This window comes from Salmo salar, chromosome 24 (assembly GCF_965601325.2).
Source record: "Salmo salar chromosome 24, fSalSal1, whole genome shotgun sequence".
Taxonomy (NCBI): Eukaryota; Metazoa; Chordata; class Actinopteri; order Salmoniformes; family Salmonidae; genus Salmo; species Salmo salar.
The window spans coordinates 35,373,769-35,435,824 of NC_138314.1; the positions used below are offsets into that span (position 1 = coordinate 35,373,769).

At 40.5% G+C, this 62,056-nt stretch overlaps 3 protein-coding genes across 3 annotated transcripts; all 3 read right to left on the bottom strand.

Moving 5' to 3' along the window:
* Positions 1-21,711: 21,711 nt before the first annotated feature.
* LOC106585759 (arrestin domain-containing protein 3) lies at positions 21,712-33,424 on the bottom strand. The gene is made up of 6 exons (XM_082968684.1): positions 33,141-33,424; positions 27,258-27,318; positions 26,249-26,399; positions 24,507-24,603; positions 24,024-24,280; positions 21,712-23,891 (listed from the first exon to the last, which is right to left on the bottom strand). Exons 1-6 carry the CDS (start codon positions 33,391-33,393, stop codon positions 23,694-23,696), a joined length of 1,017 nt encoding a protein of 338 aa, XP_082824810.1. The 5' UTR covers positions 33,394-33,424; the 3' UTR covers positions 21,712-23,693.
* A 21-nt stretch (positions 33,425-33,445) lies between these two features.
* LOC123730365 (arrestin domain-containing protein 3-like) lies at positions 33,446-40,126 on the bottom strand. Its single transcript, XM_045706635.2, has 3 exons — positions 37,014-40,126; positions 35,205-35,461; positions 33,446-34,527 (listed from the first exon to the last, which is right to left on the bottom strand). Exons 1-3 carry the CDS (start codon positions 37,027-37,029, stop codon positions 34,162-34,164), a joined length of 639 nt encoding a protein of 212 aa, XP_045562591.2. The 5' UTR covers positions 37,030-40,126; the 3' UTR covers positions 33,446-34,161.
* A 284-nt stretch (positions 40,127-40,410) lies between these two features.
* Positions 40,411-57,596, bottom strand: LOC106585757 (arrestin domain-containing protein 3). Its single transcript, XM_014172337.3, has 6 exons — positions 57,574-57,596; positions 50,012-50,072; positions 47,025-47,175; positions 46,753-46,849; positions 44,948-45,204; positions 40,411-44,257 (listed from the first exon to the last, which is right to left on the bottom strand). Exons 1-6 carry the CDS (start codon positions 57,578-57,580, stop codon positions 43,868-43,870), a joined length of 963 nt encoding a protein of 320 aa, XP_014027812.1. The 5' UTR covers positions 57,581-57,596; the 3' UTR covers positions 40,411-43,867.
* Positions 57,597-62,056: the final 4,460 nt, after the last annotated feature.

Consider the following 62,056-nt stretch of genomic DNA (forward strand, 5'->3'; position numbering starts at 1 on the left):
AGCCAGAATAACAACAGTAGCTGTATTTGCATTTGTTTAAGCTGTTTTCTAGTGACATTTATTTGGATACATCCATAACAATGAGCTAACGATGTGCAATTTCACCTGACATAGAATATGTGCTCTCTTGTCAGGATACTGTTGTTCAGAGGAGCCAACAACACAGCTAACACAATCACTTCAAACTGAAGCTGGAGAGACTGCAAACTAGCTGCACATAGTTTCATTTGACCTTTTTTCATATTTACATTTCTTTGTATATATCCATAAAAATGATGCCAGCTGATTCATGATTTTGACTGGCTGAGAAACGCTGCCTGCCTGTCTGTCTCGTCCCTACACGTTCATTACTATGGGACAGCTGGAGATCGAATTTGAATGTCACAGAGACAAACAGCAAGGTTTATACAAATCTCCACTGTTGGAAACTAAATGTTAGTCTAAAAGAAATGTGAGATAATGTCTAGATGCTTTTTATAGTGGAGATTAAGTTTAAAACTTCCCTGCCTGGGCTGATGAGACAATGGATTGCGCAGTTAGATGGAACAGAGCAAATAGGCATGTTAACATCTTAGATTTAGCCAGTGGCAACTTGTGGAATAGACACTGACTGGAATGCAGTTTTAACCAATCAGTGTGTTGCACCCACTACCCTATCTGCATGATGTTCCTCCTCTTTGGAAGTAGTCCATGGAAACCAACTGGTTTCATTATCACGTGCCTGTCTGCCACCTGTTGTGTTATGATCGTTACTGTTAGTTTGTCAACTGGTCTGGTATGTTTTAAGAGAAACATGCAGTGAGTAAAATCACTGTTGTTCATAACCAATGAGACGTTAGTAAAGTAATGTGATGTTTTATTTATTTGAGAGATATACAGTATACGGCACATGCTCTTAGTCAAAGTGAGGTACAGTAGCTTGAATATTTCCTTGTATGTTCCCAGAATCTAAACAACTTTATCACCATTTACAAATGTTTATTGTAATTTGTTCTTCTGTTTCAGCTCTGGTCCTTGGAATCAACAGGGCATGCAGGCTTTTGTTCCTGGCCAGCACTAACACACCTGATTCAATTATGTATCAAGGGTGTGAAGTTATGTTAATGTTTTCTCACACAGTATCTTAAAGAGATTCTCTGGTACTTTTATATACTTTTTAGCCAGTATTTCTGAATGTAGCGCTCACGAGCCAAAAGTGGTACCAGAAAATGGTATACTACGTCTCATATGAGCAGATATGTGCATCACGTCATTGCTCTCTTTCTCTCTCTCTCTCTGCTGTGTGTGCCTCTTGCTAGCTGTCACTAGAATGACAAGCGGCTGAAGCTCATTGGCTAGAACTCGAATTGCTTGGGGCCTGGCCCATGTGGGAAATTGTTTGGGGAAAATGGCTACTTGAGAAAAACAGAACTTCTACAAAAACTAGGGATTTTGTGGCTACTTGAGGTAAGACAATAATTTGGCTCATAGACAGGATTGAGTAGGTTACTTTCTAAATGTAATCTGTTACAGTTACTAGTTACCTGTCCAGAATTGTAATCTGTAATGTAATTTTTGGATTACCGAAATTTACTAACATAATCTGATTACTTTCAGTTACATTTAGATGACTTTCCCCTTAATTGGCATTAGAAAAAGACGGACAGATTTCCAGTCATTCCAATTCATTTAAGAGGCAGGAGGCTAGTAGCCAAAAGGTCGCTAGTTCAAATCCCCGAGCAGACTAGGTGAAAAATCTGTCGATGTGCCCTTGAGCAGGGCACTTAACTCTAGTTGCCCTAGACAACAGCATCTGCAAAAAATGTTTAAAAAAAATAACCCTTGATCTTCAGGAATAGGACTTGGAAATATAGAATAGCCAAATTGTTTTACCTGAGCATAACCCAAAAATGAAGGATTCAGCCTACTCTGTTGTTATGATGTTGTTATCATGGAGGACAGATTGGGCTCGATGAAAAATAAATGCTGTTCTCATGGAATGGCATGCTTTGAGCACTGAAAATTAATGCCATATGCTGCATCTCCTATAGGCCTATTGTTTACGTTTTTGTTGATGACACTTTGATATCTTGATAATTAGCAGCTGTTTAATTTACTGCAGTGGGCTAAATAACGGTCGCACAGAGTGTTTCTTGGTAGTCAAAAAATGTACACCTCACACACATGGTTATGGGCTTAAAAAAAGAAGACACTTGAGCAATAAAAGCCTCACTCGTGGTCTTCTTAAATGAACTTGTTTTTGACTGCACGTGGAGCACAATAGCACGGAGGAGTTTAGAAGGGAGGAACTCCCTCAAACTTTTCTTCCATGGGCTGGGATCCGCACTATGCAGCTCCTGCAAGATAAAATGTTTCATTGTCTGTCCACTGGTCGCTAAAACAATGATTGATAGGCAGCTTAAACTTCTTCAATTAAACCATTATTCGGTTAAATTACACATATATACTGAGTGTACAAAACATTAGGAACTCCTTGCTAATATTGAGCTGCACCCCTTTTACCCTCAGAACAGCCTCATATCGTTGGGGCATGGACTCTATAAGGTGTTGAAAGAGTTCCACAGGGATGCTGGCCCATGTTGACTCCAATGCTTCCCACAGTTGTGTCAAGTTGGCTGGTAGTGGATCTCTACTCTGAATAGCTTGTTCCATATCATCCCACAGATGCTCAACTGGATTGAGATCTGGTGACTGGGCAGTAAGGTGAATTCACTGTCATGTTTGTGTAACCATTCCTGGACAATCCTAGCCTTGTGGCATGGGGCATTATCCTGCTGAAAAATCTATTTGCAGATGGATACACTGCTGCCATGAAGGGATGCACCTGATTGGTAATGATGTTCAGATATCCTGCGGCATTCAAACGCTGCTCCACTTTTATCAAGGGGCCCAATGTGTGCAATGAAAACACAACCCACACCATCACACCACCACCACCAGCCTGTAATGTTGACACGTGACAGGATGGATGCATGTACTCATGTGGATTTCTCCATACCCTAGTCCATCAGCGTGACACAGTAGTAACCGGGTTTCATCAGACCAGGCAATGCTTTTTCAGTTTTCCAGTGTCCAGTGTTTTAGTTTCTTAGCCCACTGCAGCTGCAGTTCCTTGTTTTTTGCTGAAAGAAGTGGAACTCTGTAAGGTCGTCGGCTGCCATACATCTTTGTGTCAAGGTACGACGAGATGTGCATTCTTTTATGTAGCTCGTCTGTTGCTCTGCACAATTTGTGTCATCCTTCTTTGTCCTCTTTCATCAGTGACCTGTTTTCGACCACTGGCTGGATGTCCTTTGGGTGGTGGACCATTCTTCATATACACGGGAAACTGTTGAGTGTGAAAAACACAGCACCGTTTCAGTTCTTGACACACTCAAATCGGTGCGCCTGGCACCTATTACCATACCCCGTTTAAAGGAACTTAAATATTTTTTTCTTGCCCATTCACCCTCTGAATGGCAGACATACACAGTCTCAATTGTCTCAAAGCTTAAAAATCCTTCTTTAACCTGATTCACTCTTTCATCTACACTGATTGAAGTGGATTTAACATCAATAAGGGATCATAGCTTTCACCTGAATTTACATGGTCAGTCTGTGTCACGGAAAGATCAGGTGTTCCTAATGTTTCGTGCACTCAGTGTAGATTTGTAAACAGCCATCCATAACAACCACAATCCATAAGGAGCAAATGACTAAATGAGAGAGCAGAAGTGTGATTCACGTCATTTTAGTATTTTTGTGTTTTATTAGGATCCCAATTAGCTACAGCCAAAGTTGCAGCTGCTGTTCCTGGGTGCCATTGGAAGACATAGCTTGGACTGTAGCCTACAAAAACCTATTCCTGCTCTTTTGTAAGCTTTTCGCAAATATCGTTTCTGAATTTAAAATTCATCCTAGAAGTAATCATCTAGTTTTTTGTTGTTGTTCTGTATTTTTAATCTGATTACAATATTTTAGCTGGTAATGGATTACAGTTATATTTTTCTGTAATCAGTTACATGTAACAGATTACATGTAATCCGTTACTCCCCACCCCTGCTCATAGATTATGCATGTATGAACCACACATTGACACATCCAGCCCAAAATCTGAGGTTTAAAAATGACTTAATAGTCGCCAAAGTTCTAGAGTATGAGAACTCATTTAGACCAGCTGTATTCCTGCTGCCGTTCCTCAGCTGCTATTGATTTATCCAGGAGGATAACCAGGGGAAGTTTAACCTCTGGGTCTTTGGCCATTGGGACGTCAAGAGCAACCTACAAATACAGAAAATATATGAATGTACACTTAGTTGCCCAAATGTTTAATTACAGTATAGTTTTCACATACGAAGTGACTGCATTACACATATTTTATTTGTGTATTTATTTATGAGTTGAAAACTCTCTTTCCTCTCCTACTCTACATCCCTGTATTCATAATTTAGCTGGTCTTGTGCGTTCATTATATGTGTGTACTTCATCATAATATACCTTCAGTCTGTACTCTAACTTCAGTATGGAGCAGTCTAGGAGGGAGACAGGGAGTTGTGGAGGGATAGTCAGCACTTTGGTCACAGTCTGTCTTGTAGAAGCCGTAACAGGATCTCCTCTCTCTTTAATGATGTCATTGGTGTAGATTTTCCTTTTATGCTTGGCGAAGAAGCTCTGCTCTTCATATAGGTAGAAGTTGGGGGTTACTGTGCGTGTAGAGTTGTTGTGTATCTCAACAAGGATTTGTATTGCTTCACCTTACAGTGGATACAAGGAAAGGAACTTGATTCAGTTATTGGGTTTACAGAATATACATTTCGAGACATTATTCTCCTCAGGAGAAGTGTATGAAGGGTATCACATCGTAGTCTAATTCATTAGCAAATGAGATAGTTCACTCTCATACATTTTCCCCCATTAATTTATTGCATTTCATATTTCATGTTAATATGTTGAATTTGTATATTAATTTACTGATCTCTGTTTTATTTAATACAACCCCCTTGTACCTTATTGAATGGATATAGATTTAATATTAAAATGACCATCATCCCTAATCACTGTTAGGCAAGCTGAAGTGGCTTTGGTTGCAGACTGACCTGATAGATACCCCATTGTCTCAATATGAATGTCCAAAGAGATATTTCCAGAGGCAAAGAATAGAATCTTGGAACAATACTGGGGCTCCTACAAAACAAGAGATAAAAAGTAAACTGTTGATATGCATTCTGATGCCATGGTAATTTTGGCTGTAAATAGTAAAAAAGCAGATGTAGTTCAAGAAGCAGGATGGATAATAAGAACACTTTACCCTCAGTCCAGGAATTATCATATTAGTCTTTGACAGATACGTGAACTCTGTCTTGGCTCTGTCTATCAACCAAAGCGTCCTGATCAACTTGGCCTTCAAATAGTAGGTTATTTTGCCCCATTTCCCCATGTAAGATGAAGGCATTTCTCTGAGAGGAAATATGAAAAAAAGAAAACTCATTATCATCTATCTGTGGAAACCACTAGAAGGACTTTTTACATAACAAAATCTGTGATTATTGTTTCCTCCAATGAAAAAAATAAACCCACAAATATGTGATGGATGGAACACTTACTTGGCTGGAATCTGGAAGGTGAAAGGGTACACATGTCTCCCAGGAGAAATGATTTCAGAGCCTGAAAAAGGGGAGGTGAGACCCAACACAAATCATTTTCAAATGGGCAAAGTAAATTCAGATTCTGCTTCATACAAAGTCATATTAGGCATATGCAGTACCAGTCAAAAGTTTGGACACACCTACTCATTCAAGGGTTTTTCTTTTTTTTTTTTTCTTTTTTTACTATTTTCTACTTTGTAGAATAATAGTGAAGACATCAACACTATGAAATAACACATATGGAATCATGTAGTAACCAAAAAAGTGTTAAACAAATCACTCTTTGCCTTGATGACAGCTTTGCACACCCTTGGCATTCTCTCAACCAGCTTCACCTGGAATGCTTTTCCAACAGTCTTGAAGGAGTTCCCACATATGCTGAGCACTTGTTGGCTGCTTTTCCTTCACTCTTCACTCGTCCAAATCATCCCAAACCATCTCAATTGGGTTGAGGTCGGGTGATTGTGAAGGCCAGGTCATCTGATACAGTACTCCATCACTCTGTTTCTTGATCAAATAGCCCTTACACAGCCTGGAGGTGGGTTGGGTCATTGTCCGGTTTTAAAACAAATGACAGTCCCACTCAGCGCAAATCAGATGGGATGGCGTATCGCTGCAGAATGCTGAGGAGCCATGTTGGTTAAGTGTGCCTTGACTTCTAAATCACAGACAGTGTCATCAGCAAAGCACCCCCACACCATCACACCTCCTCCTCCATGTTTCACAGTGGAAACCACACATGCAGAGATCATCCATTCACCTACTCTGCATCTCACAAAGACACGTCGGTTGGAACCAAAAATCTCAAATTTGGACTCATCAGACCTAAGGACAGATTTCCACCGGTCTAATGTCAATTGCTCATGCTTCTTGGCAAGTCTCTTCTTCTTATTGGTGTCCTTTAGTAGTGGTTTCTTTGCAGCAATTCGACCATGAAGGCCTGATTCTCCTCTGAACAGTTGATGTTGAGATGTATCTGTTACTCAAACTCTGTGAAGCATTTATTTGTGCTGCAATTTCTGAGGCTGGTAACTCAAATGAGCGTATCCTCCGCAGCAGAGTGTATCTCTGGGTCTTCCTTTCCTGTGGCGGTCCTGATGAGAGCCAGTTCCATCATTGCGCTTGATGGTTTTTGCGACTGCACTTGAAGAAACTTTAAAAGTTCTTGAAATCTTCCGGATTGACTGACCTTCATGTCTTAAAGTAATGATGGGCTGTTGTTTCTCTTTGCTTATTTGAGCTGTTCTTGCCATAATATGGACTTTGTCTTTTACCAAACAGGGCTATATTCGGTATACCACCCCTACCTATTCACAACACAACTGAGAAGGAAAGAAATTCCACAAATTAACTTTTAACAAGGCGCACCTGTTAATTGAAATGCATTCCAGGTGACTACCTCATGAAGCTGGTTGAGAGAATGCAAAGAGAGTGCAAAGCTGTCATCAAGGCAAAGGGTGGCTACTTTGAAGAATCTCAAATATAAAATATATTTTGATTTGTTTAACACTTTTTTGGTTACTGTATGATTCCATATGTGTTATTTCATAGTTTTGATGTCTTCACTGTTATTCTACAATGTAGAAAATTGTAAAAATAAAGAAAAACCCTTGAATGAAAAGAGGTGTCTAAACTTTTGACTGATACTGTATGTAACCTAACCTTACAGTATTCTCAACAAGGGTTCTGGAATACCATTGCGTCACCAATAATTATTATTGTGAGTTAGGCTATTAAATGTATGAAGCATTAATCCTAACCATTCTTAATTGTTGCAGAACGTAAACACAGAAAGCTGAAGTGTTACATACCATCCCCCTTCCCTTCCTGCAACAATATTTGAAGACTGAAGTATTTCTTCTTGCCACTGTAGACCACAGGGTTTTGACCCTCATTTTCAGTCCATTTCACCTCAGCTTTCCCTTTTGCCTTGATAAAAAGAGACTGGAGAGAGGTCTCCTTGGACGCTTCCAAAGTGACCCGCCCAGTGATAGTATCCCCAGCTGAAAAAGTGCCATGTTCATTAATCGTGTTGTAGTCGACCGAGAAGTGTTTAACTGCCATTGTGACTGAGTTGGTGAACTAAGCAGTCACAAGGGGCATGCACGACTCTAATGTATGATTCATGAAGCTAGACAGTGTCAGTATTCCACACAGTGTAACAGGAGATGTTACCTAGAAGCATGGAGGATGAGGACCAGAGCAGACCCTTTGAGTTCACTGTGTTATTACCCCGGGTTAAAAGTCAAGTGTGCTCTTTACTATGAACAAGGATACCAACCAGTTTGGCACCTCATTATCTAGCGGTATGTCCCTCCATTATGGAAGTAGGCTACTTTATCTGTTTTGTGGGCCACGGCTCTTCAGCCTACAAGTGGCTATGTCACCGTCACATGGGTAACTGCTGTCACCTATGTTACAAATAATACATAATATATCTTGAGCCATATAATATAAATGTGTATAGGCTACATGCTTTTTGTACTCCCTTAATCAGGAGAAACCTTCATTACCATGTAAAACAGTGATGTTATGTATTTGGCTTGGGGTTGTATTTTAATGTTTAGACACTAATAACATAATCACTCAATAAATACTGGACCTAGCTTTTTTAGGGTGCGGGAACGATATGATTTTCTCCTTCACTTAGGTTTTATTGAATATTAGTTCATGGTAAATATTAACTGTGTTTGCCAAATACTTTACATATAGTGATAATAAAGCAAATATAAAGAAATAATGATTTTTATATGAGAAACTGTGAACATTACATGCACACAATAAATAATATACAAAAAAACAACACATTTAGCAATCTCAGATTTCAAAGGACCAAAATTATGGTTAAATCATACACATAAATACACTGTATACAGTACATTGATAGATTAATATGCATCAGAAGAGAGTAGTATTTCATTTGATCCCGCTTGCCTATAGCTGCTTGGAGGCTGACCCATCAATGTTAGGGAATAAGGTGTAAGGTGGGGGTTCCTGCCTAAGACCTTGAGTTGCAGGGAGAACAATGATGGGTAGCTTGATCTCAGGGTTTTTAGTCAGGGCAACATCAAGGGCAACCTGAAAGAACAGAAAAATAATATGTATTAAAAACCATGAAATGGTTGTAGGGCAGGCTACTCTTTATAATCATCTCTGTTTTACCCTTCCAATATTAGGCGTGTTTTCTTGTCCTGTTTTTAAGTATTTTCAAGCAATTTCTACCATTGTCAATTACCTTCAGTCTGTACTCTAGCTTGAGTATTTGGCAGTTGAGGATGGTTGGAGTGAGTTCTGCAGAGATGGTGAAGAGCTTGGTCACAATCTGTCTGGTGGAAGAAGCAATAGACTCGCCTTTTTCTTTCACAAGGTTTTGGGTGTCGACTCTTCTTTCCCCTCGGGCAAAGAAAGTCTTCTTTTCATACAGGTAGAAAATGGGCTTGATTGTGCATGCTGAGCTTTTGGTGATATGTGCTGTGACTTCCAATGTCTCACCTATAAAATATTTACAGATGCAGAAACACAGAAGAAAAATCCATATTATCAATTTGAATAGCCATTGACATCATACATTTCTATGACATAGAACAATGTGATTTTTAGATTATATCCAGCCAAGGATTAAATTACACATTATTCACTCATGGAGGTGGTCTGAAAACAGTGAGCTGGACCTATTTTAACACTTATGTGGCACCAAAACATGAATCCTTGTCCATGTTTTATACAGTATAGGCCTCTAGCCCCAGGGTAGTGGAATTGATCATGTAGTGCTGATGCTACTCATTTCTACTAGTTGGTGCTGAATCATTACCTTGCTGGTATCCCATCCTCTCAGTGTGAATTTTCATAGAGATGTTTCCAGACGCAAAGAACACAATATCCTTATCCTTGGTCCCATGCTGAGGTTCCTGAAAAGGCGCAACAGTGATGCAACCATTTTGACACAACATACCTGTAGAATGTGATAATGATCTCTTGTGCAATGACAGTAGTGCTAGGTGTATCGTAGCCCTTTCATGCAGTCAATGACCAAAAACCCCTCTTTGGCCTCATGGGTGGAATGTTATTAATATTTTTCATAATTTCATCATTAAAAACGTTTTTTTTTTACGACGGAAATCCGGTGTTTCTATGTCCAATAGTTCTGCTATATTTCAGTCTTCTGTGATGTATATAAAGCATAATATAGGAATGTAAACTCAAACTTTAAATTCTATATCTGACATGGTACAGGTGTCTTCTTTTTTTTAAGCCCATAACCATGTGTGGGATGTGTATACTTTCGTTTCAAAGTCGATTTGTTTAAGACAATCAATAATAACTCTGTGTGATTCTGATTTAGCCCAGTGCAGTAAAAGGTTAAAAGCCCAGTGCAGTCAAAAGCATGATCTTATTATGTTTTCTACATAATTCCACACTATGAGGTTGGAATAGTACTGTGGAATTGTGAAAATTATGATAATGCCCTTTTAGTGTAAGAGCTGTTTGAAAAGACCACCTGACATTTCAGCCTGTTTTGGTGGGATGGAGTTTTGGCCTACCTGGTGACATCATCAGGCTGTAAATTAGTTAATAAACTAATAACAAAAATAGCTCCAAACCTCTCTGCCAATAGCAGCTAGTTTTCAGTTTTTCCCTCCCCACTCAGACCACTCTCAGACAGTGTGTGTGTGTGTGTGTGTGTGTGTGTGTGTGTGTGTGTGTGTGTGTGTGTGTGTGTGTGTGTGTGTGTGAAAAACACAAGCCTGTCTGGAATTTGAAATGTGAAAGGGAACACGTGTCTCCCTGGACTGATGATTCACAATCTGAAAAAGATGGTCTGACTCAATCATTTTCTTTTAGCCAATGAAAAAAATTTCATAACAATTCCAGTACTGTATACTGTGGTCAAATTGGGAACACTTGAACCCACAGTCAGAAAACTGTTTCTATGGCGTCATGCAGTCTTTAAGCTGGAAGCAGTCTCTGTGTGAAGTTGATTTGTAATGTCATGGTTCACAAATATTTACACTGAACAAAAATAAACATCCAAAAATGTTGAGTTACAGTTCAAATAAGGAAATCAGTTAATTGAAATAAAATCATTATGGATTGTACTGGACTGGGAATACAGATATGCATCTGCTGGTCACAGATACCTTTAAAAAAGGTGACGTGGATCAGAAAACCAGTCAGTATCTGGTGTGACCACCACTTACCACATGTAGCGCAACACATCTCCTTCACATAGTGTTGATCAGGCAGTTGATTGTGGCCTGCTATTTTATAAACTTTGGGGGGGATCCCCATTAGCCTACGTCAGGTATTCCCAAACTGGGGTACGCACAATGCCGTCGGGGGTACGCTAAATAAAAATGTGATTCACATTTAAATATCTATTTCTTTTATATTTTTTTTATTCACATTTTCAAACAGGGTGAAGTTTTTTTTCTCACCTGAGTAGCCTCGTTTCACCTCCAAAAATACAATTAAACCATCTAGTGTTCAGCGAAATAACAACACAATGTCAATACAGGTAGCCTAGTCAAATTATTAACATCCAATCACATTAACCGTTCCTCTCTCACGGGAATTCCACTAACGGTCCATATGTAGTCAAACGTAGCTGCTGCTCATGTTGGTATCTGTACTGATGGCGCAAAAGCCATGACAGGGAGACATGGTGGAGTGGTAACGCGTGTGCAAGCAGTTGCTCCCAACGCCACTTGGGTACACTGCAGCATCCACAGAGAGGCTCTTGCTGCCAAAGGAATGCCTGGCAGCTTGAAAGACGTTTTGGACACTACAGTGAAAATGGTTAACTTTGTTAAAGCAACTCCCCTGAACTCTCGTGTATTTTCTGCACTATGCAATGATATGGGCAGCGACAATGTAGCGCTTTTACAACATACAGAAGTGCGCTGGTTATCGAGGGGCAAAGTATTGACACGTTTTTAGGAATTGAGACGAGCTTAAAGTTTTCTTTACTGACCATAATTTTAACTTGTCTGACCTAAACTCAGAATTTATATTCGAAAAATTGGATTACCTTTGCTCTTCTTCGTCAGAATGCACTCCCAGGACTTCTACTTCAACAACAAATGCTGTTTTGGTTCCAAATAATCCATAGTTATATTGAAATAGCTCCGTTTTGTTTGTGCGTTCAGGTCACAATCCGAAGAGTGACGCGCGAGCGCATTTCGTGACAAAAAAAATCTAAATATTCCATTACCGTACTTCGAAGCATGTCAAACACTGTTTAAAATCAATTTTTATGCTATTTTTCTCGTAAAATAGCGATAATATTCCAACCGGGCGACGTTGTATTCATTCAAAGGCTGAAAGAAAAAAATGGAGAATTCTCATGAACGCGCATCTCCAGTGTCACTGTCCCCAGCCTGACCACTCACAAAATCTCCTGCTGTTCTTCGCCCAGAGACTGCAGACACCTCATTCCACTTTCTGGCGCCTTCTGAGAGCCAATGGAAGCCTTAGAAAATGTCACGTTACAGCAGAGATGCTGTATTTTCGATAGAGATGCAACAGAAGGACAACAAATTGTCAGGCAGGGCACTTCCTGTATCTCATTGCAACTCCCCTCCAAGTCTCCGACCACTACCTTGTATCCTTTTCCCTCTCGCTCTCCTCCAACACTTCTCACTCTGCCCCTACTCGGATGGTATTGTGCCGTCGCAACCTTCGCTCTCTCTCTCCCGCTACTCTCTCCTCTTCCATCCTATCATCTCTTCCCTCTGCTCAAACCTTCTCCAACCTATCTCCTGATTCTGCCTCCTCAACCCTCCTCTCCTCCCTTTCTGCATCCTTTGACTCTCTATGCCCCCTATCCTCCAGGCCGGCTCGGTCCTCCCCTCCTGCTCCGTGGCTCGACGACTCATTGCGAGCTCACAGGGCAGCCGAGCGGGAATGGAGGAAAACTCGCCTCCCTGCGGACCTGGCATCCTTTCACTCCCTCCTCTCTACATTTTCCTCTTCTGTTTCTGCTGCTAAAGCCACTTTCTACCACTCTAAATTCCAAGCATCTGCCTCTAACCCTAGGAAGCTCTTTGCCACCTTCTCCTCCCTCCTGAATCCTCCTGCCCCTCCCCCCCCTCCTCCCTCTCTGCGGATGACTTCATCAACCATTTTTAAAAGAAGGTCGACGACATCCGATCCTCGTTTGTTAACCTCTTACATCTAGATGTTCCGCTAGCGGAACACCTGCTCCAATATCCAATGATAGGCATGGCGTGAATGACAAATTCCTCAAAAATCCAAAAACGTCCATTTTTCAAACATATGACTATTTTTCACCATTTTAAAGATAAGACTCTCCTTTATCTAACCACACTCTCCGATTTCAAAAAGGCTTTACAGCGAAAGCAAAACATTAGATTATGTCAGCAGAGTACCCAGCCAGAAATAATCAGACACCCATTTTTCAAGCTAGCATATAATGTTACAAAAAACAAAACCACAGCTAAATGCAGCACTAACCTTTGATGATCTTCATCAGATGACACTCCTAGGACATTATGTTATACAATACATGCATGTTTTGGTCAATCAAGTTCATATTTATATCAAAAACCAGCTTTTTACATTAGCATGTGACGTTCAGAACTAGCATTCCCACCGAACACTTTCGGTGAATTTACTAAATTACTCACGATAAACGTTCACAAAAAAACATAACAATTATTTTAAGAATTATAGATACAGAACTCCTTTATGCAATCGCGGTGTCCGATTTTAAAATAGCTTTTCGGTGAAAGCACATTTTGCAATATTCTGAGTAGATAGCCCGGCCATCATGGCTAGCTATTTTGACACCCACCAAGTTTGGTACTAACCAAACTCAGATTTACTATAAGAAAAATTGGATACCTTTGCTTTTCTTCGTCAGAATGCACTCCCAGGACTTCTACTTCAATAACAAATGTTGGTTTGGTTCCAAATAATCCATAGTTATATCCAAATAGCGGCGTTTTGTTCGTGCGTTCAAGACACTATCCGAAGGGTAAAGAAGGGTGTCGCGCCCGGCGCGTTTCGTGACAAAAGATTTCAAAATATTCCATTACCGTACTTCGAAGCATGTCAAACGCTGTTTAAAATCAATTTTTATGCGATTTTTCTCGTAAAAAAGCGATAATATTCCGACCAGGAATTTTCGTTCAAAGACGAAAAAATTAAAACATGGAGTCGTCTCGTGCACGCGCCCCCAGTCTCATTGTTCTCAGATCGACCACTATCCAAATACGCTACTGTTTTTCAGCCATGGCCTGCAAAGTCATCATTCAATGTTCTGGCGCCTTCTGAGAGCCTATGGGAGCGTTAGAAAATGTCACGTTACAGCAGAGATCCCCTGTTTTGGATAGAGATGATCAAGAAGGCCAAGAAATAGTCAGAGAGGGCAGTTCCTGTTTGGAATCTTCTCAGGTTTTGGCCTGCCAAATGAGTTCTGTTATACTCACAGACACCATTCAAACAGTTTTAGAAACTTTGGAGTGTTTTCTATCCAAAGGTAATAATTATATGCATATTCTAGTTTCTGGGCAGGAGTAATAATCAGATTAAATCGGGTAGGTTTTTTATCCGGCCGTGAAAATACTGCCCCCTATCCATAACAAGTTAAGTCAAACGACACCGCTGGTCCTGCTCACACTGCCCTACCCTGTGCTTTTACCTCTTTCTCCCCCCTCTCTCCAGATGAAATCTCGCGTCTTGTGACGGCCGGCTGCCCAACAACCAGCCCGCTTGACCCTATCCCCTCCTCTCTTCTCCAGACCATTTCCGGAGACCTTCTCCCTTACCTCACCTCGCTCATCAACTCATCCTTGACCGCTGGCTACGTCCCTTCCGTCTTCAAGAGAGCGAGAGTTGCACCCGTTCTGAAAAAACCTACACTCGATCCCTCCGATGTCAACAACTACAGACCAGTATCCCTTCTTTCTTTTCTCTCCAAAACTCTTGAACGTGCCGTCCTTGGCCAGCTCTCTTGCTATCTCTCTCAGAATTACCTTCTTGATCCAAATCAGTCAGGTTTCAAGACTGGTCATTCAACTGAGAATGCTCTTCTCTGTGTCACGGAGGCTCTCCGCACTGCTAAAGCTAACTCTCTCTCCTCTGCTCTCATCCTTCTAGATCTATCTGCTGCCTTTGATACTGTGAACCACCAGATCCTCCTCTCCACCCTCTCCGAGTTGGGCATCTCCGGCGCGGCCCACTTTTGGATTGCGTCCTACCTGACAGGTCGCTCCTACCAGGTGGCGTGGCGAGAATCTGTCTCCACACCACGTGCTCTCACCACTGGTGTCCCCCAGGGCTCTGTTCTAGGCCCTCTCCTATTCTCGCTATACACCAAGTCACTTGGCTCTGTCATATCCTCACATGGTCTCTCCTATCATTGCTATGTAGACGACACTCAATTAATCTTCTCCTTTCCCCCTTCTGATAACCAGGTGGCGAATCGCATCTCTGCATGTCTGGCAGACATATCAGTGTGGATGACGGATCACCACCTCAAGCTGAACCTCGGCAAGACGGAGCTGCTTTTCCTCTCGGGGAAGGACTGCCCGTTCCATGATCTCGCCATCACGGTTGACAACTCCATTGTGTCCTCCAGGTTCCCGATCCTGTAGGTTCATGCTCTACAACATTCGCAGAGTACGACCCTGCCTCACACAGGAAGCGGCGCAGGTCCTAATCCAGGCACTTGTCATCTCCCGTCTGGATTACTGCAACTCGCTGTTGGCTGGGCTCCCTGCCTGTGCCATTAAACCCCTACAACTCATCCAGAACGCCGCAGCCCGTCTGGTGTTCAACCTTCCCAAGTTCTCTCACGTCACCCCGCTCCTCCCCTCTCTCCACTGGCTTCCAGTTGAAGCTCGCATCCGCTACAAGACCATGGTGCTTGCCTACGGAGCCGTGAGGGGAACGGCACCTCCGTACCTTCAGGCTCTGATCAGTCCCTACACCCAAACGAGGGCACTGCGCTCATCCACCTCTGGCCTGCTGGCCCCCCTACCTCTGAGGAAGCACAGTTCCCGCTCAGCCCAGTCAAAACTGTTCGCTGCTCTGGCACCCCTATGGTGGAACAAGCTCCCTCACGACGCCAGGACAGCGGAGTCAATCACCACCTTCCGGAGACACCTGAAACCCCACCTCTTTAAGGAATAGGATAAAGTAATCCTTCTAACCCCCCCCCCAAAAAAAAAGATTTAGATGCACTATTGTAAAGTGGTTGTTCCACTGGATATCATAAGGTGAATGCACCAATTTGTAAGTCGCTCTAGATAAGAGCGTCTGCTAAATGACTTAAATGTAAATGTAAATGTAAAAATAAATGAAGTGAACTGTGACCTGTCTCTGACCCTCCTTCCATGTTCTTCTTCTCAAACACAAAGTAAAATAACCTGTGTTGCCTATGGTAGAAGTGTTATGCAGAGCTTCCTATGCTCTTTTTTTAAACCTAGGGCTGTGTAGTCGGAGCTATGGTACTGAATTGGGTTTAGCCACAATCCCTCTCGACCAGGGTGTGACAAACACGCTCTCTTGAATGACCGATTGATAAAGGTAGCCTACTTTTTGTTGTGTAGCGGGAATTATTTAAACCAGCTGGGTCAGAAAAAGAGAGACATGTCTTGCAATATGATTCTGATTTAGGCCTGTATAATAAAAGTTAAAGATGCATTTGAGGCTACATGCTGCTGTGTGATCTCCTTACCAACGGAAAATGCATCTTATAATTAGGCCTAAGTTTCCATGTTTTTATTAGCCTACCATTTATAATTCCAATGCATCAAATGGATAAACGTTTTACCTCTTTCATTTGGAATAAGAAAACTTACGACTACGTTGTGTTCCTTTTTAAGTGTTCTTTCGTGCTAGCTGTTCCCATTTACTTCCAGTCATTGCGCTAATGCTAGTTAGCAATGGCTCACAGAAATACCTTCAACTTCTTTCTGACTGCACGCAGAGTCATACAAATGCTAACCATGAGTTCATCTGACTCTGGGTAAGTAGAAAAGGTGCTTAATTGACAAACTCGCACTATCCCTGTAAACGTTAAACAAGGTCATCAGATTATCAACTCCAATAATACATTCCTGAGTGAGGTGATTCTGGTTGTTGTCAGGGGTTTTTAATAACCACATGACCTGACCAAACTAGTGTCCTGAGCATGCACTCCTAATAATGGTTCTTAAATATTATGGCATCATCTCGGGCCTAACTAGAGTATGCCACATGAATGAATCATTACCTTTCTGGTATCCCATCCTCTCAGTGTGAATGTTCCAGACCCAAATAACTCATCCTTATCCTTGTCTCATGCTGAGGTTGCTGAGGTCACATAGCAGCCCAGGTGAAGTTATTTATTGATCTATGTCAGTTGAGGGTGTAACACAAACATTATTTGCTATGTGACAAGCAGGAATGTGTGATGTGTGGGCCCAAGTGTAACAGTGTAGGTTCCGTCCCTCTCTTCGCCCCAACCCGGGCTCGAACCAGGGACCCTTGCACACATCAACAACTGACACCCCACGAAGCATCATTACCCATCGCGCCACAAAAGCCGCGGCCCTTGCAACGCAAGGGGAAACCCTACTTCAAGTCTCAGAGCGAGTGACGTCACTGATTGAAACGCTATTAGCGCACACCACCGCTAACTAACTAGCCATTTCACATCGGTTACACAAGTACAGACAAAGTAAGATCATAGGACCAGGAATCCATCATATTTTGTATAGTGAAATGCAGAGGCGGCCGCTGATTACCCAGGGCGCAAGGTGGTTGGAGTTGTCAACAAAGCAGCATGACAGAAATACAGTGCCCTCAAAAGTATTCAGACCCCTTTACTTTTCCCACATTTTGTTACGTTACAGCCTTATTCTAATATGGATTAAATAAAACAATTTCCTCATCAGTCTACACACAATACCCCATAATGACAAAGCGAAAACAGGTTTTTAGACATTTTTGCAAATGTATTACATATTAAAAACAGAAATACCTTATTTTCATAATTATTCAGACCTTTTGCTATTAGACTCGTAATTGAGCACTTGTGCATCCTGTTTCCATTGATCATCCTTGAGATGTTTCTAGAACTTGATTGGAGTCCATCTGTGGTAAATTCAATTGATTGGGCATGATTTGGACAGACACACACCTGTCTATATAAGGTTGACAGTTGACAGTGCATGTCAGAGCAAAAACCAAGCCATGAGGTCGAAGGAATTGTCCTTAAAACTCCGACACAGGATTGTGTCAAATCATTTAAAATTGTATTTGTCACATGCGCCGAATACAACAGGTGTAGGTAGACCTTACCATGAAACCTAATGATAGTGTTGGTGTCGTGTGCGGCCACGCAGTTATTGGTGAACAGGGAGTACAGGAGGGGGCTAAGCATGCACCCCTGAGGGGCCCGTGTGTTGAGGGTCTGTGTTGTGGATGCGTTGTGGATGTGTTGTTGCCTAACCTCACCACCTGGGAGCGGCCCATCATAATGTCCACTATCAAGTTGCAGAGCGAGGTGTTTAATCCCAGGATCCTTAGCTTAGTGATGAGCTTGGAGGGCACTATGGTGTTGAACACTGAGCTGTAGTCAATGAACAGCATTCTCACATAGGTGTGAGAAAGGGCAGAGTGGAGTGCAATAGAGATTGTGTCATCAATGGCTCTGTTGGGGCGGTATGCAAATTGGGGTCCAGGGTGTCTTGGATGATGGTGTTGATGTGACCCATGACCAGCCTTTCAAAGCATTTCATGGCTACATATCAAATCATACAAAATTGTATTTGTCACATGCTCCGAATACAACAGGTGTAGGTAGACCTTACTGTGAAATGCTTACTTACAAGCCCCTAACCAACAATGCAGTTTAAAAAATATGAATAAGAAATAAAAATAACAAGTAATTAATAACCAGCAGTAAAATAACAATAGCAAGACTATGTACAGGGGGTACCGGTACATGTCAATGTGCGGGGGCACCGGTTAGTCGAGGTAATTGAGGTAATATGTACATGTAAGTAGAGTTATTAAAGTGACTATGCATAGATAATAACAGAGAGTAGCAGCAGCGTAAACGATGGGGGGGCGAGAAATGCAAATAGTCTGGTTAGCCATTTGATTAGATGTTCAGGAGTCTTATGGCATGGGGGTAGAAGCTGTTTAGAAGCCTCTTGGACCTAGAATTGAGAACAGAGAGAACAGTCTATGACTATGTAGGCTGGAGTCTTTGACAATTTTTAGGGCCTTCCTCTGACAATGCCTTGTATAGAGGTCTGGATGGTAGGAAGCTTAGCCCCAGTGATGTACTTAGCCGTACGCACTACCCTCTGTAGTGCCTTGCGGTCGGAGGCCGAGCAGTTGCCGTACCAGGCAGTGATGCAATAAGTCAGGATGCTCTCAATGGTGCAGCTGTAGAACCTTTTGAGGACCTGAGGACCAATGCCAAATCTTTTCAGTCTCCTGAGGGGGAATAGGTTTTGTTGTGCCCTCTTCACGACTGTCTTTTATACAGGTGGAAAAGGGCAGTGTGGAGTACAATAGAGATTGCATCATCTGTGGATCTGTTTGGGCGGTATGCAAATTGGAGTGGGTCTAGGGTTTCTGGGATAATGGCGTTGATGTGAGCCATGACCAGCCTTTCAAAGCACTTCATGGCTACAGATATGAGTGCTACGGGTCAGTAGTCATTTTGGCAGGTTACCTTAGTGTTCTTGGACACAGGGACTATGGTAGTCTGCTTGAAACATGTTGGTATTACAGACTCAGACAGGGAGAGTTTAAAAATGTCAGTGAAGACACTTGCCAGTTTGTCAGCACATGCTCGCAGTACATAGACTGGTAATCCCTCTGGCCCTGCTGCCTTGTGAATGTTGACCTGTTTAAAGGTCTTACTCACATCGGCTGTGGAGAGCGATGCATTTATTGATGAAGCCAATGACTGATGTGGTGTACTCCTCAATGCCATCGAAAGAATCCCGGAACATATTCCAGTCTGTGCTAGCAAAATAGTCCTGTAGCTTAGCATCTGCGTCATCTGACCACTTTTTTATTGACCGAGTTATTGGTGCTTTCTGCTTTAATTTTTGCTTGTAAGCAGGAATCAGGAGGATATAATTATGGTCAGATTTGCCAAATGGAGGGCGAGGGAGAGCTTTGCACGCATCTCTGTGTGTGGAGTAAAGGTGGTCTAGAGTTTTTTCACTCTGCTTGCATATTTAACATGCTGATCGAAATTTGGTAAAACGGATTTAAGTTTCCCTGCATTAAAGTCCCCGGCCACTAGGAGTGCCACCTCTTCTTTTGGCACTCGAAAAGTTCCCAGTTACATTACAAATGGTCCTTTTGTTCGATAAAGTCCTTCTTTATGTCCATAAAAACTCAGTTTAGCTGGCGCGTTTCAGTCAATAATCCACTCAGTTTCCCTCCTTCAAAATGCATACAAAATTAATCCCAAACGTTACCAATAAACTTATCCAAACAAGTCAATCAATGTTTATAATCAAACCTTAGGTACACTAATACACAAATAAACTATACAATTTAAGACGGAGAATCGTTATTGTCTTTACCGAAGAAAAATACCAAGGAACCCACTCTCATTCACGTGCTTGAAAACACTACAGCCAAAATGGGAGCCACCTAGAAAAACTACAATTTCTGCCTCATTTTTCCAAAAACCAGCCTGAAACTCTTTCTAAAGACTGTTGACATCTAGTGAAAGCCCTAGGAACAGCAATCGGGCATGATTTCGCCCTATTATAAAAGTGACAGCCATTGAAATCAGTGGTAGGGTGATTTTTTGGGGGAGGATGGTTTGTCCTCGGGGTTTCGCCTGCCATTTCAGTTCTGTTATACTCACAGACATTATTTTAACAGTTTCGAAACTTTAGAGTGTTTTCTATCCAAATCTACCAATTATATGCATATCCTAGCTTCTGGGCCTGAGTAGCAGGCAGTTTACTTTGGGCACGCTTTTCATCCGGACGTCAAAATAACGCCCCCTATCCCAAAGAAGTTAATATTCCTCGTAAGTCGTCAATTTTATTTTCCAATGATTGCATGTTATCTTGTAGAATGGAAGGCTGTGGGGGTTTATTCGATCGCCTACAAATTCTCAGAAGGCAGCACCGACCTCAATCCTCTTTTTCATCGTCTTCTCTTCACGCAAATGGTGGGGATTTGGGCCTGTTGCTGGGAAAGCAGTATGTCCTTCATGCGAATTCTACGGGGAGATATTAATTTATTAATGAAGCCGGTGACCGGTGTGGTAAACTCCTCAATGCCTTCAGATGAATCCTGAAACATATTCCAATCTGTGCCAACAACAGTCCCGTAGTTTAGCGTCCATTTCATAGGAATCAAACCACTTCCGTATTGAGCACAGCACTGGTAAATCCTGTTTTTGCTTGTAAACTGGAATTAAGAGTATGGAGTTATGGTCAGATTTGCCAAATGGAGGGTGAGAGAGAGTTTTGTATGCGTCTCTGTGTGTAGAGTAGAGGTGATCTAGAGTTTTTTCGCCTCTAGTTGCAAGAGACATGCTGGTACAAATGCATGGTTAGCCTTCCGAAATCAGAGTAAACCTGTTTAAATCTGACATCAGCAGTTGCTTCTATGGTAAAACTAACAAATTAAATTCATATTGCATCCAAGTAATGCTCATGTAACAATGTTGCTTCTATCTCTCTGCTTGCCCCAGTCTGGGCTGAAGGGGGACTGTTTTGTATCCATCCAGCAGCACTTCCTATTACGCCCAATCCATATTAGACCTGAACAAGCATGCATACACATCCAACCTCATTCAGGTTTTAATTTCCACCACTTTTCAGCTACTTTCTGCAATTGACGTCACCAGGCTTTCCGAAGCCTGGTTCTCGATGAGGCTACATTGATATACAGAAATTTCCCTCAAATATCCGATGTATGCGATGTAGCCTTTTCCCCCTGATTTTTGTATAGGTGATTACATCTCTGTGTAGCCTATACTTTATCCTGCACATTTGTTTTCCATAAATTAAATCATTGTCTTTGCACATGAGTCTTCAGTTGCTAATCCTAGCTTTTCTGTACTGTTTGGGGATACTGCTGATCATTGGAAATAGTAATAAATTATATTTTATTTGTATAGTGCATTTTTTTTAGTTCTCAAAGCTTTTAGTTCTCAAAGCAACATGCACACATTTCAAATCAAGGCAGGTAAATTAGCAATACGTATAGATGCTAAATAATAATAATAATAATAAGACAATGTGCCATTTAGCAGAAGCTGTCATCCAAAGCAACTTACAGTCATGCATGCATACAAAAAATGCAGATAAAAAAATACCAATAAAAGTGAAGGAGGAAATGGTTAGACAATACAATCAATTCTAATTCTTCTGAAATTGTTCACCCTTCCTCTTCCTTTATCCAGGAGAATTCAATAGAATTTGCTCAATTCCTCACGTCATCTCCTCTGTCCTCTCTTCCCCTCTTTTTGAAAAAGGTCAAAGGTAATCGAGGAAGAGGAGGCAAGGAGAGGAAACTTGAAAACAAATACGCTGGTATGAAATTAGACGTTTAATACACACTCACTGGCCAGTTTATCACCACCCCATTCACGAAAATAGATCGCTCCTATAGACCGTGAGTCACGGGACTGTGGCTTGCTATATAAAGCAGGCAGACAGGCATCGAGTCATTCAGTTACTGTTCGATCGTTAGAATGGGCAAAACGAGTGATGTAAGCGACTTTGAGTGTGGTATCAACATCGGTGCCAGGCACGCCGGATCCAGTGTCAAAGAAATGGCCACCCTCCTGGGCTTTTCCCACACGACAGTGTCTAGGGTTTACCAACAATGGTGCAACAAACAAAAAACATCCTGTCAGCTGCAGTCCTGTGGGTGAAAACAGCTTGTTGATGAGAGAGATCTAAGGAGAATGGCAAGAATCGTGCAAGCTAACAGATGGGCCACAAACAAGCCAATAACGGCGCAGCACAACAGGGGTGTGGAGAACGGCATCTCGGCACACACAACTCATTGACCCTTGTCACGGATGGGCTATTGCAGCAGACAACCACACTGGATTCCACTCCTATCAACTGAAAAGAAGATGCCTCTCCACTGGGCACACGATCACCAACACTGGACAATTGAGGACTGGAAAAACATTTCCTGCTATTTCAATATAACTATGGATTATTTCGAACCAAAACAACATTTGTTGTTGAAGTAGTAGTCCTGGGAGTGCATTCTGACGAAGAACAGCAAAGGTAATCCAATTTTTCTTATAGTAATTCTGAGTTTAGTGAGCACCAAACTTGGTGGGTGTCAAATTAGCTAGCCTGTGATGGCCAAGCTATCTACTCAGAATATTGCAAAATGTGCTTTCGCCAAAAAGCTATTTTAAAATCTGACACCGTGATTGCATAAAGGAGTTCTGTATCTATAATTCTTAAAATAATTGTTATGTTTTTTGTAAACGTTTATCGTGAGTAATTTAGTAAATTCACCGGAAGTTTGCGGTGGGTATGCTAGTTCTGAACATCACATGCTAATGTAAAAAGCTGGTTTTTGATATAAATATGAACTTGATTGAACAAAACATGCATGTATTGTATAACATAATGTCCTAGGAGTGTCATCTGATGAAGATCATCAAAGGTTAGTGCTGCATTTAGCTGTGGTTTGGGTTTATGTGACATATATGCTTGCTTGGAAAATGGCTGTGTGATTATTTGTGTCTATGTACTCTCCTAACAATCTAATGTTTTGCTTTCGCTGTAATGCCTTTTTGAAATCGGACAATGTGGTTAGATTAACGAGAGTCTTATCTTTAAAATGGTGTAAAATAGTCATATGTTTGAGAAATTGAAGTTATAGCATTTTTAAGGTATTTGTATTTCGCGCCACGATCTACCATTGGATATTGGTGAGGCGTTCTGCTAGCGGAACGTCTGTCCGTAACAGGTTAACTAATTGACCCTCTCTCATATATGGCAACCACTTATCGGTCTCCGGGTCACGGAAGAGAGGAGGACGGAGGAGTTGAGGAGAGGACAGACTTTTGCCCAATTGTGAATTTCCATGCCTCTACAATTTTCTATACAAATTTGACGAGGAAGCAAACATTTCGTAGGGGGGTGGTAGCTCAGACGCAGATGGGACTTGTGACTCAAAAACAAAACTGAAGTAAGGTGGGGGTTCCTGTCCAAGAGTTTGAGTTGCAGTAAGAACAACGATAGGTAGCTTGATCTCAGGGTCTATGGCCAGTTTAACATCAAGAACGACCTGAAAGAATAGAAACACAACAAGTGTTACAAAAGGTTTGTTTGAATAATTGGAAACATAAAACATAGTTGTTAATTTGGTGTCTGGAGCTCTGCAGTTCAGATTCATCCTATCACATATGTAGGTAGCTACCTTCAATCGGTACTCCAATTTGAGTATAGGACAGTTGAAGATGGTGGCAGGGAGTTGTGGAGGGATGGTCAAAACTTGGGTCACCGTCTGCCGAGTGCCAGCAGGCACCTGATCGCCCTTCTCTTTCAAGATGTTGTGGGTGTGGACTTTCCTCTCCTTCTGGGCGTAGAAAGACTGCTTTTCGTACAGGTAGTATTTTGGGGTCCCTGGGCGAGTTGAGTTGTTGACAATTATTGCCCTGACTTTCACAGCCTCTCCTGTAAAAATATATTTAAAACCTGAATGAGGATGGACGTGTATGCTGGTTCAGGTCCAGTATGGATGCGGCGGAGTGGGAAGTGCTGCTGGATGGGTACGAGACAGTCCCTCTCAAAAACGAAACCTATTTGGTTAGCAGAGATCCGACTTGAGTATTTTTCACCCCAGTTTATTTGAGAAAGGTGGTAAAGTTTGTTTTATCTACAGCCCAATATGAATCATTACCTTGCTGGTATCCCTGCCTCTCAGTGTGAATGCTCACAGAGATTTTTCCAGATGCAAAGAACATAACATCCTTTTCCTTGGTCCCATGCTGAGGTTTCTGAAAAATGTGATACACAGCAGTCAAAATGACGTTTTATCTGGATCCATGTCAGTTTGGGAGCAAGAAAGATGATTTCTTTAGTGACAAAAAATGAATGTGCTATAGAATGTGTTTCCCTGTCTGACCTAAATAACTTGTTTGTATATGTACAGTGCCTTCGGAAAGTATTCAGACCCCTTTACTTTTTAAATGTTTTGTTTACGTTACAGCCTTATTCTAAAACTGATTAAATGTATTACTTTTTTCAGCAATCTACACACAATACCCCATAATGACAAAGTGAATACAGTTTTTGAAATGTTTGCACATTTATTTAAAACAAATTACATAAATACATTATTTACATAAGTATTCAGACCCTTTGCTATGAGACTCAAGATTGAGCTCAGGTGCATCCTGTTTCCATTGATCATCCTTGAGATGTTTCTACAACTTGATTGCAGTCCACATGTGGTAAATTCAATTGATTGGATATAATTTGGAGAGGTACACACCTGACTATATAAGGTCCCACAGTGGACAGTGCATGTCAGAGCAAAAACCAAGGTCAAAGGAATTGTCGATAGAGCTCCGAGACAGGATTGTGTCGAGGCACATATCTGGGGAAGGGTACCAAAACATTTATGCAGCATTAAAGGTCCCCAAGAACACAATGGCCTCCATCATTCTTAAATGGAAGAAGTTTGGAACCACTAAGACCCTTCCTAGAGCTGGCCACCCGGCTTACTGAGCAATTGGGGGAGAAGAGCCTTGGTCAGGGTGTGACCAAGAACCCGATGGTCACTCTGACAGAGCTCTAGAGTTTCTCTGTGGAGATGGGAGAACCTTCCAGAAGGAAAACCATCTCTGCATCTCTCTAGGCCTTATGGTAGAGTGGCCAGACGGAAGCCACTCCTCAGTAAAAGGCACATGACAGCCCGCTTGGAATTTGCCAAAAGGCACCTAAAGATAGAAATACAGGTATGCAGAAATATAGGTATTTCCAAAGGGTTAACATACTTTTTCTTGCCACTGTATGTAAATGTAATATTTCAGGTTTTTATTTATTATAAATTAGCAAAAATCTCTAAAAACCTGCTTTTGATTTGTCATTATGGGATATCGAGTGTAGATTGATGAGGGGGAAAAAAACAATTTAATACATTTTAGAATAAGGCTGTAGCATAACAAAATGTGGAACAAGTCAAGTGGTCTGAATACTTTCCGAATGCACTGTACGCTGATCTGTAAGTATTTGATGTATGGAATTGACTGCTGATACTGTAGGTAGGCCTAGAGTATAAGTCTTTCTGTTTTTCAAAGTATTTTGTCAATAATTACTTTTTATTTATATTATTCTTGTTTTAAATGTATGTAGTTTGGTCCTTGAGCTGTTGTTGTTCATTCATGTTCTGTATTATTTCATGTTTTATGTTTTGTGTGTACACCAGGAAGAGTAGCTGCTGCGTGAGCAACAACTGACGGGGATCCTAATAAATAAAGACAGGGCCAGGAGTTTTTCCAGACCATGTGACCAGGAAGTTATCGCTTGACTTGATCAATGTCAGTTGTGGGTGTAACACAAACATGTGACAGGCAGGAATGTGTGATAACTAAATTCTGGGCCCTAGTAGTGACAATATTGCCAAATACTGGTCCTTACCATTAGATATGGGATCATAGACTGGTCTGCCTTTGAGACAAAGGTGAAATCAGTCTTGGCGTTGGTGTCAAACCTTATTGACCTGGTCAACTTAGCCTCTAATGAGTAAAGGATTTGACCACATTTACCCTGGAAAGAGGAGGGCATGTCCCTGAGAAAGACAGGATAACATCGTAGGACCACAAATCCATCACATTTGTCTAGTGAAATTAAAACAAAATGTCCAATTCCTATCCATAACCATGATTTCAAAAAAATCTCTAGTTAATTACTATTGTATTTATCTCATATACTCTTTCTGAAGCTAATATCTCTGGTTTACTTAATACTATGTTCCTGGACTGCTATGATTTGTTTATGTAGATGTTTATCATGCATATGAGTGGTGCCTAGTCTTGCTTGGTTAGCCTTCCAAAATCAGTGAAGGCCTATTTGAATCTGACATCAGCAGTTGCTCACAAATTAAATTCATATTGCATCAAAGTAATGTTCATGTAACAATGTTGCTTCCATCTCTCTGCTTGCCCCAATCCTGATTCGAAACAGAGATCCTCACATAAACTATTATAACCCACAAAGCATTGTTACCTATCGCTCCACAAAAGCCGCAGCCCTTGCGGACTGCTAACTAGCGCACACTGGTAATTAGCTAGCCATTTCATCCCCCTTTCAACCCCCCATTTTTCACAGCAACCCCGCAGCTGGGCAGAGCCCACCTGAGTGATCTGGGTCAAAACACCAAAGTGTCCCTGGCCTTGCCCCAACCTCAGCTTGAAACCAGGGACCCTCTGAACACGTCGACAACGATCACCCATGAAGTATCGTTACCTATTGCTCTACAAAAGCCGGGGCCCTTGCGGAGAAAGGGTAACAACTACTTCAAGGTCTCAGAGTGGGTGGCTTCACCAATTGGGTGATGTCACCAATTGAAAACGACTAATGTGCACCACTAACTAGCTAGCCATTTAACATCGGTTACATTCACAACATTAAAAAGTTGAATACTTACTTGTCAGGAATTTGGAAGGAGAAAGGATGCACATGTCTTCCTGTAGTTAGAACATTGGTGCCTGAGAGTATGGGGAAATGGAAATAGAATTTAGATACACTGAACAATGTTGACAATGTAGTCTCTCCCAACATCTGTTATCAAAGGTAACTGGGCTGATTATGGGCATTCTGCGATTGGTACATCCATTTTGGGACTTTGCGTGACCTGATTGAACCGGCCCTTCACACTCCCCCAGAACACCTATCCTGTGCATTAAACAACCTTATAATGTTCTGTGCATGTGTTTCTTAACACAAAAAAAACTTTCAGAAAAACCTTACACACTTCTTCTGCTCCCTCCCCCTCCCTTCACATTGCTCCCTTTAGGCTACTCACCTTTTTTAAACCCGAGTCTAATCAATGACATGTTGTACAGTCTGTGCCTCATATTTCTGAACCATTGGTCCGGACCGGACCAAATCTGAACCAATCATAGACGTCTATGTTTGGGTAAAATCAAGGCCAGTTCGGACTGGACTAATAATCAATGTCTGTGAATGTTGAAATCAAGGCCGGTCCAGACCTAAAATCAACACCTGTGGGCTTTGAAATCAGGAGTGTTCATTCAAAATTGGAAGAGCATGAGCTGCATTACTTTAAAAAAAAATGTGTAAAGTTCAAGGGCCATCCACACATAGGGCGATAACTATAATGCTAACTATAATAAACTATAAATTGTACATAAACTATAAACGTTGGCAAGCATCCACACTAGAGGACAGTTTATTGTTTCTCTTTCTACAGTAGCTGTCAACTGATCAACCCATTCTACTGCACATTGTATAAGGTGTTTACAGACTACTCAGCGCTTCAGTGTGTGTGTACGCAAGTACACAATACACAATAATACACAAATAATACACAAATGCACATGTAATGAAAAATTATATAGGAACACATGTAGATGTTAAAAAGACATTGAAAAGACATCACGTTCATTTTCAGTTCAAGGGGAAAGTTAAAAAAATATATTTTATGAAATTGTATTTTTATAGATATTGGAAAATACCTATTTTTGCGGACCTTGAAAACACGACTCTACCAGACAGTGAGAAGTTGCTTTGTCTGACGTTGAAGTCACATTAACCATTCTTCAATGAAGAAAGAATTATGTCACGTTTAAATATTCAAATTAAATAGCAAAGAGAAGCAAAATGGAGGTTAACCAATCATAGATGTCTATTTTTGGGCCAAATCAAGGCCGGTCTGGACCAGAACAAAAATCTACGTATGCGGACATTGAAATTAAGGCCAGGGCGGATGGACCAAATTTCAACCAATAACTGAAGTCCATTGACATTGTGCATCAGTCGATGCTTACTGGAGCAATTCAAAAACAAATGCAATTTGCAAATCCCTTTGTCAGCATGTCAATGTTAATCATTAGCCTACATGCCTCTTTGCTCAAGTGATTTCCATTTTTCAAATGGTTGTCAATTCATTAGGATCTTAGCCTATCAGTGTATCAATTTACCAATGTGATCACCATTGCGCATTCTCTCTCTCCTTTCAAACTCTCCGCGAGTTCTTTTGGCTGCTGTATTTTACATTCAGCAAATGAGATAAATTGCTTTCATCTCTCTTTGAATATTCTTAGTAAACATTTTTTGAATAAATGTCCATAAAAGCTATAATGTAGTCTAGCTTTTCCTGGGGCTCTTCCAAAGCTATTTGGGAGAGAGGCCAGCAGAGAGCAGGTGTGTAATTGTTCAAGAGAACAATAAGAGCATGCATATTAGCCTATCAAAATAAGGCTAATGCTGAATTGAGTGTATTACCAGTGTTATGAAAGACAGAGACAATAACTTTCTGCCAGAGTTGACCAATGTCAAGTGGCTACACGATGTCGCAAGCACTTGAATTAAATGTGTTGTCGGCATTTAACTAGTCCCGTCCCACTATGCAAAAACTGGGTGAATCAACGTTGTTTTCACATCATTTCAACAACAAAAAATCTATGTGATGACATTGAATCAACGTGGAAAACTGATTGGATATTTAAAAGGTCATCAACGTAAGGGAATTTAGCATTTTTTTTACCGAAATCAAATTACATTAGATGGTTTGTTGATTCATGTTAGTTGACAACTCAACCAAATGTAAATCAAAACTAGACGTTGAACTGATGTCTGTGCCCAGTGTGTTGGCCTTCCCTGTAGCTCAGTTGGTAGAGCATGGTGTTTGCAACGCCAGGGTTGTGGGTTCGATTCCCACGGGGGGCCAGCACAGAAAAAAAAAAAAAAAAAAAAAAGTATGAAATGTATGCATTCACTACTGTAAGTCGCTCTGGATAAGAGTGTCTGCTAAATGACTAAAATGTAAAAAAAATGTAAAAAATGTGTTATGTGTTTGTGTCATTGTAACAGATGTCCCACAAGACATGTTGACACCAGCGTAACAGATCTGATCGTACTTCACAACTCTCTTGCGTTGTGTTTTTTAAGAAAGGAATGCCCAGCCAGCGGTCCCAGTTGATTGGTGTTTAATCTGACGATAGACACAAGGAAGCACATTAGATGGGCAGGACAACAGTATGTTGATGGCTGTAGACTCGTCTGCTAGCATGGAAACAACCATGAATTAGCAGGGAGCCAATGCAACCACCACAATTAGAGCTAGCTAACTCGCTCCCACAGCAATAACATCCAATAGCACATCCCTGGATGCCCCCAATATCCAACAGGAACTGTACACACACACACATATACATACAGTGCATTCGGAAAGTATTCAGACGCCTTGACTTTTTCCACGTTGTTACGTTACACCCTCATTCTAAAATATATTAAATATTTTTTTCCCCTTATCAATCTACACACAATACGCCATAATGACAAAGTGAAAACAGGTTTTTAGAAATGTTTGCATATTTAGAACAAATTAAAACAGAAATACATTATTTACACTAGTATTCAGACCATTTGCTATGAGACTCAAAATTGGGCTCAGGTGCATCCTGTTTCCATTGATGATCCTTGAGATGTTTCTACAACTTGATTGGAGTCCACCTGTGGTAAATTCAATTGATTGGACATGATTTGGAAAGGCTCACACCTGTCTATATAAGGTCCCACAGTTGACATTGCATGTCAGAGCAAAAACCACGCCATGAGGTCAAAGGAATTGGCCGTAGAGTTCCGAGACAGGATTGTGTCGAGGCACAGATCTGGGGAAGTGTACCCAAAACATTTCTGCAGCATTGAAGGTCCCCAAGAATACAGTGGCCTCCATCATTCTTAAATGGAAGAAGTTTGGAACCACCAAGACACTTCCGAGAGCTGGCCACCCAGCCAAATTGAGCAATCTGGGGAGAAGGGCCTTGGTCAGGGAGGTGAGCTCCAGAGTTCCTCTATGGAGATGGGAGAACCTTCCAGAAGGACAACCATCTCTGTAGCACTCCACCAATCAGGGCTTAATTGTAGAGTGGCCAGACAGAAGCCACTCCTCAGTAAAAGGCACATGACAGCCCGCTTGGAGTTTGCCAATAGACACCTAAAGACCCTTAGAACATGAGAAACAAGATTCTCTGGTCTGATGAAACCAAGATTGAACTCTTTGGCCTGAATGCCAAGTGTCATGTCTGAAGGAAACCTGGCAACATCCCTACAGTGAAGCATGGTGGTGGCAGCATCATGCAGTGTGGATATTTTTCAGTGGCAGTGACTGGGAGACTAGTCAGGATCAAGGGAAAGATGAACAGAGAAAAGAAAAGTAAAGTCTCTGAATGTCCTTGAGTGGCCCAGCCAGAGCCCGGACTTGAACCCGATCAAATATCTGTGGAGACCTGAAAATAGCTGTGCAGCGATGCTCCCCTTCCAACCTGACAGAGCTTGAGAGGATCTGCAGAGAAGAATGGGAGAAACTCACCAAATATAGGTGTACCAAGCTTGTAAATTAGCAAAAATGTATAAAAACCTGCTTATTCGTTATGGTATTGTGTGTAGGTTGCTGAGATTTGTATTTTATTTAATACATTTTAGATTAAGGTTGTAACGTAACAAAATTTGGAAAAAGTCAAGGGGTCTGAATACTTTCCGAAGGCACTATATACACATACATACACACATATACAGTACCAGTCAACATTTTGGACACACCTACTCATTCCAGGGTTTTTCTTTATTTTTGCTATTTTCTACATGACAGCTTTGCGCACTTGGCATATTATTGTTAGATTTTCTATTAACCTTTATTTAACTAGGCAAGTCAGTTAAGAACAAATTCTTATTTACAATGACGGCCTACCAAAAATGACACCCTGCGGGGACGGGGGCTGGGATTAAAAATAAAAAATAAATAACATATAAATATAGGACAAAACACACATCACGACAAGAAAGACAACACAACACTACACAAAGAGAGACATATGAAAATAGAATACCGTATTTCAGAACGTGACCTACCGCTTGCATAGAATTATCAGACTCGGAAAAATTTACATTCACGATCACAGAAATAAGAATGAATATGAGGTGGTATCTTGAATCCTTGGGACGTCCATACCCTAAACCATTTTACATTGACTTCAATGGGGTTGGAATGTCCCAAGGATTCTGGATAGCACAGATCACGAATAAAACGGGCGTCCCCATTCAATTAAATTATGGCATAATGGGTGGACTGGCGGCCATTGTGAGTGTACCCATAGGTGCAAAGCAGGAAGTAAAAGCAGGAAGTGTACCCATCAGTATGTGCCACCGAGGTGTGATTTCTTGAATCAACACAAATAATAATACAAAAAATACATTCCATTGCATGAGCCATATTTGTGGTATGGATGTGGGCAAACCCGTGAGCACCTGTGGCCCCTTACGAGGAGCTCAGATTTTTTGTAGCCCCCAACCCAATTAAAGTTGCCCATCCCTGAGCTAGACCTATTGCAGAGAATTTACTTGTCACAGTGCAAGAAAATGAAATGACTTGAAAGCCAGCTAGTGGGCGAGATTATGAAATGACAGCTCCCTGTCCCCCGGACACGTAGTTTGATAATATCCACAATTGATAAGCCTATGTATAGGGAAAACAGAATGATCCTACCAAGGCTACAACACAATGGAGCATTTTATTAGTTTGAAAGTGAATACAAAATTCTAGTTGAGGCTTTAAATTACAGTAGACCTATGCCATTAAACCGCTCACAATGTATAGTGCATGGAAAAGGGGAACACAGGTGAGGTTGCACAGCCACTTCGTTTAAATTAAGGATATTGATTCTCAAATAACTTTTAAATGCCTCTGTAGTTAAGCTATTGCGGTCTTACCCCACCAGTACTCTATTGTTTGTATTTTTTTAATATTGTAAACACTGTAGGCATAGCCACAAAACATGGTTAAAACCAGGGCCGCAACTTAGGTTTTAGAAGTTGGGGGGACATAAATATATATATATATATATATATATATATATATATATATATATATATATATATATACATATGTATTTTTTTAATCCAGTCGGATAAACACTCCAAATAGCCTAACCGACCACTGGGATGCGTCCGCATGGTCCTAAAGCACACCGCTGCCTCGTTTGGATCACATTCCAATGATAAAACTGGGGGGGACAAAATGACATGTCCCCCCCGTCCCCAGTGAAAGTTGCGCCCCTGGTTAAAACTAAGTTTGATATCACGGATGATCAGTTCTTGCATTCAGAGCTCTATGAATTTGAGTGTTGTTAGTCTACATTTCTCCTCAACTTTACCCAAACAGCATTTATTTTTTATTGTTTGAACTACAGATTTCCCCTTTACTACCTTTTCCCCAAAATGTCTTACTCATCTTTATGATGGCTGATAAGCAATGCATACATTAAGAAAATAAGTTTTGATACTTTACCATTCCCTTCCTGCAGTACACACTGCTCAAGTGAAAAATATTCATATTTGGCACGATATGTTTCGTCCGAGTATAGTCCATAATCTTCCTCCCACAAAACATTAGCTTTTCCTTTAGCCTTGATAGAAAGACATTTAATCTTTGTTTCAGCTGAAACTACCAAAATAATTCTCCCTGTGATAGTATCTCCCCTTGAAAATACATTTTGCCCATTTTTTGCATCATATTTGATGGTAAAGATTTGGATTGTCATTCTGGTCCACGAAATGAAGCGTAGCCGACGCAAAAAGAAAAACAAGTGTTGGTAGGGTTCACAACTGTCTTTAATATAACATAGTAAGGAAGGAGGTCTATATTTACAATAGGCGGGGACAATAAGTAGGCCTACGCCCACAATATTTGCAATGTCATCATTAAACACCACTTCTGAGTCACGTCTGATTAATTTTCCAATACTTGTGACAGCATAACTCTGTGATTCTTCTCCATCAAATAAAAAGTTATAAAGGCCTATATAAGGTTTATGTATGCATACGGTGTGGTATTTAGTTGATAAAGTGTTCCTGGTTTTATGTATCTCATCATAAAAAAATGGACCAGTGGCCTATTATCGTCGTGGACGTCCCTGCTTTTTATTTCCCTGTACTTATTTGGAAATGACAATTTTTACTATTATCATATATATATATATATATATATTTTTTTTTTTTCTTCTTTTTTTTTTCGATTATCAGCACCACCATGAAATAAGAACATTCATTGTTACATTCTTAACAGCAATATTCATATTTAGACAACTTATACAAGGCACACTTAAGCAGAGCTTTGTTCCATTTCATTATCCATAGTAGGCATTTCCACAAAGATATTGAAGTTACACACATTGTCATGCCATTGACAAGAAACACCAACAACAGAGAAGTATGGAAGTATAAATGGACGTCTAAAGAGATAGAAAACTGCACATTATCATATACAATGCATACATTTGTTATATTTTACCCTCTTATCTTTTCTTCCACTAGGATTTACCACCAAAATCAGACAGGGATGGGTACATTCCGTAGGCTGGAGTAGGCGCAAAAGCTCCTGGGGCCATTGGTGGATAGGCTCCTGGGGCCGTTGGTGGATAAACTCCTGGGGCCGTTGGTGGATAAACTCCTGGGGCCGTTGGTGGATAAACTCCTGGGGCCGTTGGTGGATAGGCTCCCGGAGCTGTCGGAAATTGTGGTGTGCTGTTCCACCCAGGTTGGTTTGCGTTCCGAAACGAGTCAAAACCAAAGTCAGAGTAAGGTGGCGGCTGCAGTCCAGGCATTTGAGTTGCAGGGAGGATGACCAGTGGCAATTTGATTTCTGGGTCTCTGGCGTAGGGAACATCCAGGACGATCTATGACGTAAACAAGGATATTGGAATCAAAGGAAATGCAATAGTTAGGCTATAGGCCTACGACAAAGCACAGTATGCAAGCTAGAATTAAAAGGTAAATGATTACATTTACATTTTAGTCATTTACGCCCAACGCTCTTAACCAGTAGGCTACCTGCTACCCTTGATTATTGGATTTAACGTATATTCAAACTCATATTTCAAGTGCAAACTGTTTTTACATTTCAGTTAGAAAAAATGACTTGTATAAATTGATCAGTGACACTTTGTCAAACAGTATAACGATTTACCAATTGTATAACGTGGACTCAATAAGAAAATGGTTTGCCCAACTGGAAGTTATTTTTAGAGAACATTTGTGGTTAAAAAGTAACCAGCCTCTAGTCTTTGCTCTACATTATTATCAATGATAACAACCCACATGACTTCAGAAGTTGTAAAACTGGGTCTCTAATCATTTCAAAAGTCTGATGACTCCCTTGGTAAACAATGACAAAATAAAAGGGAGGTGTTTCACCAGAGCATTCCTGTTGCAGCAACGAAACCCACTACAACATGTTGTAAGCCCAGAACATGTGCCCTGTGTCTTTTTTCTGTATCTTAGTAAATAAACGGTCAAAGCACATTGTAGTAGTGGCTTCGGATAGACAGAGAGAGAGAGACACAGAGACACACACCTTCAGCCTGTACTCGCATTTAATATTACTGCAGGTGAAGATGGATGGAACAATGTGCTGTGGGATTTTAAGGACTTTAGTGACTTTCAGTTTCCCAGATGGTGGGATGGGCTCTCCCAGCTCTTTCAGGATGTCTTTAGTGGACACCCTCCTCTTTCCCCTCGCAAAGAAGCTGACCTTCTGGTACAGGGTATACTTGGGCTTGATCTCACGAGAGGAGCTATTCTCAATGGACGCCACAACCTTTAGGTCTTCACCTGCAAAGGGAGGGGGGGTATATTTATGGTAGCAATGTTGTTCTGGATTCATGATACTCAGTGCTAAGGTCAAACCCTAATATGAGATAAATGATCAGAATTCAAACACTTGAGCAAATCTACCATGTCTGTGCATGATTTGCATGAAACCTCAACTTGTGCTTTTTTCTCATTCCGACATGTATGAATAAAACTTGTATTTATTAATTACTCAGAGTGGAACAGACAGCGTTTTTTAATTTTATTTAACTAGAAATGTCAGTTAAGAACAAATTCTTATTTTACAAACAACAACACAGAGTTACACATGGAATAAACAAGCGTACAGTCAATAACACAATAGGAAAAAAAGTAAATATACAGTGTGTGCAAATGGCGTGAGGAGGTAAGGCAATAAATAGGCCGTAGTAGCGAAGTAATTACAATTTAGCAAATTAACACTGGAGTGATAGATGAGCAGATGGTGGTGTGCAAGTACAAATACTGGTGTGCAAAATAGCAGAAAAGTAAATAAAAACAGTATGGGGATGAGGTAGGTAGATTTGGTGAGCTATTTACAGATGGGCTATATACAGCTGCAGTGGTTGGTTGGCTGCTCAGATAGCTGATGTTGTATAGTTAGTGAGGGAAATATAAGTCCTCAGCTTCAGCGATTTTTGCAATTCGTTCCAGTCATTGGCAGCAGAGAACTGGAAGGAAAGGTGGCTAAAGGCTTTGGGGAAGACCAGTGAGATATATCTGCTGGAGTGTGTGCTACGGGTGGGTGTTGTTATCGTGACCATTGAGCTGAGATAAGGTGGAGCGTTACCTAGCATCGACTTATAGATGACCTGGAGCCAGTGGGTCTGGCGACGAATATGTAGCGAGGGCCAGCCGACTAGAGCATAAAGGTCGCAGTGGTGGGTGGTATAAGGGGCTTTGGTGACAAAATGGATGGCACTGTGATAGACTGCATCCAGTTTGCTGAGTAGAGTATTGGAAGCTATTTTGTAAATGACATCGCCGAAGTCTTGGATCGGTAGGATAGTCAGTTTTACGAGGGTATGTTTGGCGGGGTGAGTGAAGGAGGCTTTGTTGCAAAATAGGAAGCCGATTCTAGATTTAATTTTGGATTGGAGATGTTTAATATGAGTCTGGAAGGAGAGTTTACAGTCTAGCCAGACACCTAGGTATTTGTATTTGTCCACATATTCTAAGTCAGAGCCGACCAGAGTAGTGATGCTAGTCGGGTGGGCGGGTGCGGGCAGCGAACGGTTGAAAAGCATGCATTTCGTTTGGAGGTTAGTTAACATAGTGTCCAAAGAAGGGCCAGATGTACACAGAATGGTGTCGTCTGCGTAGAGGTGGATCAGAGAATCACCCGCAGCAAGAGCGACATCGTTGATATATACAGAGAAAAGAATCGGCCCGAGAATTGAACCCTGTGGTACCCCCATAGAGACTACCCCCATATTAATCATGCATTGAACTGCATTGGTATGGTATGAAAGGCTATATACCAGAGGTTCATTACTATGTTCCTAGCTTTCATTAGTCCTGTTGGTTTTCTTACCTAAGTAGTAGCCCATTCTCTCTATGTGCTTTGCTGGATATCCTCATTGATCTGCTCAACTTGGCCTCTAACGTATACAGGATTTTCCCCCAGGCGCCTTTGAAGGATGATGGCATTGCTCTATGAACAAGGAATATCAGTATTATAATTTTTTTTTAAATTACAAAACAGAGACTAAGAATGGTGAGAGATCATAGTCAACATTCTACATAAAGTTGATATTTTATGGTGTAGTATCTAGAAGCCATTTGGTAACTACAGATTATGGCCATAAATAAACAAGTGAACTGTCATAATTGGAAAATGGCAACTAATGTCTCCGATTGGTATATGGTGCTAGACCTGTAACTAGGCTACATTAGCTCTTTAGTTACATATACATCAAGACAAAGACATTATGGGCCAGTTTCCAGGACACAAAATAAGCTTATTAATTGGAGAATCTCCATTGAGCGTTCATTTCAGCCCTAGACTAGGATTACCCTATATGTAATTAGGCTATTTACAGGTAACTTCCAAAATAAAAGGAAACACACGTGTAAATGAGGGATACAAAAAATATTGAATGTGGTTCCTGAATGCGGTGCCTAAGTTAATTAAGCAATTAACATCCCATCATGCTTAGGGTCATGCATAAAAATGCCCAGTTGCCCATTATTTTGGTCTCAGTAACTTTGAAAGAGGGGTCTCAAAGGAGCATAAGGGGTTTAAAGTATGTGTCAGTCACAAGATCTCAACCCAATTGAACTCTTATGAGAGATTCTGGAGCGGCGCCTGAGACAGTGTTTTCCACCATCATTAACAAAGCACCAAATTATGGAATTTCTCGTGGAAGAATGGTTCCACATCCCACATCCCAGTTCCAGAAACATAATCTATGCCAATGGCACATTGAAGCTGTTCTGGTGGCTCATGGTGACCCAACTTCATTAAGACATGTTACGTTGGCATTTCCTTTATGCATGTACTATCTGCAATCTATTGATTATATATTATTGACTTCATATGGCTGTGTTTACACAGGCAGCTCATTTCTGATCTTTCTTCAATAATTGGTCTTTTAACCAATCAGATCAGATATTTTGCCAATAATTGGGCAAAAGATCCTAATTGGGCTACCTGTGTAAACGTAGACTAAATCATTCATTTCTTCTCATTCAGTGTATCATATTAGTATGCTAACATGCTGACCAAACCGGAAGCGCACGTTGATTTTGTTGACCCACACCAGAAACGATGAGGACACGCAGGTTGAAATATCAAAACAAACTCGGAACCAATTATATTAATTTGGGGACAGGTCAAAAACTATTAAACATTTATGGCAATTTGTCCTGGGTGTCCAAAGAAAGGCCAGAAGTTTACAGAATGGTGTCGTCTGCGTAGAGGTGGATCAGCGACTCACCAGCAGCAAGATCAACATCCTTGATGTATACAGAGAAAAGAGTCGGCCCAAGAATTGAACCCTGTGTCACCCCCATAGAGACTGCCAGAGGCCTGGACAACAGGCCCTCCGATTTGACACACTGAACTCTATCAGAGAAGTAGTTGGTGAACCAGGCGAGGCAATCATTTGAGAAACCAAGGCTATTGAGTCTGCCGATGAGGATGTGGTGATTGACATGTGTCGAAAGCCTTGGCCAGGCCAATGAATACGGCTGCAGAGTATCGTTTCTTATCGATGGCGGTTAAGATATCGTTTAGGACCTTGAGCGTGGCTGAGGTGCACCCATGACCAGCTCTGAAACCAGATTGCATAGCGGAGAAGGTGCGGTGGGATTCGAAATGGTCGGTAATCTGTTTGTTGACTTGGCTTTCGAAGACTTTAGAAAGGCAGGGTAGGATAGATATAGTTCTGTAGCAGTTTGGGTCAAGAGTGTCCCCCCCTTTGACCGCAGCTGCTTTCCAATCTTTGGGAATCTCAAACGATACAAAAGAGAGGTTGAACAGGCTAGTAATAGGGGTTGCAACCATTTCTGCAGATAATTTTAGAAAGAAAGGGTCCAGATTGTCTAGCCCGGCTGATTTGTAGGGGTCCAGATTTTGCAGCTCTTTCAGAACATCAGCTGACTGGATTTGGGAGAAGGAGAAATGGGGAAGGCTTGGGCGAGTTGCTGTGGGGAGTGCAGTGCTGTTGACCGGGGTAGGGATAACCAAGTGAAAAGCATGGCCAGCCGTAGAAAAATGCTTATTGAAATGTTCAATTATAGTGGATTTGTCGGTGGTGACAGAGTTTCCTATCCTCAGTGCAGTGGGCAGCTGGGAGGAGGTACTCTTATTCTCGAAGGACTTTACAGTGTCACAGAACTTTTTTGAGTTTGTGTTGCAGGAAGTAAATTTCTGCTTGAAAAAGCTAGCCTTGGCTTTTCTAACTGCCTGTGTATATTGGTTTCTAACTTCCCTGAAAGTTGCTTATCACGGGGGCTGATCGATGCTAATGCAGAACGCCACAGGATGTTTTTGTGTTGGTTAAGGGCAGTTAGGTCTGGAGAGAACCAAGGGCTATATCTGTTCCTGGTTCTAAATTTCTTGAATGGGGCATGCTTATTTAAGATGGTGAGGAAGGCATTTAAAAAAAATAACCAGGCATCCTCTACTGAAGGGATGATGTCAATATCCTTCCAGGATACCCGGGCCAGGTCGATTAGAAAGGCCTGCCTGAAGTGTTTCAGGGAGCGTTTGACAGTGATGAGTGGAGGTCGTTTGACCGCTGACCCATTACGGATGCAGGCTATGAGGCAGTGATCGCTGAGATCTTGGTTGAAAACAGCAGAGGTGTATTTAGAGGGCAAGTTGGTTAGGATGATATCTATGAGGGTGCCCGTGTTTACGGCTTTGGGGTGGTACCTGGTAGGTTCATTGATCATTTGTGTGAGATTGAGGGCATCAAGCTTAGAATGTAGGATGGCTGGGGTGTTAAGCATGTCCCAGTTTAGGTCACCTAGCAGCACGCGCTCTGAAGATAGATGGGGGGCAATCAGTTCACATATGGTGTCCAGTGCACAGCTGGGGGCAGAGGGTGGTCTATAGCAGGCGGCAACGGTAAGAGACTTGTTTTTAGAGAGGTGGATTTTTAAAAGTAGAAGTTCAAATTGTTTGGGTACAGACCTGGATAGTAGGACGGAACTAAGCGAAGTGTCTAAGCGATGTAAATATTAGCCCACCAGGTGTGTTTGCAGGGCACTTACTGCTGAGGGATCTGAATTGTGAATGGGTAACATGAGTTCCAGGAGCTACGACATTACAATCTGAAAATCAACAAGTCATGTTTATTTTACAAGAGAAAAAAATCTGTCCTAAAATATGGACCTTTTTCTAGGTATTTGATAAAGTTGCCACAGTGAGTGTGTGTGTGTGTGTGTATGGGTGATTCTCAGGAACTTGGAATTACTCTTGGTACATTTTTGAAAAGACAAACATTTAATTTTGTAATGGATAAGATACCATCTCAAATTATTGTCTGTGTTAAATTAATAATCTCAAATTGTTAAGATTCAATTACTTTTTACACATTTTCCAAGACCATTGTGGTGGCTAATTTCTGCATTACCAAATGAGGAGAGTTAAACTTCACACACCAGTCAGTTATACTTAAAACTACATATTTAATAATTAAGATGCTTTTGCAAAAGCACTTGACCTTCAATGATGCGCTATCTCTAGTGAACCATTGAAAAGTGATTACACAAAAGTACAAAGATCTTTTATACCCAAGATCCACCCCTCTCAACGTACATGACGAACAACAGATCTTAGGAACAGTTCACAAAGGTTAAGTTTTGTATGAAAGATATCTATAAAACATAGCAGACAGCAACTGCTGTATCAACAGTGTTCATTGTATAGACCAGTATCTGGTCCTCCTACCCCAAACTGGAACCGTCTCTCCCTGGTACGGTATAGAACAGAACCATTAGCTCATCCAATGGCATAAATCAATTGACAACTCTAGATACTCCAATCTCAAGTAAACCCCCTCTTGACTCCACTCCTGGACAAGCTCACTGAGGGGAGTGACTTGCGCACAGACATTGTGGAGACAAATAATTGGTTCCCCATTAATCACGCCATCCCTTCACATGGTTTAACAATACATTCACATATGACAAGTATCTCACATAAGCATATTATGCAAATAAAACATCTTAATTATCTATGTTACCCAACTAATTCTGATTAATCTGCCACACCATGCACAAATAAATCTCATTACCATAACATTTGTAAAGTTAGAAAATAAACATAGAAAGGTGAAAATGTACAAAAATAAATAAATACATTCGATAAAGGAGAATTATTACAATATTTCATTAAAAGATGAGAATATGATTAAGTATATTTCAATTTTAATCAGTTATCTAATTACCGTAACGTGTGACATGTTCATAACCTGGATGTTTTTTTATTATTATTAATGTTTTAAATTATTATTATTATTTTAAAAGAACACAAATATAGAGTAGATATTTTGAATATTTGTTTGTACAGATGAACGTGGTACCTTCAGGTGTTTGGAATTTGCTCCCAAGGATGAACCAGACTTGTGGAGGTCTACAGTTAATTTTCTGAGGTCTTGGCTGATTTCTTTTGATTTCCCATGATGTCAAGCAAAGAGCCACTGAGTTTGAAGGTAGGTCTTGAAATACATCCACAGGTACACCTCCAATTGACTCAAATGATGTCAATTAGCCTATCAGAAGCTTCTAAAGCCATGACATCATTTTCTGGAATTTTCCAAGCTGTTTAAAGGCACAGTCAACTTAGTGTATGTAAACTTCTGACCCACTGGTTTTGTGATACAGTGAATTATAATTGAAAGAATATGTCTGTAAACAATTGTTGGAAAAATGACTTGTACAAAGTAGATGTGCTAACCGACTTGCCAAAACTATAGTTTGATCCCGTCACCGGGATCAAAATCCAGCGAAAAATCATATCGCCAATTAGCATTAAAAAAAAATCATAATTAAAAAAAAAAAATAATAATATATATATATATTTTTTTATAGATACACCTCTCCTGAATCGACCCACGTCGTCCGATTTCAAAAAGGTTTTACAGAAAATGCAAATCATTAGATTATGTTAGATGAGTCCATCGTAAAAAGCAGCTTCATAGCCATTTTCCGACCAACCACTTGCATCACATATAATCAAAAAACAGCTAAATGCAGCACTAACCTTTTACAAACTTCATCAGATGGCACCCCTAGGACATCATGTTATACAATGCATGCATTCTTTTGTTCAATAAAGGTCATATTTATATATAAAAACAGCATTTTACATCTCTGTCTGAGGTTGACTAAATAATTTCCCCTCAAAAGCGTCCCGGTAAACAATGCTACATTTCCCTAAATTACTATCCTATAACGATTTTTTAAATTTATATTGTCAATCTAACATTTATAGATGAATATCTCTTGAGAACACCTGTCATACCAGATTTTAAATTAACTTTACTGGGTAATCACACTTTGCGATAAAAGGAGATGCGATACTCAGAAAATGAGCTAATATACAGAGCTCGGCGCCATCTTGGAAACAATCGCATGTCACATCTCATCTTGTATAATATTGTCAATAATCGCCTACCTTTAGTTGTCTTCATCAGAAAGCATCCCAGGTCCACAACAGATGTATTTTCGGTCAAAAAGTCCATACTTCACGTTCCATTAGCCTGATGTTGGTAGCGCGTCCTATGGCTCTCTCCAAGCGCAGGGCTGAAGTTCCGGATAAAATGCGATTCTCCCGCATGTAGGTTCGTTCAAACATGTCAAACGTTGTAAAACATTAATCTTCAGGGCCTGTAACACCAAGAGAGCCAATAAGATTCGAGGGGGATGATTTCATTGGCTTTAAAACCGTTTCCAAAGGTGGGGGCAGACATGGCCGCCGGCGTCATAATGGTGATGGCCCATCCCCTGTGACCAATTTCCAACTCGTCTCATTCACTGAGTTTTGACTCTATAAGGCTCAAACCACTGTGAAAAGACTGGCGACATCTAGTGGAAGCAATAGGAAGTGCTCACTGAACCATGGTTAACGGTGTTATTTATAGGGAAAGATGAGAAGTCGAGTCCACAATTCAGAATTCCACTTCCTGTTTCAATCGGTCTCGGGGTTTTGACTGCCATTTGAGTTCTGTTATACTCACAGACACCATTCAAACAGTTTTAGAAACTTTAGAGTGTTTTCTATCCATATATAATAAGTATATGCATGCCCTAGCTTCTGAGTTTGATTAGTAGGCCGTTGAAAATGGGAACGATTTTTTTTCAAAATGCGCTGTGGCGCCCCCTATCCTACGGTATCCTCAAGAGGTTTTAATTCGAAATTTCTGGAGTGTTTGAAAAACTAGTTTTAATGACTTCAACCTAAGTGTATGCATATGGTTTGGTATTTAGTTGATAAGGTGTTCCTGGTTTTATGCATCTCATCGTAAAAAAAAATGGACCAGAGGCCTATTATCGTCGTGGACGTCCCTGCTTTTTATTTCCCTGTACTTATTTGGAAATGGCCATTTTTACTATTATTATTATATATATATATATATTAGATTATCAGCACCACCATGAAATTAGAATATTCATTGTTACATTCTTAACAGCAATATTCATATTTAGACAACTTATACAAGGCACACTTAAGCAGAGCTTTGTTCCATTTCATTATTCATAGTAGGCATTTCCACAAAGATATTGAAGTTACACACGTTGTCATGTCAATGACAAGAAACATCAACAACAGAGAAGTATGGAAGTATAAATGGACGTCTAAAGAGATAGAAAACTGCACATTATCATATACAATGCATACATTTGTTATATTTTACCCTCTTATCTTTTCTCCCACTAGGATTTACCACCAAAATCAGACTGGGATGGGTACATTCCGTAGGCTGGAGGAGGCGCAAAAGCTCCTGGGGCAATTGGTGGATAGGCTCCTGGGGCCGTTGGTGGATAAACTCCTGGGGCCGTTGGGGGATAGGCTCCTGGGGCCGTTGGTGGATAGGCTCCTGGGGCCGTTGGTGGATAGGCTCCTGGGGCCGTTGGTGGATAGGCTCCCGGGGCTGTCGGAAATTGTGGTGTGCTGTTCCACCCGGGTTGGTTTGCGTTCCCAAATGAGTCAAAACCAAGGTCAGAGTAAGGTGGCGGCTGCAGTCCAGGCATTTGAGTTGCAGGGAGGATGACCAGTGGCAATTTGATTTCTGGGTCTCTGGCGTAGGGAACATCCAGGACGATCTATGACGTAAACAAGGATATTGGAATCAAAGGAAATGCAATAGTTAGGCTATAGGCCTACGACAAAGCACAGTATGCAAGCTAGAATTAAAAGGTAAATGATTACATTTACATTTTAGTCATTTACGCCCAACGCTCTTAACCAGTAGGCTACCTGCTACCCTTGATTATTGGATTTAACGTATATTCAAACTCATATTTCAAGTGCAAACTGTTTTTAAAAAACCCTTTTACATTTCAGTTAGAAAAAATGAATTGTATAAATTGATCAGTGACACTTTGTCAAACAGTATAACGATTTACCAATTGTATAACGTGGACTCAATAAGAAAATGGTTTGCCCAACTGGAAGTTATTTTTAGAGAACATTTGTGGTTAAAAAGTAACCAGCCTCTAGTCTTTGCTCTACATTATTATCAATGATAACAACCCACATGACTTCAGAAGTTGTAAAACTGGGTCTCTAATCATTTCAAAAGTCTGATGACTCCCTTGGTAAACAATGACAAAATAAAAGGGAGGTGTTTCACCAGAGCATTCCTGTTGCAGCAACGAAACCCACTACAACATGTTGTAAGCCCAGAACATGTGCCCTGTGTCTTTTTTCTGTATCTTAGTAAATAAACGGTCAAAGCACATTGTAGTAGTGGCTTCGGATAGACAGAGAGAGAGAGACACAGAGACACACACCTTCAGCCTGTACTCGCATTTAATATTACTGCAGGTGAAGATGGATGGAACAATGTGCTGTGGGATTTTAAGGACTTTAGTGACTTTCAGTTTCCCAGATGGTGGGATGGGCTCTCCCAGCTCTTTCAGGATGTCTTTAGTGGACACCCTCCTCTTTCCCCTCGCAAAGAAGCTGTCCTTCTGGTACAGGGTATACTTGGGCTTGATCTCACGAGAGGAGCTATTCTCAATGGACGCCACAACCTTTAGGTCTTCACCTGCAAAGGGAGGGGGGGTATATTTATGGTAGCAATGTTGTTCTGGATTCATGATACTCAGTGCTAAGGTCAAACCCTAATATGAGATAAATGATCAGAATTCAAACACTTGAGCAAATCTACCATGTCTGTGCATGATTTGCATGAAACCTCAACTTGTGCTTTTTTCTCATTCCGACATGTATGAATAAAACTTGTATTTATTAATTACTCAGAGTGGAACTGACAGCGTTTAAAAAAAATGTAACTAGGCAAGTCAGTTAAGAACAAATTCTTATTTTACAAACAACAACACAGTGTTACACATGGAATAAACAAGCGTACAGTCAATAACACAATAGAAAAAAGTCTATATACAGTGTGTGCAAATGGCGTGAGGAGGTAAGGCAATAAATAGGCCGTAGTAGCGAAGTAATTACAATTTAGCAAATTAACACTGGAGTGATAGATGAGCAGATGATGATGATGTGCAAGTAGAAATACTTGTGTGCAAAAGAGCAGAAAAGTAAATTAAAACAGTATGGGCATGAGGTAGGTAGATTGGGTGGGCTATTTACAGATGGAATATGTACAGCTGCAGCGTTCGGTTGGCTGCTCAGATAGCTGATGTTGTATAGTTAGTGAGGGAAATAAGTCCCCAGCTTCAGCGATTTTTGCAATTCGTTCCAGTCATTGGCAGCAGAGAACTGGAAGGAAAGGCGGCTAAAGGCTTTGGGGATGACCAGTGAGATATATCTGTGCGAGCGCGTGCTACGGTTGGGTGTTGTTACCGTTGACCAGTGAGCTGAGATAAGGTGGAGCTTTACCTAGCATAGACTTCCCAGACCTGGAGCCAGTGGGTCTGACGACAAATATGTAGCGAGGGCCAGCCGACTCGAGCATACAGGTCGCAGTGGTGGGTCGTATAAGGGGCTTTGGTGACAAAACGGATGGCACTGTGATAGACTGCATCCAGTTTGCTGAGTAGAGTATTGGAAGCTATTTTGAAAATGACATCGCCGAAGTCGAGGATTGGTAGGATAGTCAGTTTTACGAGGGTATGTTTGGCGGCGTGAGTGAAGGAGGCTTTGTTGCGAAATAGAAAGCCGATTCTAGATTTAATTTTGGATTGGAGATGTTTAATATGAGTCTGGAAGGAGAGTTTACAGTCTAGCCAGACACCTAGGTATTTGTAGTTGTCCACATATTCTAAGTCAGAGCCGTCCAGAGTAGTGATGCTAGTCGGGTGGGCGGGTGCGGGCAGCGAACGGTTGAAAGGCATGCATTTCGTTTGGAGGTTAGTTAACACAGTGTCCAAAGAAGGGCCAGATGTATACAGAATGGTATCGTCTGCGTAGCGGTGGATCAGAGAAGCTCCCGCAGCAAGAGCGACATCATTGATATATACAGAGAAAAGAATCGGCCCGAGAATTGAACCCTGTGGTACCCCCATAGAGACTACCCCCATATTAATCATGCATTGAACTGCATTGGTATGGTATGAAAGGCTATATACCAGAGGTGCATTACTATGTCCCTAGCTCTCATTAGTCCTGTTGGTTTTCTTACCTAAGTAGTAGCCCATTCTCTCTATGTGAATGTCCATTCCCACTTTTCCTGAGGTGAATAACTTCATCTTTTTATCCTTGGTTCCATGCTGAGGTATCTGAAAAGGAACAAAGACACTTGTGCTACAAACAACACTATCACTATACAACCACAATCAGGAGGATAAAACATTTAAGAACAGCATTGGCAGTTCTACATTAGTATCGGGATAGGCTCACACAGTAGTCCTCATTGTGTCAACAGGGAGCGTGTGTGTGTGTTTGTTTCCATACCATCAGCTCAGGGATGCTGCCCAGGTCTGCCTTGGAGACAAAGGGGAACTCAGCCCTGGCTTTGCTGGATATCCTCATTGATCTGCTCAACTTGGCCTCTAACGTATACAGGATTTTCCCCCAGGCGCCTTTGAAGGATGACGGCATTGCTCTATGAACAAGGAATATCAGTATTATTTTATTTTTATAAATTACAAAACAGAGACTAAGAATGGTGAGAGATCATAGTCAACATTCTACATAAAGTTGATATTTTATGGTGTAGTATCTAGAAGCCATTTGGTAACTACAGATTAGGGCCATAAATAAACAAGTGAACTGTCATAATTGGAAAATGGCAACTAATGTCTCCGATTGGTATATGGTGCTAGACCTGTAACTAGGCTACATTAGCTCTTTAGTTACATATACATCAAGACAAAGACATTATGGGCCAGTTTCCAGGACACAAAATAAGCTTATTAATTGGAGAATCTCCATTGAGCGTTCATTTCAGCCCTAGACTAGGATTACACTATATGTAATTAGGCTATTTACAGGTAACTGCCAAAATAAAAGGAAACACACGTGTAAATGAGGGATACAAAAAATATTGAATGTGGTTCCTGAATGCGGTGCCTAAGTTAATTAAGCAATTAACATCCCATCATGCTTAGGGTCATGCATAAAAATGCCCAGTTGCCCATTATTTTGGTCTCAGTAACTTTAAAAGAGGGGTCTCAAAGGAGCATAGGGGGTTTAAAGTATGTGTCAGTCACCAGATCTCAACCCAATTGAACTCTTATGAGAGATTCTGGAGCGGCGCCTGAGACAGTGTTTTCCACCACCATTAACAAAGCACCAAGTTATGGAATTTCTCGTGGAAGAATGGTTCCACATCACAGTTACAGAAACATAATCTATGCCAATGGCGCATTGAAACTGTTCTGGCGGCTCATGGTGACCCAACTTCATTAAGACACGTTGGCATTTCCTTTATGCATGTACTATCTGCAATCTATTGATTATATTATTGACTTCATATGGCTGTGTTTACACAGGCAGCTCATTTCTGATCTTTTTTCACTAATTGGTCTTTTAACCAATCAGATCATATATTTTGCCAATAAATTGGGCAAAAGATCCTAATTGGGCTGCCTGTGTAAACGTAGACTAAATCATTCATTTCTTCTCATTCAGTGTATCATAGAAGTATGCTAACATGCTGACCAAACCGGACGCGCACGTTGATTTTGTTCACCCAGACCAGAAGCGATGAGGACACGCAGGTTGAAATATCAAAACAAACTCGGAACCAATTATATTAATTTGGGGACAGGTCAAAAACTATTAAACATTTATGGCAATATAGCTAGCTAGCTAGCTTGCTGTTGCTAGCTAATTTGTCCTGGGAAATAAACATTGGGTTGTTATTTTACCTGAAATGCAAAGTCTACTACTCTGACAATCCACAGATAAAACGGTGAAACAAATTTGTTTCTCATCTCTCCTCCTTCCTTCACGCTTCTTTTTCTTCTTTGAACTTAATGTGACGGTTGGCAACCAACTTTACGGTGCAATACTACAACCAACGGATCATCTTTCAATCACCCACGTGGGTATTTATTTATGTATTACACCTTTATTTAACCAGGTAGGCAAGTTGAGAACAAGTTCTCATTTACAATTGCGACCTGGCCAAGATAAAGCAAGCAGTTCGACACATACAACAACACAGAGTTACACATGGAGTATAACAAACATACAGTCAATAATATAGTAGAAAAATAAGTCTATATACAAAGTGAGCAAATGAGGTGAGATATGGGAGGTAAAGGCAAAAAAAGGCCATGGTGGCGAAGTAAATACAATATAGCAAGTAAAACACTGGAATGGTAGATTTGCAGTGGAAGAAAGTGCAAAGTAGAAATAGAAATAATGGGGTGCAAAGGAGCAAAATAAATAAATAAATAAATAAATAAATATAGTAGGGGAAGAGATGGGCTATGTACATGTGCAGTAATCTGTGAGCTGCTCTGATAGCTGGTGCTTAAAGCTACTGAGGGAGATAAGTGTTTCCAGTTTTAGAGAGTTTTGTAGTTCGTTCCAGTCATTGGCAGCAGAGAACTGGAAGGAGAGGCGGCTGAAGGAGGAATTGGCTTTGGGGGTGACCAGAAAGATATACCTGCTGGAGTGCGTGCTACAGGTGGGTGCTGCTATGGTGACCAGCGAGCTGAGATAAGGGGAACTTTACCTAGCAGGGTCTTATAGATGACCTGAAGCCAGTGGGATTGGCGACGAGTATGAAGCGAGGGCCAGCCAACGAGAGTGTATAGGTCGCAGTGGTGGGTAGTATATGGGGCTTTGGTGACAAAACAGATGGCACTGTGATAGACTGCATCCAATTTACTGAGTAGGGTATTTGTGGCTATTTTGTAAATGACATCGCCCAAGTCAAGGATTGGTAGGATGGTCAGTTTTACGAGGGTATGTTTGGCAGCATGAGTGAAAGATGCTTTGTTGCGAAATAGGAAGCCAATTCTAGATTTAACTTTGGATTGGAGATGTTTGATGTGAGTCTGGAAGGAGAGTTTACAGTCTAACCAATCTATTTGTAGTTGTCCACATATTCTAATGGGTATATGCTCCTAAAAAACAATGAGGAGATGGGAGAGGCCAGACTTGCAGCATGTTGAGTGTTACAAACAGAACTCATTTCGATTTTAGCGCCTGGCGCCGCAGACGCTCGCTGATGCGCACGAGCAGTGTGGGTGCAATGATTGAATCGCACGCGATGCGAGTGGTGTGGTCAGCATGTAAGACACAATCAATCACAAAGCACAAGTACTTAGAAATTTAACCATTGTAAACATTCTGAAAACAACTCAGGATTACCTTGCTGATGTTAACAGGATAGCTAACTACTCTAATTATTTGATCGTGCTTCATGATCGAGTGTCTAAGCGATGTAAATATTAGCCCACCAGGTGTGTTTGCAGGGCACTTACTGCTGAGGGATCTGAATTGTGAATGGGTAAACGTGAGTTCCAGGAGCTACGACATTACAATCTGAAAAAGAACAAGTCACGTTTATGTTACAAGAGTAAAGAAAATCTGTCCTAAAATATGGACCTTTTTCTAGGTATTTGATAAAGTTGCCACAGTGAGTGTGTATGGGTGATTCTCAGGAACTTGGAATTACTCTTGGTACATTTTTGAAAAGACAAACATTTTATTTTGTAATGAATAAGATACCATCTCAAATTATTGTCTGTGTTAAATTAATCATCTTAAATTGTTAAGATTCAATGACTTTTAACACATTTTTCAAGACCATGGACAAAGAAATCTCATTACCGTAACACTTGTAAAGTTAGAAAAAAAACATAGAAAGGTGAAAATGTACAAAAAAAATCTACAAATACCTTCGATAAAGGAGAATTATTACAATATTTCATATAAAAAATGAGAATATGATTAAGTATATTTCAATTTTAATCAGTTATCTAATTACCGTAACGGGTGGCATGTTCAAAACCGGGATGTTTTTTTTAGTTATTATTTATGTTTTAAATTATTATTTTAAAAGAACACAAATATAAAGAGTAGATATTTTGAATTCTGTAATATTATTCTAGGAATATTTTATCAAGATGCATTTCGGTAATGAGATCCATGTAACAGTAGACGAGACCACATTGCCTTAATGAACAAATAAATGAGCAAACGGCACATTACTAAGAGCAAAAAATATAATTTAGAACCATATTAACCATTAAGAACAACAAATTGATCATAAACTCCCTACCACCGCCCAGCTCTACCACATCCGATTTCAAAAAGGCTTTACAATGAAAGCAAAACATTAGATTATGTCAGCAATACCCAGCCAGAAATAATCAGACACCCATTTTTCAAGCTAGCATATAATGTCACATAAACCCAAACCACAGCTAAATGTAGCACTAACCTTTGATGATCTTCATCAGATGACAACCCTAGGACATTATGTTATACAATACATGCATGTTTTGTTCAATCATGTTCATATTTATATCAAAAACCAGCTTTTACATTAGCATGTGACTAGCATGTGACTAGCATTCCCACCGAACACTGCCGGTGAATTTACTAAATTACTCACGATAAACGTTCACAAAAAGCATAACAATTATTTTAAGAATTATAGATACAGAACTCCTCTATGCACTCGATATGTCCGATTTTAAAATAGCTTTTCGGTGAAAGCACATTTTGCAATATTCTCAGTAGATAGCCCGGCATCACAGGGCTAGCTATTTAGACACCCAGCAGGTTTAGCACTCATCAAAGTCAGATTTACTATAAGAAAAATGTTATTACCTTTGTTGTCTTCGTCAGAATGCACTCCCAGGACTTCTACTTCAATAACAAATGTTGGTTTGGTCCAAAATAATCCATCGTTATATCCAAACAGCGGCGTTTTGTTTGTGCGTTCTAGACACTATCCTAAAGGCTAAATAAGGGTGACGAGCATGGCGCAATTCGTGACAAAAAAATTCTAAATATTCCATTACCGTACTTCGAAGCATGTCAACCGCTGTTTAAAATCAATTTTTATGCCATTTTCCTCATAAAAAAGCGATAATATTCCGACCGGGAATCTGCGTTTAGATAAACACACAAAGGAAAAGAAAGCATTCGGTCGAAGTGGGCACGCGCCTAAGCCCATAGTACTCTGAGTGGCCACTTGCCAAAAGCGATAAAGTGTTTCAGCCAGAGCCTGCCTCGATTTCATTCAACTTTTTCCCGGGCTCTGAGACCCTATGGAAGATGTAGGAAGTGTCACGTTATTGCACAGATCCTGAGTCTTCAATAAAAAGAGCCAAGATGAAACACTACTTCTCAGACAGGCCACTTCCTGCTTGAAATCTTCTCAGGTTTTGGCCTGCCATAGGAGTTCTGTTATACTCACAGACACCATTCAAACAGTTTTAGAAACTTTAGGGTGTTTTCTATCCAAAGCCAATAATGATATGCATATTCTAGTTACTGGGCAGGAGTAGTAACCAGATTAAATCGGGTACGTTTTTTATCCAGCCGTGTCAATACTGCCCCCTAGCCCTAACAGGTTAACGCGAGTCTTGTCTTTAAATAGCTGTAAAATAGTCATATGTTTGAGAAATTGAAGTAATAGCATTTCTAAGGTATTTGAAAATCGCGCCACTGGATTAGACTGGCTGTTGCGTAGGTGGGACGAATTCGTCCCCCCTAGCCCAGAGAGGTTAATGCAGCTGGTGGCCACACCAGATACTGACTGTTACTTTTGATTTTGACCCCCCTTTGTTCAGGGACACATTATTCCATTTCTGTTAGTCACATGTCTGTGGAACTTGTTCAGTTTATGTCTGTTGTTGAATCTTGTTATGTTCATACAAATATTTACACATGTTAAGTTTGCTGAAAATAAACGCAGTTGACAGAGAGATGACGTTTCTTTTTTTTCCTGAGTTTATATGCAGATGATAGTCTTACACTCAGCTGGTCCCTTCCTGGATTGTGTGTTAAACGCTCTACAACAAAGCTTTCTTCGTGTCCAACATGCTCTCTGCCATTAACCTTGTTCTGAATCAAATCAAAGTTTATTTGTCATGTGCACGGAAAACAGGTGTAGACCTTACAGTGAGATAATTACTTACAAGCCCTTAACCAACAGTGCAGTTAAGTAAAAAAAAAAAAAGGTATTAGGTAAACAATAGATAAGTAAAGAATTCAAATAAAAAAAAGTTTAAAATAACAGTAGCGAGTCTATGTACAGGTGGGGGAGGGAGGGGGGGGGGGACACACAATGCATAGTCCGGGTAGGCATTTGATTAGCTGTTCAGGAATCTTATAGGTTGGGGGTAAAGGTTGTTGAGAAGACTTTTGGTCCTAGACTTGGTGCTCCGGTACCGCTTGCCACTGGGGTGGCTGGAGTATACTGGGCTGTACGCACTACCCTCTGGCCTTGTGGTCGAAGGCTGAGCAGTTGCCGTACCAGGCAGTGATGCAACCAGTCAGGATGCTCTCGATGTTGCAGCTGTAGAACCTTTTGAGGATCTGAGGACCCATGCCAAATCTTTTTAGTTTCCTGAGGAATAGGCTTTGTCGTGCCCTCTTCACGATTGTCTTGGTGTGTTTGGACCATTCTAGTTTGTTGGAGATGTGGACACCAAGGAACTTGAAGCTCTCAACCTGCTCCACTACAGCCCCGTCGATGAGAATGGGGCGTGCTCGGTCCTCCTTTTCCTGTAGTCCACAATCAAATAACTCTACCTCTGCAGGCTTGCAACTCTTGTAGTCCAATATTTACTGTACTATATTTACTGACAGTAAGCTTTGAAAACATAACACTGTGCAGACATGCATGCAACATTCTGCATACAGTGGAATTCACTATTTGATGCAAGACTGATACCCTCAACAGCAACAAAATGCTTGTGGAAGAGAAATAAGAAGATGTGTAAGAATGCGTGGTGGTGGTGGTGGTGTTAGGGGAAGACATAATAGAGGAAGAAGGCAAAGAATAAGAGTCCCCGATGAAATCAGAGCCACAATTGTGGACCATGTCATAAACCATGGTCTTACAATGGAAGAGGCTGGCTGGAGAGTACAGCCTATTGTAAACAGGACCACAGTGTCATCAATTGTGCAAACATTCCGTAGTTAAAACAGGTAAATATGTACTCGTTCTTTACTTTTGTTACAGCATTTCATTCACAACAATATAGCAACTATTGTAAAGGTAAATGCAAGTCTGAAAATCACAATGTACCGTAAGATATGTATGAGGAATATAAAGTAATACAGCACAATTTGAATACAATATACTATCTGTAACATGATCTATTTGTGAATTCTACATGTCATATATAGGACTGCACAACAACCTCATGCTGGTGGCAGAGCAGCAGTATCAGCCATTAGCAAGAACAAGAAATTTGCAACATGGTCAAAGCCAACAATTCCATCAGGCTAAGAGAGATCCAAAGTGCAATCATAAATGATCAGGCTAAGAGAGATCCAAAGTGCAATCATAAATGATCAGGCTAAGAGAGATCCAAAGTGCAATCATAAATGACAACAATATCATCACAAATATCAATTCACTCAGCATTTCCACTATAGACAGAGTTTTGAAAAAAAAATCTAATGACTATGAAACAACTCTACAAGGTGCCATTTGAGAGGAATAGTGACAGAGTGAAGGAGCTGCGGTACCAGTATATCCAGGTAAACCATTGGTGTGCACATGTTATATTGTACAGGGAGTTTCTGTACTTCAATGATGCCTGTATATACTTATTGAAGTTGTAGATGCCCATAAGAACAGAAAACATTTCTACTTTACTAAACTGTCTGATTGTAGAATAGGCTATGTAAAACTAACTTTATATTTTGTTTCTGTGTTACTATATAGAGAATAATGGAGCTGGAAGGACATGAAATTACCCACATTCTTGTTTTTGTGGACGAGGCTGGGCTCAATCTGGCCAAAGGCAGGAGACGTGGCCGCAATCTCATTGGACACAGAGCCACAATTGGTACCCTAGGCCAATGTGGGGGCAATATTACAATGTATGATGCCATTTCTGAGAATTGTGTGAGCACACATATTCTACACATTGGGCCCTATAACACGCAACTTCTCCTGGCATTCCTAAATACACTTTACAGAGACCTAATACCAGAACACCAAAGAAGTTTAGTTAGACCAGATTTGCCAAATTATGTAATTGTGTGGGATAATGTCAGCTTCCACCAAACCAACATTGTCAGGGAATGGTTTGCTGGGCATGAAAGGATAAGAATGGAGTTCCTTCCACCATCCTCCCCATTCCTGAATCCGATAGAAGAGGATTTGTTCAGCATTGAGGTGGAAAGTATATGACTATCAGGCACAAGATCAGATGTCTCTGTTAGATGCCATGAATGCAGCTTGTGAGGACGTCACAGGCGATCATTACAGGGGATGGTTGCACCACGCAAGGAGATTTCCCCCCCGGTGTATCGCAAGGGAAAACATCAGATGTGATGTTGACGAAAATCTCTGGCCAGACCAAAAAGAGCGACAGGATGTCCACCAAGAAAATGGGAACTTACAGTACGTACTGTGAGGAAGAACAATTCGTTTTTTACAGAACTACCACAGTTTTTTTTTCATTGCTGCAGTTTTTTTTGTTGCATGGATGTCATTTTGTGGCAAATTCTCTGTTCACTACATATGACTTTACATGTAAGAAATATGTAAAAATGGACATGCAAATGTGAATTTTCTGTTTACATATAACATATTGCTAAAAAATATATATATATGTATACATACAAATGTGCATATCCTTTTTCTGTGTACTACAGTATTGACTTTTCCCAGTAAACTTTTATCTACTGTGGAAATCGGTATCTAAAAAGCTCAGTGTGATACACAATAGCATTCAGCTAGACAAAACTGACATTCTTGTATAGTACAGTAAGCAGTCAGTGTCAACAAAAAAGTAGAACAAACTGAAATTTGTATAAAAAAAACATTTCCAGGGTTGACTGCCATGGTGAAAAAACATCTAAACATTTTGACCAGTACGGCTCACACGATGACATTAACTAGGTTTAGAAGCATGAATTAAATGTTTTGGGTGAGTTACTACATTTTGCAGACATGCAATAGATTTGTGATGTCCCATAAAACAGTTGTGAAAATGTAACTTACATTTTAGAGAATGTTAAGTCTTTCAAAAAATGAGACAAAGCGATTGAGAAAAACTGTAATATTGAAAAATATTTACCTAATGTTGTAATATTTTTTTAGGGCCCCACCCCTAAGTCATTTTGCCTTTTGGTAGGCTGTCATTGTAAATAGGAATTTGTTCTTAACTTACTTGCCTAGTTAAATAAAGGTTAAATAAATCAAATGTAAAAAAAAAAAAACACTACCTCATGAAGCTGGTTGAGCGAATGCCAAGAGTGTGCAAATCTGTCATCAAGACAAAAGGTGGCTATTTTGAAGAATATAAAATAAATTGTTTAACACTTTTTTGGTTACTACATGATTCCATGTGTTATTTCATAGTTTTGATGTCTTCACTATTATTCTACAATGTAGAAAGTAGTAAAAAATAAAGAAAAACCCTGGAATGAATGTGTCCAAACTTGACTGGTACTAATATATATATATACTGCTCAAAAAAATAAAGGGAACACTTAAACAACACAATGTAACTCCAAGTCAATCACACTTCTGTGAAATCAAACTGTCCACTTAGGAAACAACACTGATTGACAATAAATGTCACATGCTGTTGTGCAAATGGAATAGACAACAGGTGGAAATTATAGGCAGTGGACAGTTTGATTTCACAGAAGTGTGATTGACTTGGAGTTACATTGTGTTGTTTAAGTGTTCCCTTTATTTTTTGAGCAGTATATATATATATGTATATACTGACAATATATATAAGTACCAGTCAATATATACACTCACGAAGCAACGTTATGCCCCTTGTAGTGCAGTAGTAGCGTCCTTCGACCATTATCTATCTATCTATCTATCTAATGATCTAACGACGCTACCACTGCACTACAGTAGGCAAAACGTTACTTCGTAAACAAATGTCCCATATAAAACTCTAGAAGCTGTGCTTGATGCCTTACCTTGGCCTTTTTGTTCTCGAATGATAAATTGTTCAATGCTGAACATCTTGTCCTTGGAATGGTAAGTTACAGTTGTCTGATTATGATGTTCTGTCCAACGGACCTCTGACTTTCCCTTCGCTTTTATGGAAAGACAATCTATTTTGCAATCTTTTCCTAATTCCAACGTTATTCGCCCCGAAATGAAGTCGCCGCTGCTAAAGGTTTTGCCTACACCGTCGTAGGTTACGGAAATGTTCTTTATGGTAGCCAACATCTCAAGGAGAGCGAGAGATAGTAAAGAATCTAAAATGTTCAACAGTTATGAAGGAAGTGAGCGAGTCTCTTTCACCATGTAGTCTAAACGATGGGCGTGGTATGAACCAGAATATTACAGTGAGATGTTGAATATGGCGATTCTCTTTAAAACAGGGAAGAAGCCATTCACCAGCTTTTCAAGCATAATACTGGAGTTACGCTGATCAACTATCGTCATTACTACCGTTACGGTCAGTATGTACTTCCAAAAAGCCTCATGTCTTCTCTAGTTTGGGTGGCCTTAACTTCATGTTGGTTTGAAATTATAATATTGACAAAATTCCAGTGAAATTCTGCTTTTCATCGGCAGGTTTTCTTGTCATGGACCTTCATTTATAAGCATAATTTTTCAACACATATATATGGAATAATCGGGATATATTGTATACAAATACTTCTTTGTTTTTAGAATATTGGTTCCGAAATAATATCCTATTGGTGAGCCAACTTGTAAATGCAGAGGGTTTTTTACTTTGTTATAAGGAATTCGTATCACTTTACAAGATCCCTGTAACACCTAAAGATGTTGCAATTGTTTTAGATGCCATTCCCTCAGGTATTTCTTTATTATTCAGGAACGTGTCAAGACCTGACCCTCAGAACCTACCTTCCATTAACCCCGTTGACTCATCAGTAGGAAAGATTTGTTTCTCTTTCGGTCCATTCAACAACAAAGCGATACGAACCTTGTTTCAGCAGGATGTTGTATCTATTCCTTATGTCATTGCCTTATTGGAACGGTTTTATTGATAATACCTGTTGGAAAAATGTTTGGATGTTGCCACACACATACCTATTTGTTAAGAAAATTAAGGAAGTTTCCTTTTAAAATTATTCATAAATATTATCCTGCCAACCACTATATGAAGTTTAAATGTTTTTACCTTTTGTAATGACCACCCAGAAACGGTGTTGCATCTTTTTTGGCATTGTATTAATGTAAGGAAACTGTGGCAAGACATCAGTAGATTTATAATTTAATACATTTATGAAGATCTTACACTATTGTGGAGAGACATACTGATTGGATTCTTTACCTACAATAAAAATAAGTTTAAACTATTTTATGTCATTCATTTCATTATTCTTTTGGCCAAATTTCATATTCCCAAATGTAAATTTACAAAACACCACATTTTCTTACGATTCAAAAATAAATTGAACTATATTTTTTAGACAATTAAATACTAAAAAAAAAAAAGCTGTTATAATTCTATGTATGCCCCTTAAGGTCCTTGTGTAATGTGATATTGTACCCCCTAGCCCAGTTGTTCATATATAGATATAGATATACACACACGTGTTCCCCCATGTACTTTCTTTATTGATTTGTTGTTAATAAAACAATACCCTATCGTCTAACACTACACCCACATACATACATACATACATACATACATACAGTGCCTTGCGAAAGTATTCGCCCCCCTTGAACTTTTCGACCTTTTGCCACATTTCAGGCTTCAAACATAAAGATATAAAACTGTAATTTTTTGTGAAGAATCAACAACAAGTGGGACACAATCATGAAGTGGAACGAAATTTATTGGATATTTCAAACTTTTTTAACAAATAAAAAACTGAAAAATTGGCCGTGCAAAATTATTCAGCCCCCTTAAGTTAATACTTTGTAGCGCCAACTTTTGCTGCGATTACAGCTGTAAGTCGCCTGAAATGTGGCAAAAGGTCGAAAAGTTCAAGGGGCCGAATACTTTCGCAAGGCACTGTACATACATACATACATACATACATTACACACACACATACAAAAACACCACCCTACTCCACTATTTAAACCTATTTAGGCCTACCTCATGCCAACAACCTGAAAGGATAGGACATCACCACTTAACACACCCTGTAACTCTTCTGATGTCAAGTCTCACACACCCAAATACTTCTCTGCATCTGCCACCACAACCTAAATTTTCTGCGATTTATGTTCCATCCTTGCAGTACAGTTGATAACCATTGCTATAAATGCTAAAAATCCAATCTTACTGAAATATATATCACTTGTTGGCCTATCCCTCTGTACTGGTACAGATCTACTACTCACACCACTCCTCTCAGGATCCCTCCCCCTTGACCCATCTTCCTCTACTTTCTTCACTGCCTCAGCATATGACAACGTCTGCACTACTCTAACCCTGGAAACCTCAAACCTCTCTCGCACGAGACATTTCTGATCCCCAGCCCCATGGGCACCCCTCCATTTAACACATACCACTACTTTCCCCAATTATACACGTTCCTTTGTCTCGTGCCCTTCTGCACACTTCTCATACACAGGAACCACCCCCTACACACTGCTGCCACATGCCCATAAGCTTGACACCTGTAACATCTTAATGTATTTGGCACAAAAGCTCGTACAGGATAAATTCTATATCCTAACACCACTTTGTCGGGAAAAGACTCAAAATCAAAACTCAAAAGAACAGACAATGACTCTGTTTCTCCACTCACACCACCCTGTCTGTGTTGCACCAAACGACGAGCATCACAAACACAGGGAATCTTCCCTTTCAGTTGGTCAGCTTTCACATTTACCGCTCCCCGAGTAATCACTGCTTTCAATGCCGCAAAACAATTCACATCTCGACCCCATTTGTTTAACACAGAGCGCCTGGTCCCTCTGACCATTAGAAACAAACAATTATCACAAGACCACTTCTGGTTACCCTCACCGATTCCACAGCACCCAACTCTGTTTTCACCCACCCTGAAACCACAACTGGATCAACAAAAGGCAAAGGGTCAATTTTTCCATTTTTTTCCAAAAACTTCACTCCTACTGTCACAGACTAATCTTTATCCTGACACTCGATGCAACCCTTGGGCTCCGAGAACTTCACCACACCTACCACCTCCAATACTTCGCCCTCATTCACTTCAATTTCTCCTACGGTCTTCAGCTCACTCTGCTTTCTACCATTCTCCTTTAACAAATCATCTCCCTTTTTCCTGCCATTTTTAACCAACTGATGCTCACCTTCTTCCTCCCTCTCTCTCTCTCTCTCTTAGACCTCCACTGCCAATCTTTTTCCCTCCATTCCTCCTCCATATTCCAAGTATAAGTCTCCTTATGATTATACTGCACTTCTGCCACCATACAGTACCAGTCAAAAGGTTGGACACACCTACCCATTCAAGGGTTTTTCTTTATTTTTACTATTTTCTACATTGTATAATAATAGTGACAACATCAAAACTATGAAATAACATATGGAATCATGTAGTAACCAAAAAAAGTGTTAAATCAAAATATATTTATTTTGATTTGGGCTGCAATTTCTGAGGCTGGTAACTCTAATGAACTTATCCTCTGCAGCAGATGTAACTCTAGGTCTTCTTTTCCTGTGGAGGTCCTCATGAGAGCCAGTTTCATCATAGCGCTTGATGGGTTTTGCGACTGCTCTTGAAGAAACTTTCAAAGTTCTTGACATTTTCTGGATTGACTGACCTTCAAGTCTTAACGTATGATGGACTGTAGTTTATCTTTGCTTATTTGAGCTGTTCTTGCCATACTATGGACTTATAAGGGCTATCTTTTGTAAAAGGGTGGTACACAACTGATTGGCTCAAACGCATTAAGAAGGAAGAAATTCCACAAATTAACTTTTAGCAAGGCACACCTGTTAATTGAAATGCATTCCAGGTGACTACCTCATGAAGCTGGTTGAGAGAATGTCAAAAGTGTGGCTACTTTAAAGAATCTCAAATATAACATATATTTTGATTTGTTAAGCACTTTGTTGGTTACTACATGATTCCATGTGTTATTTCATAGTTTTGATGTATTCTCTATTATTCTACATTGTAAATAAAGAAAGCCATGGAATGAGTAGGTGTGTCCAAACTTTTCACTGGTACTGTACATCTTGTGCTTGCCTTGTCAAGGGACGCCATTTGACTGTCACAATCTCTGAACAATCAGCAATAACCCCTCGGGACATAGCGCTCAACAGTGCATCCCACTTGTAAAGCCTTCTTGAAGTGCAAGCGCTCACCAATAGTTTTTGTATGGAGGTCAACGAGAGTGTCGAATTGATCTTGCTGCTTCTTTTTCTTCTGTATTAAGGCGGCCCGCAAACATATTATAGGTGCATGCTGCCGCCTACTGTATTGGCTGTGTATCAGCCTACTATTGTATGAATTCATTACACTTTGTGAAAAATTGCCAGACCAACAAACCCTGCACCCATTATGTAAAACCTCACCACTATTCCACTACTTTGGCCATATCTGATCCTGGTCCAGGCCAGTAGCCTGGGAGAACGGGACACTATCATTCAAAACATCTTGTAACTCGTCTACAATAAATATTTGAACACCCAAGTATTCTGTAGCTGCCAACACAACAGCTATCCTCTGTGCTATTTTTTTGTTGTTGCCCGCACTACAGAGGGATTATATAGGTCCTCTAATACAGGACTAGTAAAGGTCCAGTGCACAACTTGTGTGTGAAAAAAATCTAGTAAAATTTTTTTTGCAGCACCTTGAGCACCCGTATTTCCCACGGCTATGTTTACACACACAACTTTTTCCACCGATGCAACACATTATTTTGTCTCATGTCCTCCTGCACACTTCTCACATCTAGGAATCTCCCTTATGCGCACTTCGGCCACATGAACATAAGCTTGACACCTAAAACACTGTAATGGAGTCAGGACAAAAGCTCTCAGGATCCATTCTCCAAAGATCTCACTCCCACCTCACCAGAATCATCTTTGTAATCATCTGGACAAGGCTCAAACATGGCGGTCTACACCGTACCTGCCACCGCAGTTAATTCCTCCTCACTCGTCATGCTTGTACAGTAGCTCTTCCAAAAGTTCTGTGTGATCCACTCCTCCATATTCACTCAAAACATGTTCCACTTCTCCTTTTTTATCCCGGTCCACCATCTTCTCCTTCCATACTATCCAGGACCCTTGGGATGTCACTACCCTAAACTTAACCCATACCGTTACCTTAACCATTTTACATTTCAACTGCAATGGGTTAGGGACGTCCCAAGGGTCCCGCATAGCATGGACCAATACAAAAATCAGAGGGAATGGATAACAAAATCTAGAAAAGTG

Bases quoted from the DNA above. Each gene is read 5' to 3' on its own strand.
- LOC123730365 (XM_045706635.2), bottom strand. The intron at 34,528-35,204 runs GTGTGTGTCTCT...TTTACGTCATAG, and splicing joins AATGCGAGTACAGGCTGAAG to ATCGTCCTGGATGTTCCCTA.
- LOC106585759 (XM_082968684.1), bottom strand. From the start codon at position 33,393: ATGACAATCCAAATCTTTACCATCAAATATGATGCAAAAAATGGGCAA. The intron at 27,319-33,140 runs GTAAAGTATCAA...CCATACTCTCAG, and splicing joins TGTACTGCAGGAAGGGAATG to GCACCAATGTTCTAACTACA. The intron at 26,400-27,257 runs GTAAGTATTCAA...TGTCTTTCTCAG, and splicing joins TCCTTCCAAATTCCTGACAA to GGACATGCCCTCCTCTTTCC.
- LOC106585757 (XM_014172337.3), bottom strand. The intron at 47,176-50,011 runs GTAAGTGCCCTG...CCTTGTTCATAG, and splicing joins ACAATTCAGATCCCTCAGCA to AGCAATGCCGTCATCCTTCA. The intron at 44,258-44,947 runs GTGTGTGTCTCT...TTTACGTCATAG, and splicing joins AATGCGAGTACAGGCTGAAG to ATCGTCCTGGATGTTCCCTA.